General features: G+C 42.3%; 1 protein-coding gene and 1 long non-coding RNA gene across 2 annotated transcripts in view; one reads left to right on the plus strand and one right to left on the minus strand.

Moving 5' to 3' along the window:
• Window positions 1-19,437: 19,437 nt before the first annotated feature.
• Window positions 19,438-50,109, minus strand: LOC139751119 (uncharacterized). Its single transcript, XR_011713288.1, has 2 exons — window positions 49,735-50,109; window positions 19,438-21,830 (listed from the first exon to the last, which is right to left on the minus strand). It is a non-coding gene; the product is annotated as an uncharacterized lncRNA (long non-coding RNA).
• An 11,950-nt stretch (window positions 50,110-62,059) lies between these two features.
• Window positions 62,060-72,089, plus strand: part of Ubi-p63E (Polyubiquitin-63E) — a 10,830-nt gene continuing 800 nt past the window's right edge. Inside the window, exons 1-2 of the mRNA XM_071667234.1 lie at window positions 62,060-62,649; window positions 69,441-72,089. The exon at window positions 69,441-72,089 is cut by the window's right edge and continues 800 nt beyond it. Coding sequence (XP_071523335.1) covers window positions 69,448-72,089 — 2,642 coding nt within the window. The 5' untranslated portion in view covers window positions 62,060-62,649; window positions 69,441-69,447. The remainder of the gene's footprint in view (window positions 62,650-69,440) is intronic.

A 72,089-nucleotide genomic window follows, 5' to 3' on the forward strand; every position in this document is an offset into this window, starting at 1 on the left:
AATAAGATGTTTGAGGATAATATGTGGTGTGAGGTGGTTTGATCGAGTAAGTAATAATAGGGTAAGAGAGATGTGTGGTAATAAAAAGAGTCTGGTTGAGAGAGCATAAGAGGGTGTTTTGAAATGGTTTGGTCAAATGGAGAGAATGAGTGAGGAAATATTGACCAAGAGGATATATGTGTCAGAGGTGGAGGGAACGAGAAGTGGGAGACCAAATTGGAGGTGGAAAGATGGAGTGAAAAAGATTTTGAGTGATCGGGGCCTGAACATGCAGGAGGGTGAAAGGCGTGCAAGGAATAGAGTGAATTGGAACGATGTGGTATACTGGGGTCGACGTGCTGTCAGTGGATTGAACCAGGGCATGTGAAGCGTCTGGGGTAAACCATGGACAGTTTTGTGGGGTCTGGACTTGGAAAGGGAGCTGTGGTTTCGGTGCATTAAACATGACAGCTAGAGACTGAGCGTAAACGAATGTGGCCTTTGTTGTCTTTTCCTAGCGCTACCTCGCGCGCAAGCGGGGCCAGGGAGGGGAGTGCCATTTCATGTGTGGTGGAATGGCGGCGGGAGTGGATGAAGGCAGTATTTATGAATATGTACATGTGTATATATGTAAATATCTGTGTATGTATACGTTGAAATGTATAGGCATGTATATATGCGTGTGTGGGCGTTAATGTATATACATAGGTATATGGGTGGGTTGGGCCATTCTTTCGTCTGTTTCCTTGCATTGCCTTGCTAATGCGGGAGCAGCGACAAAGTATGATATATATATATATATATATATATATATATATATATATATATATATAATCACATAATACCCTTCAACAGCCAGGATTCGAACCCAGGTCCTCTCGCGTGGTATTCTGGAATGCTAATCCTAGATTATGATCGCTCCTAATCGAATAGTCTTCCCCATTAGAGGCGATCGTAGCCTGGGAAGGGATCTTTCTGTTAGTCTTAGGCAACATAGATGTAGTACAAGAACAGGATAAGAATCAAATGCATTGTTTAATCTAGTTAAGAATTATGACCATTGCATTAACTGGAGTAATGCCATCTCAGTTATTAACTGTAACTTACACCACGAGAAATATCATTGAATCTTCTAACATTTGATACACAAAAAATAGTAACATTAATATTAATGAAGGTCTATACAAATTGGATAGCTTTGTTGATGAAATTTTTAAACAGTTCTCTTTCTTGTCCATATAATAAATCTTATGATACGCATGTTGCCAGACATCAACGCACCCGACCTCCATTCGGGCACTCAGTTGTTTTACCAGATCGCATCCTAGCTACGTCTCTTCGTTGTATTTCAACTGACTTATATTTCTTGTATCTCCCCTGATAATGTTATCATTACACGAAAGTGCACTTGGGAACTTATCGTATTTCATTTCCCTGTGGATAAGAAAGGAATCAGATATCATGTGCACATTACATGGTTGAGATACATACACATTACCGTAGTGCCTTGGGACTCGATTATAAACCTCGCTTCCTTGTCCAGATGGTGAGCGGGAGTAATACCACCTCATAAAGGACGCGTGACGCATCAGCGAGACCCGTGAATCAGCAGTGGTTACGGAGAATCTTAAGCTCACCGCAGCCTTGGGGTTTGGCTACCAGACTGCCTCACTGTTGGTCCGGGGATCGAATCTCGGGGTATAGTGATAGATAGTTTACATATAGTTATGTAAAACATGCCTTATTCATTGTCATCAAGGATGAAAGAAAGTGTGACAAGTATGAACAAAATGAATGTAGAAATTCCTATGAACTGCTCGGATATATGCAGACCTGACTCTTAAAGGTAAAGTGGTTGCTGGAATAGAATAAGGCAAGAAAGGGAACAGAATCCCAGGCTTCATCGTGCAAGGAGATGAGGAGTTAACGGTTAATCCTCGTGTGGCTGGTTCCCACACAAACTATAGGAAGCAGCTGCCAGGTGCATGCCGTTGGTCCAGACGCTGGTGGGTGCGACACAGGAAGACAGCTTCCCGAGATCAGTGGCCTAACTGATACCTGTAGGACAGAGAGGTTAGCAACATCATGTCGGACGAAACGGGATGTTTGGAATGGTAGCGGGAGAGCTGATATGATTGGAGGAAATATGATCCCACATTGGCAGCGAGAGAGGTGGAAGAGGAGTAACTCCAGAGATGCGAGGGTGAACGAGGCTCCAGGAGATACGAAATCGGTGCCCATATCATTTCGGCACCCACAAAACTCCCCCAGCTTCGGAGAATCAACTTTTGTCATACTCATTTTGTGACGTGTTCATCCTGGAGTGCAAGGTTTCGTTAGGCCAAGTATGTTATGTTCGTGAAGGATTATGTTGTAGTGTTATGACGTTTATCATCAGGGAATGAATGGGATTCAGGAAGGGATGTGGGTAGATGTTGCGTTTGTACATTCTTGAATTCAACTACATTACTGTTTCCCATTCCGAAATATTACACAAGTACGAAGTAGAAGATATAAGCATGGAAAATTATGGATGATAATAATAATAATAATAATGATAATAATAATAATAATAATAATTATAATGATAGTAATAATAATAATAATAATAATAATAATAATGTTACCGGATTCCTCCTGCATATGAATACATCTTGAGTCAAGACCGTAACATCGGCAGTAAACACAGAGAACAATCTCGTCAAGGACCTTTATCGCGCTAAGGGAGTCCATCATTTCCCTGCTCCTGCGTGGAGTTCCACCTGGAAGCTACACGACCCCCATAAAAGGGGTCGTGGGTATACATGATAATAGTCACTCCATTATGGATCATTGGACAAAAACAAGACACAAGTCAGACCAAAGTTGCATGATAAATTGCTGATGCTAGAGTTTCCTGTACGTACACACACGCATGCACATTACCTCATTTATTCTGTAAATATTATGTACTTAACGATCACTGATGTGCCACCGCAGCCGCCCACACTGAACCAGTTTGCCGTTCCTTATGTTGAACACTCACGACGCAGGACCACATTCGGTGACGTAAAAAGCGTCCTAAACTACATCACCTCAGGTAGGTCGTCCAGATCCATAGTTACTGGTCGAGGAACGGGTCTTCCGTCCCACACCGGAGCAGGAAGTGTCACATAGGCTGTCTTAACCGTTAAGGCATCCGAGTTGAAATGGTCAAGAGTTTGAAAGATGGTTTGCATACATAATACATCATTTCCATATGTAACATCGAAGACACGTGGTGATAGGGTGATTAATGAAAAAGTCTGGCGGTAATGATATCACATATGCAAATATTGGCTATCTCAGATATATGTTCTTAGATTGACGGGGTCACCACCCGCTATGGGCCGATATTAACAAACTTCTAAATAAACGATATTTTTCATTACATATTCAAGCGTATTCAGTATAACCTCACCAGTTGGAAAGTACACATTAACAATGAATACTCATGTCTTTCCGGTTGACCAATTATACGACTGTCTTGTGTATATTGTTACAATTTTAACAAATTACTAGACATAGGGCCTCCTTATGCTGAACTTTATATAATACGAATACAGACATTATCAAACGTAATTATAACCACTTTTGTTGTGCTTATCTGCAGTGAAGGTTCTTTTATACAGATTTGGAAAGTATATTCAGATAAGAAATTCACTAGATTCATACAATCATAAACTTAGGCATCCGAAAAAAAAATGTTAATGAACATAATGTATTGGATCGGATGGCTAACGTGTAAACATTGTGAACGATACACAAACCCTGGGAATACGTCCAGGAAGGAAAAAAAGTTGCTGTGTAAGACCCATGAAGGAAACCCTTCAACCCCAGGACCACAGTAGTAGGTCAGAGAGGGAGGAGGTATGGCGTACCGTCGGCCCGCTCCGCTACCCCACACTATGGCAGTTGCCAAATTCCCATATGTTCAGTGTTAGGTGGTCCTTTATCACGGTACATTTCTGCTTTAAACTTACCGTGTTGGGTCAAGTGTATCTTTTATATATTTCATGAAACGTAGTTGTAATATTCTTCAGATAAGATAGTGCATTTGCACCACCAGTTCGTTCTGTAATATTGATCTTAGATCCTGGCATTCTTGAACTTAATTTGTTGATTTAACCGTTAGAGACCGAACACAACCAGCACCGAAAAAAAGGTCATTAATTCAAATCATAAACGCTGTGGCAACACTACTCCACCATTCCCATACTTCCCTAACGCCATTTCCTCTTTTCTGTTCTGTTCGATCCTGGCTGTCGGAGGTTTGTATGTTCTATGAAGATGCCCTTTCATATGCACTTAGTATGTATGTATATATATATATATATATATATATATATATATATATATATATATATATATATATATATATCCTAGTTAAATGCTGAAGTGATCCCACCAAGTACAAAGTCAGAATTACTTGTGTATTTGTCACAGTTTCTTTTTCCCTCTTTGTTTTTTGCCATTTAGAATTCCTCAGTTTTTCTCGTGGCTGAGATTATCATAAGGAGCAGCTTATGCACCTTTTCCATTCTTCACGCAAGGATGTTTCTCAGAACTACCTACCATTGATGGCTGCTAAATCATAAATAGGATCCAGACATGTAGGGCATCCTCGAGCAGGACATATTGCTATATGTTTACAGTTACAAATGTTTGACGTGTACGTAGCGTTGTCCTAATGAGCAAGTAGTAAATAGCCAACTGATGTCTGCTTTGTAACTGCGTAACAAACATATGCTTCACACAACTGGCCACCATTATGTACCTCACCACAGTAAACTTTCGCTGTGGGCTCTGTGGTTTTTGGGTGAAAGTATTGCGTAACAATTGGACTTTTATTCTTTTCGAGCATGTTATCTACCTTTATATAAAGTGTGGCATCAGCTTGACGCGCAGATCTAAAAGTTTTTATTACATGTTGGTCACCAGTTGCCATAGTCTTTCACACTCAGCCTCACTCGAATTGAAAACAGACGATACAGTATTACGTTGCATATAGAAAAGAATAATGGACTATTTTGAAATTAAACCTTAATTCATTACGGTTATTATAACGGAGAAAATTCAAATGCAATACAAATAAAGGCCATTCAGTGGCTCCGTGGTTCATTTTCCAGACGAGGTATTTCTGTAATGGGTACAGATAAAAAAAATTCTGAATATCCTTTGATATTAGAACTGACGAAGACGCGTCTCGTTGATTGCCCAACTAGCGATGGCGTACAAACCTGGTCATTTATAGGATGAAAAAACGTTTTCTAGCTTGATACGTTGATTTTCAGGTTGAGATATACTACTAGCATAACAGGGCCTAATTGAATGCTAACGAGAATGATACCTAGCAAGTATCTTTATATATGTCTAAAGGCAAAACGCAAGCCATATTAGGAGGAAAATTGCAAGCACAAGGTTATTTAAGCACTGTAATACCACTAAATCCAGCTTTTCGAGATATTTAGAATATTCGAGACTCCTGCTCATAGCTGGCAAATTACAATTGGTCAAGAGGTATTAAGTGCCTATCTCAGTCATGCTATATAGGTGAACTTGTTTTCAAAGTGCATAGCTTAGATACAGTGTGATAGTCTTGATTATGATTTACACAACTTATCACTTAAGTAACATCGTTCATTAAAAAAAAGGGTTTAATTGGTTGTCATTTGTCTAACCAAGCTAACCTTCCATCCAGTTTTCGTTTTCAGCGTTCGTCACACTTACCGTTCATCAGATTAACCTCAAGGTTAAACCAGAGCCAAGCGATTCCAACCTAACAACTGACGGTCCGTCGGGAGGCCATTTACATTATATGAAATTACGTAGAGGTTTACTGGTCGGGATTGCAATCCCAACCAATTTTCATTTTTGATTATTGCTCGAGTGCTGCTAGCGACTTACATTTGTTCAAGACAAGGAGCAGAGGGCAAGGAAGATGTTAATATTTGTTTCAAGGAACAAACTAAAGTACATGGTAAAAGTTTAAACGTTAGAACCTAAAGTGTCACCAAAGTGAACACAGAGGAAGCAATAAGGGATAGGCTTCCACCTAGCGGAGGTTGCTAGCCAGTAGCGAGTCATATACAATTTTTCCCATTTTGCTTCGTTCTTTAATCTCATATTAGCTAACGCTTTCTCGAGTAATATATGCCACTTGCGAAGTAAAAGCCATATTATGAAAGCTCTTTATTCACAGAAAAATTTAATTTTTACACAAAATTAAAACAGCGTTTAAAAACACTAAAAATTGTGGTCGAAACTAAATTTTAGAAAAATTCAATATACAGTTTAAAATAATTTAGTAATAAAAACATTTAATATCCAAAAATTATTTTTTCAAAAGAAATCAGTGCAGGGAACAGGACTATTCCCAAGATTGTCATATCTATGAAGGCTACCCGTTAAACGAACCGTATAGTCCACCGTTAAATCAACGGTTAGGTCCAGTCCACCCCGTTCATCAGCAGTTGAACCACACACTAGGCTTGCCTAGTGTGTGTTGTGGAGGGGTTCTGCTCACTGGCAGAGTCGGTCTCTTCCTGTGTGTCGGTTATCTCCGGGACCTCATGCACGTTGTCCATGTGTCCTGGAAAGTGTGCGGCCAACCGCTGCATTCTGCTCCTCCGCCGGCTCGGGGAGTGTTCGGAGCCTCCGTGGGACACTCTGGGTGAGAGATCCAGTGGCTGGGGAGGTGATCCCAGGATCGAATCGCTAGCCCGACTTTGGGAGAGAGTATTGGCGGCTCTTCGTCGCGAACTGTATAATGGGGTTCGTACTGGCCCGGCTAAACGGTTCTGCCACATAGAGGATTCAGCTGCTCGGCTCAGGGACAAGGGCAGCGGATCGTGTCCTCCGCCGAAGGACCTGGGTAGAGAGGCACCTGCTGGGTTGGGAGATCTTTGAGGAGGCTCGGTCTCCTGACTGGGAGACCTGTTCAGTGCGTAGTCCTCACGGCCAGCGCACCAACCAAGAGAACAAATGTGTTCACGGATCGCATCTCCGAGTGCGTCTCGGAGCTCGCGGCGAGGAAACCTGCAGTCTTCACGGCTGGAAGACCTGGGTAGAGGGTGGTCTTCACGACTGGAAGACCTGGGTAGAGGGTGGTCTTCACGACTGGAAGACCTGGGTAGAGGGTGGTCTTCACGACTGGAAGACCTGGGTAGAGGGTGGTCTTTACGACTGGAAGACCTGGGTATAGGGTGGTCTTCACGACTGGAAGACCTGGGTAGAGGGTGGTCTTCACGACTGGAAGACCTGGGTAGAGGGTGGTCTTCACGGCTGGAAGACCTGGGTAGAGGGTGGTCTTCACGGCTGGAAGACCTGGGTAGAGGGTGGTCTTCACGGCTGGAAGACCTGGGTTGAGGGTGGTCTTCACGGCTAGAAGACCTGGGTAGAGGGTGGTCTTCACGGCTGGAAGACCTGGGTAGAGGGTGGTCTTCACGGCTGGAAGACCTGGGTAGAGGGTGGTCTTCACGGCTGGAAGACCTGGGTAGAGGGTAGCCTCCACGGATTGGAGACCTGGGTAGAAGGTAGTTTTCACGGCTGGAAAACTCAAGTAAAGGGTAGTTTTCACAGCTGGAAGGCCTAGGTTGAGAGTAGTCTTCACGGCTGAAAAGCCCAAGTAGAGGATTGCCTCCACGGCTGAAAAGCCCCAGTAGAGGATTGTCTTCACGGTTAGAAAGCCGAAGTAGAGGATTGTCTTCACGGCTGGAAAGCTGAAGTAGAGGATTGTCCCCACGGCTGGAAAGCCGAAGAGGATTGTCTTCACGGCTGGAAAGCCGAAGTAGAGGATTGTCTTCACGGCTGGAAAGCTGAAGTAAAGGATTGTCTTCACGGCTGGAAAGCTGAAGTAGAGGATTGTCCTCACGGCTGGAAAGCCGAAGAGGATTGTCTTCACGGCTGGAAAGCCGAAGAGGATTGTCTTCACGGCTGGAAAGCCGAAGTAGAGGATTGTCTTCACGGCTGGAAAGCTGAAGTAGAGGATTGTCTTCACGGCTGGAAAGCTGAAGTAGAGGATTGTCTTCACGGCTGGAAAGCTGAAGTAGAGGATTGTCTTCACGGCTGGAAAGCCGAAGTAGAGGATTGTCTTCACGGCTGGAAAACCCAATTGGAGGGTAGTCTTCACGGCTGGAAGGCACAAGGAAATGGTAGCCTTCACGGCTGGAAGGCCCAGGGAGAGGGTAGTCTTCACGACTGGAAGGCCCAGGGAGAGGGTAGTCTTCACGGCTGGAAGGCCCAGGGAGAGGGTAGTCTTCACGGCTGGATGGCCCAGGGAGAGGGTAGTCTTCACGGCTGGATGGCCCAGGGAGAGGGTAGTCTTCACGGCTGGATGGCCCAGGGAGAGGGTAGTCTTTACGGCTGGATGGCCCAGGGAGAGGGTAGTCTTCACGGCTGGAAGGCCCAGGGAGAGGGTAGTCTTCACGGCTGGAAGGCCCAGGGAGAGGGTAGTCTTCACGGCTGGAAGGCCCAGGGAGAGGGTAGTCTTCACGGCTGGAAGGCCCAGGGAGAGGGTAGTCTTCACGGCTGGAAGGCCCAGGGAGAGGGTAGTCTTCACGGCTGGAAGGCCCAGGGAGAGGGTAGTCTTCACGACTGGAAGGCCCAGGGAGAGGGTAGTCTTCACGGCTGGAAGGCCCAGGGAGAGGGTAGTCTTCACGGCTGGAAGGCCCAGGGAGAGGGTAGTCTTCACGGCTGGAAGGCCCAGGGAGAGGGTAGTCTTCACGGCTGGAAGGCCCAGGGAGAGGGTAGTCTTCACGGCTGGAAGGCCCAGGGAGAGGGTAGTCTTCACGGCTGGGTGGCCCAGGGAGAGGGTAGTCTTCACGGCTGGGTGGCCCAGGGAGAGGGTAGTCTTCACGGCTGGGTGGCCCAGGGAGAGGGTAGTCTTCACGGCTGGGTGGCCCAGGGAGAGGGTAGTCTTCACGTCTGGGTGGCCCAGGGAGAGGGTAGTCTTCACGGCTGGATGGCCGAGGGAGAGGGTAGTCTTCACGGCTGGAAGGCCCAGGGAGAGGGTAGTCTTCACGGCTGGAAGGCCCAGGGAGAGGGTAGTCTTCTCGGCTGGATGGCCCAGGGAGAGGGTAGTCTTCATGGCCCGGAGTCCTGGATAATGCGTATTCCTCTTGGCTAGAAGACGTGGGTAAAGAGAAGTGTTCACGGCTGGACGACCTCTCCAGAGAAGCTGCTGCTCGTTTCTGAGACTCGAGTTCGGCGTGTGTGGCCACTTGGTGGTCCTCCTCCGTACAGTTCTGGTGGCCTCCGCCGACGTACATACCCATTCCCATCACTAGGTTTACCTCGGCGTCGGCGGAAAGCGAAGACTCGTTATCGGAACCCTCCTCCTCCTCCGAATCACTGCTACCGCTGCACTCAATGGATCCATCGATTAATTCAATTTCCTTCTCCTTCTTTATCCTGACGGGGCAACTGGGGACGTTGGCCTCGTGGTTCCCGCCGCAGTTGATGCAGATGAGGTCGTCCTTGTTCAGGCAGGTGTCGCCAGTGTGACCGACACCCGCGCAGACGGAGCAGTACTGCTCCCTCCTCCTGCAGTCGCTCAGTTCGTGGTCGAAGGAGAAGCAGCGGAAGCACTGAGGGACGCCCGTTAACCTCTTCCTAGCCAGACGTGTTAAGGTATTGCCTGACGCCAACATGATACCGCCGGGGGCATGAAGGAGGCGGGTGGCCTCCTCCACTGTATCCAGCTCGATCCAGATCGACTCGGAACACCTCCACTTGACGGACGAAACTTTGGCGTCGTTGTAGACGGCGATCTCATGGGCGATCTCCTCAGAGGACTTCTTCCCAAGGTCTCCGGTCACGTTGAAGCCGATGAGGGTGCACTCCGCGCGGTACTGAGGGGTCTTCATCACCTCCAGGCCATGGGAAGCTAACGTGGCCCTTACCTGGGGGCTCATGACAAAGTGAACGACATCCTTGCCCACGCCGAGTGCCCATCCTATCCTGATCCTCCGACAGTGTCTGGTGTACAGCCCAGTGCAGGACTGAAAAGTCCTCAGCGCGTCCATCCTCTCACGACGAGGGACTTGGTGGTCCTGGATCTTCACGACCGGCATGGTGGACTTGGACAAGTGGACGGAGGGACGCCGGTCCGGGACACAGCCGTTGCCAAACTGCCGGTTATTGGCCTCTGTACTCAAAGAATCTTTTTCATAGCTTTGGTTCGAAAAGTCTCGAAACCTTTCGTCGAGACTCCACTGAACCCGGTTGATGATCGCAGCGAATCCCTGAACAACTCTGAAGATTGGATCTTGTAAACCATAACAAAGCCCACATTTAGCAGCGAAATATTTTGACGTTTTAGATTAATCATCATAAAGTATAAGTCAAGTAGACAGACTAAGTCATCTAAAGTATATTGTGTCTGAAGGACAGTTCGTCTAAATTCCAATGGTTTTCACAGACTGATTCGATATATTCACGAAATAACCTTTGGCCATTATGTAACACATTTCCAAACTGTTTCAATGTATGTAAAATGATGAATAGCATCATGTCTCGCTTTCCTTCTTGCCTGAGAAACAGATGAGAGACTAAACACCACCACCAGTACCACTAGCACCACCACCAGAACCACTAGCACTACTCTCAGTACCACTAGCACCACCACCAGAACTACTAGCACCACCACCAGTACCACTAGCACCACCACCAGAACTACTAGCACCACAACCAGAACTGCTAGCACCACCAATACCACTAGCACCACCACCAGTAGTACCACTACTACCAAAACTACTACCACTAACACCATTACCACTAGAACTACCCAGTACCACCAGCACCACCACCAGAACTACTAGCACCACCACCAGTACCACTACCACCACCACCAGAACTACTAGCACCACCACCAGAACTGCTAGCACCACCACCAATGCCACTAGCACCACTACTACCACTAACACCAGTACCACTAGAACTACCTAGTACCACTAGCACCACCACCAGAACTACTAGCACTGCTACCAGTACCTTTAGCACTACTACCAGTACCACCAGCACTACTACCAGTACCACTAGCACCACCACCAGAACTACTAGCACCGCTACTAGAACTACTAGCACCACCAGTGCCACTAGCACTACTACCAGTACCACTAGCACTACTACCACTACCACTACTACCAGTACTACTAGCACTACCACCAGAAATACTGGCACCACCACCAGTACCACTAGCACTAATATCAAAACTACTAGCGCTACCACCAATACCGCTAGCATTGCCACCAGAACTACTAGCACCAGCACTACTGCCACTGCCACAGGCACTACCACCACATCTACTAGCACCACCACCAGTACCACTAGCACCACCACCAGTACCACTAGAACCACCACCAGAACTACCAGCACCACCACCAGTACCACTAGCACCACCACCAGAACTACCTGCACCGCCACCAGTACCACTAGCACCACCACCAGAACTACGAGCGCCCCCACCAGCACCGCTAGCACCAACACCAGCATAACCAGCACTTCCACTAGAACTGCTAGCATCGTCACCAGAACCACTAACACACCACTCGTACCACTACCAGCACCACTAGTATCACTACCATCACATCCAGAACTACTAGCACCACCAGTACCACTAACACCACCACCAGAACTAGTAGCACCACCATCAGTACCAATAGCACCACCACCAGAACTATTGGCACCGCCACCAGTACCTCGAGCACCACCACCAGAACTACTAGCACCACCACCATTACCATTAGCACTATTAACAGAGCTACTACCACTACCAGTAGCACCACCACCAGAACTACTATCACCACCATTAGAATTACTAGCACCAACACCAGTACCACTAGCACCACCACCAGAACTATTAGCACCATAACCGGTACCACAAGCACCACCACCAATACCACTAGCACCACCAACAGTACCACTAGCACCACCACCAGAACTACTAGCACCACCACCAGAACTACTGGCACCACCACCAGAACTACTAGCACCACAACCAGTACCACTAGCACCACCACCAGAATTATTAGCAGCACCACCAGAACTACTAGCAATACCTCCACTAACACTAGGACTACCACCAGTACCACTAGCACAACTACCAGTACCACTAGCACTACTACCAGTACCACTAGCACTACTACCACTGCCACCAGTACCACTAGCACTACTACTATTACCACTAGCACTACTACCAGTACTACTAGCACTACCGCCAGAACTACTAGCACCACCACCAGTACCGCTAGCACTAATATCAGAACTACTAGCGCTACCACTATTACCGCTAGCATTGCCACTAGAAGTACTAGCACCACCACCAGCACTACTGCCACTACCACAGGCACTACCACCAATACTACTAGCACCACTACCATTACTACTAGCACCACCACCAGTACCACTAGAGCCACCACCAGAACTACTAGCACCACCACCAGTACCACTAGCACCTCCACCAAAACTACTAGCACCACATCAATGCCACTAGCACCACCACCAGTACCACTAGCATTACTACCAGAACTACTACCACTAACACCAGTACCACTAGTACCACTTAACACAACTACCAGTACCACTAGCACTACTACCAGTACCATTAGCACTACTACAACTGCCACCAGTACCACTAGCACTACTACCAGTACCACTAGCACTACTACCAGTACTACTAGCACTACCACCAATACCACTGGCCCCACCACCAGAACTACTAGCACCACCACCAGTACCACTAGCACTACTACCAGAACTACTAACCACTAGAACTACCACCAGTATCATTAGCACCACCACCAAAACTACTGTCACCGCTACCAGAACTACTAGCTCAACCAGTAGGAGTAGCACTACTACCAGTACCTAGCACTACTATAGTACCACTAGCACCACCACCAGAACTATTAGCACCACTACCAGAACTACTAGCACTACTACCAGTACCACTAGCACTACTACCACTACCACTAGCACTACTACCACTACCAACACCAGCATAACTAGCACTTCCACTATAACTACTAGCACCGCCACCAGAACCACTAGTACTCCTACCAATATCACTAGCACCACCACCAAAACTATTAGCACCACTACCAGTATCACTAGCACCACCACCAAAACTATTAGCACCACCACCAAAACTACCACTAGCACTACCACCAGAACTACTAGCACCATTACAGTACCACTAGCACCGCTGCCAGAACTACTAGCACTACCACCAGTACCACTAGCACCACCACCAGAATTATTAGCACTACCATCGGTACCACTAGCACCACCACCAAAACTACTCGCACCACCATTAGAACTGCTAGCACCACCACCAGAACTATATCACCACCAGCAGTACCGCTAGCACTTCCACCAGTACCATTAGCACTTCTCTCAGTACCACTAGCACTACCACCAGTACCACTAGCACCACCACCAATACCACTAGAGCACCACCACCAGTAGCATTAGCTCTACTCTCAGTACCACTAGCACCACCACCAGTATCACTAGCACCACCACCAGTACCATTAGCATTACTCTCAGTACCACTAGCACAACCACCAGTACCACTAGCCCCACCATCAGTACCACTAGCACCACCACCAGTACAATTAGCACCACCATCAGTATCATTAGCGCTACTCTCAGTACCACTAGCACCACCATCAGTACCACTAGCACCACCACCAGAACTATATCACCACCAGCAATACCATTAGCATTGCTGCCAGAACTGGCACCACCATCAGTACCACTAGCACCGCCACCAGAACTACTAGCACCACTACCAGAGCTACTAGCACCACCACCAGAGCTATATCACCACCAGCAGTACCACTAGCACTACTGCCAGAACTAGCACCACCATCAGTACCACTAGCACCACTGCCAGTATCACTTAACACCGCTATCAGTATCACTAGCACCACCACCAGAATCACTAGTAACCAATAGTACTAGCACTACCACTGTGCCTTATTAGTGATGCTGTATCAATTCGTTACGCAGACATCCGTTGTAGAGAGAGACTTCACCATGAAACGAATCTTCCTAACGAAGAAACTAGCCTCCCGCCATGCCTTAGGTCATGAGGTCAGCCTGCATCTAGCGCACAGTGGTGCCCCGTCATACACTAGGTCACGAGGCAACCCAGTTCACCACACGCCCACCTAACCTGGTGTCAGTTGTCTGGTAAATGGCTAGGGATTCCATGAGTTAGCCTAGTTAAATTACCTGGTTTCCTTTTCTTTCATTTTTTTTACTCCGTTTCTACCGCTTTTTTTTTTTCTGTTTTTGTTTTCGTTTCTCATGTGATATCCCAGTCTCCTCTTCGTCACAATCGCATCTTTGAACAAAATTTTCTCAAAATCGCTCATCGTTAACCTCAGACCATGAACGAAACCATACGTATGAGAATGTACACGTTCACAATACACAACAAATCAACAACCAAAACCAAGCAACACAGACTCACCAACACACTCATGAAACAGATCAAAACCACATAGATCCACATAGCATAAAGAAAATGGTTTAAAACCTCAGGCTGCAAAAACACAAATAGTAATCTCAAGCAGCTCGCGAGAATTGGACCATAAACGTGAGGTGTTCCTTGGAGATGATGCTCAGTTGCTTCCAACCGAGTTAACACTAATGACTTGGCTCCTGTCTAACACCTGATTTCAGAACACGTTAGAAATACTCTATGAATATAAAGGTATATATATATGATTTATTAAGTCACTACTTTACACAGATGGAAGTCGAGGATTCACTTTACAGTATAATAGTCTACATATTTATCTGGTGTCGGTTATGTGTATATGCCTCATTTAAGGGCTTATTTTCGTGGGTTAATGTACGTCTGTTTTAGCCTGAAACTGTAAAGAGGTAATAATGGGGTATTCTTTCAATTTCTATGAAAACCTTTCACACTATATAATAGATTTTGGTCAACACACACACACACACACACACACACACACACACACAGCTAAGATATAGTATTGCAAAACTAACCATATATATATATATATATATATATATATATATATATATATATATATATATATATATATATATATATATATATATATATAAAACCCATATTACTGAGATATATTAAGAATATCCAGAACCCTGTTGGAATGCACGACACGTTGACAGTGATTGCCATTGGACACAATATTTGCTGCGTGCCAAGACAAGATAGATGATTCAGTGATATTTTCACATCCCTCCCCCCTTCTCTAGTTCTAAAATTCCGTTGCGGCTACCCTTTAAATAGCTACTTTGAGATGTTTATAATCTTTACGATCCACTACATGATATACATAATGTTGAAAATAATTCCGCGGCTGTTGCGAGGTAGATCACACCAGACTTCGGAAAAGGATTCGAACTTCTGAGGCAACAGTGATGCCTGTTCAAAATTCTGTTCATTCATTCTTCATATTTGAACCAGTGGTCGAACGAGAATCTGATATTCCTTTACATGAGACTCTAAGTGATATTGCTTTCAGAGGACTTGAATATATAGTATTTTCATCCTATTCAGTTGAATATTGTAATTAGGTCTTTTTAATTGCTCTATTGTTTATTTGTGAAAGGAACCGCTGGCATAAGTATTTGGTGTTGCAGGGCACTGTACGATAATTTTTTTCTTGTATTTGAGATTTGGATATATTTATTTTGTTTGTTTACATGCATTGAAAGTGACATATTCAAGATATAGCTATTTGCATATATGAAAAATCCACGAACAAAATTTTTTCTCAAATTTTGATGTTAACAAAATAATCTACGATCAGTTCGTGGCGAAGATTGGCATCATGGTAGTTGTATTGAAATGAGAAAATAAAACTATATAAAAAAATTATTCGGAAATGATGAAATAGAAATGTTCCATTCTTAGGGATACTAAGACAAAAATTCTGAAATTCACTTATATCCCTGTGGGAAACATTCTACTAAATTTAACCATCACTGAGTAAATGTGGGGAATGCAGGATTGGGACATGCTTTCCAACGTCAAGTAATGGAGGCCAATATAGATCGACCAGATTAATTTGATACAGTACAGGTCATTAGCCGATCTATACCATCATACCATTCTAAGATGAAAAGGGGCTGAAAATTCATCATGTGCACCAACTGAATCTGTAATTAGAATGGCCCTTAAATAAAAATAGCACTACTTTCCTGACGCAACAAGTGAGGCGAGGAATCTACTTCATACCTGTAGCTCGACCTTGAAAAGACACTGTTAATAAGTGAAATTAAATCGTATAAGAGCGGATATTTTATTCATTAAGTCGTTTAAGAGCGAATATTTTTTCTGGCAATGTCTCAACATGGAAAAACAATATCCTTATACATTCCTAAGATTTTATTCATAGACATTTAAAAAACTAGATCTATATCATCTTTACAGATGTCGAATCATCCCCATTTTCCCAAGCATTTTTCTAGGTTAGGTTAGTTAGATTAGGGTAGAATATTTATGAATATAAACCAAAGCAAGAATAGAAAATGACGGAGGAGAAATCTAAAGATGATCCCAAAGATCAGTTATTTTTAGTTATCTCTTGTAACATGGAAGTAACAGCAAAGATCACTTTAGGAAAAATATATTGTGTTAAGTATCTTTAGCATTCACCTAACCTTTGTAGCCATAACAATTGACGGACTAAGATAAAGTCTTGAATATTTAGCCAGTTTGCACTAATGAACAATGAGTATCTTTTCCTATATGACGGATGTTTTGTTCAGGCGAGATAGTCTAGTAACAAAAGTTTGAATGCGCCCGTTTCTTCTCTTAACAATTCTCGGAGAATCTCATTCAAAACATCCCTGCCACAAAGCTACTACGATATAAAGCTTATCTATGTTTTTTACGAGACGATAATTCGTTTTCACCAGCTGAACTTGGTTCACTTAAAGTTGATACGAGAGAACTAGAAAGATGAAACCAAAATTTTAATGTTGGGATTTTTTTTTTCATTGAAAACCGTAGTTTTCAGCTAATGTGTGACACCATGATATAGCTGCAGGCTTAGAAAGCAGTTAATCAATATGTATTGTCATCCTTGAACATGTTATGATATGCTAATGCACCACAACTTAATCTCTATGTAAAGACATGAAATCTAGAAGAGAAAGATATCCTTGTACTATATTATAACGGAAAGATACTGTAGAGTTCAGCTGGTCCTGTTTTTATTTACTTCCTCCTTCATCAAGATATTCAAACAGGAACCAGGACGAGAGCTTATGGTACATCCCGAACGTCTCCTCTCACAATCTAGTTCCCTTGTTAACACTTCCCTATTCACAGTTTCGCTCCAGATAGGTGGAGCACTTAGCATACAGCTTAGCTTTGTCTGCACAGGGTACTTTTCTCGTGCAGCCCAGCTCATATCTGTTACCTCTTCGTAGGTTAACTCAGTTTAGGTAGTGCAACTCGCCGACATCTACCCTAATTCAAGCCAAGGAGAGCACATCCTCCTCTCAGTCTAAGTTTTTCTACGTAGAGCATTTATTTCCACGCGCAGCTTGACGGCATTTTAGCAGAGAACTTCCTGCATTCACAGTCCAACTTCCCATATTTGGTGCTTAAATCACAGGGCAGCCTACTGCTTTATCTGTACTCCACATGGAAGCAATTTCTCCATTCACAGTTGAACTCCATTTAGAAGTAATTTTTCGTTTATTATGTAACCCCAGCCTGCTTAGCTGAACCCGATTTTTCTCAAAAAGATTAATGAATGAATTACATTTCGTAATATATGTACAGATTTGGGGGTTTTACTGCCGCAATAATAAATAAATGTTTAGATCCGAATTTTTGGTTACACATGAGATTTTGGGTGAATCATTTGGTTAAATTTGCTTGATTTTAAGTATTCCTTGTTTATCTGAAAGCCAATAAATTGTTCGTTTTCATGCCTTGCTTATATTGTAGGAAGCACTTTGATATTTCTGGTGTATATTCCTGAAGAGCGTTGGCTACAGTATAAGAAAATGACAGTATCATCTTGGTTGATGCAACACTAGTTTGCCAATACTGTATTCTTTTTTTTCTTTCACTGTTGCTGGCCTATAGTTCATAGTCTTAGAAGCTTATCATAAATAGAGTAGTTCTGGTTTTAATGTGGTGAAGGCTTTTCTTATCGAATATACGTCGTCATTACCGGAATAAAACAAAGTGTTTCATTGTTGGATACTATCAAAGAAAGAGGTTTGCTAAGACTATGAGCGCTTGGCGGCCACCCAACAGGATATACCTCCTTGCCTCCGTCTGTCAGGTTTGGTGCACAGTTGCCAGTTGTGGTGCACACCACTCACCCACCCACCCACCCGCCACCATAACCTTCATTCTGCAGCTTTGTCTCAGGATGCTGCTCTCTGCTACGCTACGTTGTCCACTGGAACAGATAGAATGTTCTTGGTATGTTCTTTGTGTCGAAAACCAGAGAATGTAGATGTCTTTTTTTTTTCTAAATACTTTAGTCAATTAATGTGCTTTGGGGATTCTGGTGGAAATTACGACTTTGGTAGGGCAGACACGCTATTTTGTAGAATCAAATATTACAAAGAAAAATGTTAATACTATCAAACGTTTTTATTCCTGGTGTGTTTCCAAAGCACGACTGTTTCCTTAGTAATTTCAAAAGTGCTTAATTATTACGTAATTGCATTAGATTGAATAGCTTACGACATCCACTGACACATAAATTACTCGAAACTAATATGCTGCAACACTCGTATCAAACCAGTAATGCTAAGAGCTGCAGGAAATTTAATTTATTTACCATCCTTCGTGCAATGGCGTGGCAAAACGCTATACAGGCACTTAGCAAACTTGATCTTTTATAGTTATACATATGTGTGTCTGTATCAGGCAAGTTGCAATTTCGGCCGATGGCGTTTTTCATAAAGATAGGCTGAGGGGCTTCTTGGATCAATTTATATAATCGTAAGTCAGGCCCATAGCCAAGACTCCCCATGGGGTTGGTCGTCTCTGTGTAAAGGCGTACTTCTCTTTTTTTTTTCATGTAAACTGGTGGCTGATGGAAGCAGTTTGTATGGTTATTAACTACTGATGTGGTTCTGTATAGCTTTTCCTGAAGATTTCAGAGATGAAAATGTATATTTCATGAGTGATGTTATATATCTAATCTCTCAAGGGGGTTTAACCCCCCATCTCTGGTTACGGGACTGTAAGGTACCTAATGAATCATGAACAGAAGTTGTGGGCGTGTGGTAAACAAGTCAAGTTACAGAGAAAGGGTAAGGGACCTCACGTATGTAGTACACGGATACATGTAAATACAACATAGGATGAGTCAGTGGGTAATACAGCCAACACGTGAGTTTGGTCTTCGGGATAGGCTGATGCGTATCCATGAAGTCCCCACGCAATCAATACATGAATACACATGAAATGTTTATTGAAGTGAGACCATGAACGAGTGGATGGACAAGTTACAGGTAAGCTTTGTGCCCATGTATACAGTACGTGGCTACAGCCACGTAACAATACTAAATGCAGTACACGTGGCAAGTTTAGATATTTAGTAGTACAGGCACATAGTTGGGTAACAAAAGAGTTAAACCTGGAGGTAAACTGCATGACTAGTCTCTGGAATTGGCTGAGGCACTTATGTAAACGTATATGAAATATTGAACTTTTTTGTGGAAAAATGGCGTTACATGAATCAAGTTCAGAGGTGGGCTGAAGGCCGCATACATCCATTGGCAGTACAATAAAGCTGCACACGGGCAAAGGGCGTAGTGCTGCGGCATGAAGAATGCTGGTCCTTATTCTACAAGACCACAGGAACAATAATTCCTTGCTGTGGGTCGTGCTGGGGTGAGTGTTACGTCTGTCGCTGAGCTGACGGTTATCGACTCAGCTGATCGCCTGCCATGTGCATGATGATTTCCATGTCCTCGCCTCATTTTCATTTACCTGACGAACATTTTAGTTCGTAAAGACCCACCTCTGATATGCATGCGTGGCTGATATATTGGAACTGAGAGTATATGACATTTTCCCGCCTAAAGGAGTAGTGTAGTGAGTATGATGGTGGTGGTGGTGGCGGAGTCCCATGATTTTTCTTCCAGGAAGTGTCGTCCGGTGTTGAGCCTAACTCTCTCTCAGCCCTTCGTAGAATCATATACATCGTACTGTGTTACGTATGAGCAGCCAGGCTGTCTTTCTTTAAGGATAAATTAAAATATATCATTGGAGAAGGGAATGAACAGAAAATTAGAGTATGGGAGAAGTGCACAAAGGCAAGAGAAGCTTAGTAGCCATATTTACGTGAATCACCTAACAGAAGCTGAGTACCGTCTCTTTTCTGAATGATTTGATTTAACAAGTAAACCAAGACAGCTTTGAATGCTACTATCTACAGAATAGCTATATTATATTTAGACTACTCATGATAGTTTGGAAAAAGCTGGGCTCAGTAAGAACTTGGCAACTTGTCAGGTGCTACGTCACAGCCGACCCCACCCTGGTTCTTTGTCGGGTTGATGGCGGCGTGAGAGAGGCCAGCCTACGACGTAGCGCCCTCACTCCGCGAATATTAAAAGGGCTTGAACTGATTTGGAACTGATGCTATACAGTGTCTACGCTCTTAACGTACAACTGTAGTAATAACGATAAAAGAATATTTCTGCCCTTCTCACCATATGACATCACATGAAGAAAGAGCCAAACTGGTTTTCAGTTAATCATAGTTTAATTTTAGTCTTATCATAAGACGCTGTCGAACATCTTTTCGTACAGCTTTACCAGCATAATATATCACCGCCATTATAACAAAATTTATAAATGAAAGATTACTGAATGGCTATCTTGGAAATCTGAGATGGACACCGAACACACTGGCGATGATTTTTAGACTTTAGGTCATTGTAAATCGGTAATCATATGGACAGTCCTTTTATATCAGAATTATAACATCATAGTCTTCAATGTCGAGTTTCTATGTGTTAGACCTACAGTTGTTGTGTTAACAAACAACAGCAGTGCTTACAGGCTGTTTACTGACTTCAACAGGTCATGTGACGGGCTTCCCCATGATATGTCGTATATACTGGGAACACGTCACACCACTAACCCTTTCCCTCTGTGTGTGTGTATGTCGACGCCACGTTATACGTCTGTATCAGCTAAAGGTATTAGGTTGCTCTTGTGCGAAACATAATATTATTGTGGAGATTTGATATACAGCATTATGATAACTGCCTCTCATTATTATTTCATTACCATTCATATGTAATTATTGGCATCGTAATATTTACATAATATATGCGTCAACATAGCTTTTATTTTCTAAAGAATCTACATTGCATAATGAACTTATTTAGGACAATAGACGAACGCTGAATTTGTATGATCTACCTAGAGAAGGGTGTATATGATTTTTAAGAAATAAATATGCTTCTTGAATTTGAGGCAGCACCTAAAGAACTTGTGACGTCACAGTGGCCTCAAAGTGCGTAAGCATATTACCATTTTCTTTTTAAGATGCACTAGGGTTCCCCCACTGATTCTTAGATTTCCTTGTTTCTGTTTTTTGCATTTATAGCCGCACATTTGTCTTTTAAGAGGGTTTAATTTTGTAATTGACTGTCGATATCTCCCTACACTAGTTTTCTAATATTCTAACATTCTATCTAACCTTGTCCCCCACTGGTTCATTTCAACATGAGTTCCGTTGTACTTCACCTCCATCTTATTCATGTAGTTCATCATCACAACATGAACGTCTCCGTCTTCAACGTCTCGTCTTCAGCGATGCCAACTCTCATATCTGCATCAAAAAGGAAAACGTTAGAACAGGTCCTCGTCTCTGGCAGATATTGGCAATATTTACAGCAGAAACAAGTCATGTTATAGATCTGCTTTTCTTGTCCTCGCAGCAGGCGAACCTTGGCAAGGCTTGAACCCCACCTGGCCTACCTACTCGCCTCACAAGGTCCTCCAGTTGCCAGAAATAGATTTCGCCCAACGTCCACCATTAACTAGCGAGCCACGCTGGCCATGGCCGGCAGCTTCCACCCAGCTCCTTGCTTCTAAGTTCTAATGTTTCTTCTGTTTCGTGGGCATGCGTTTGGAATTTTCTACTGTGGTTCTGTTAAAGTAGTGCTGGCGGCTTGGTGCCTTCAGCAAAGCGCCTTTGTTTAATTTCTACCGAGCCATCATGATGGCCAGAGATTGTAACTTTAGCAGGTAGGAAATCGAGAAATATAAGGCGGTAGGCAGTCCTAGCGCCAACATTCCCGAGATAACATAGCTAAGGCCCGGCAAAATCAATCCAGTGATGAACCAGTCTAAATGCTTTTATGGTGTAGCAAGTAAATTGAAGTATTTAATCACATAAATTTTATATAGTAAAACTATTGTCTAAATAAGTGTACCGTGTTGACAAAATACCAAAGTGGCATTTAAACTTAGCGGCGTTATTGAGACGCGCGACATTCATGTTAAGGCTAACCAAAGTACCGGAAACTCGAGTGCCCAATGCCCTAAAACGGCGCTTGATAAAGTCGCTTGATGTAGCCAAGCTGGAGAATTATTCCTGGTGGATATATATGCATGATTCCTACATCAGAATGGGGGGGGGGGGGGGGGCGGTGTTTCACCTCAGCTCTCACTGGGATTTATCGGGGAAGCAAAAAGCAAGAATCTCCTAACTAGCAGCCTTTATTTCAACGTGTTATCTTTCAGGAAATATTTGTAGGTCTCTTTGCCGGCTCTGACAAAGTTGCATTGTAGGAAAACAGTGTGAACACATATCGTCGTCAAATAACATTATCACAATTAAATGCTGAAATATTCAAAAGTGCACGCATGTACCATAGATAAAGAACATAGAGAATTTAATCGCGTCATAAAGTAATCTATTCTGATCGTATGTAGGGCAAACGTGGCTAATACCTTTACTGCTAAACGCCTACTCAAATTCAATTCGTGTGTGTGGAAAGCTTTGGCCGTCAGGTGCGAGCCTAGCTGAAGTTTTTGTTTAATGGTGATGGCTCGTCCTGGGTGTGTATGAACCTATTTGCTTTTTTTGCCTGTGTGGAATGGATAGATTATATTAATACATTGATTGATAATAAATCAATGGAATTTATAAAAAAAAAACTTCGTGTGTGTGTGTGGTTACTATTTGTGCGTTACGAGTAGGAAATCTTACACTTGCCCCGTCCCTTACCATTACACACACAGATATATATATATATATATATATATATATATATATATATATATATATATATATATATTATCCCTGGGGATAGGGGAGAAAGAATACTTCCCACGTATTCCCTGCGTGTCGTAGAAGGCGACTAAAAGGGAAGGGAGCGGGGGGGGCTGGAAATCCCTTTTTTTTTTTTTTTCCAAATGAAGGAACAGAGAAGGGGGCCAGGTGAGGATGTTTCCTCAAAGGCCCAGTCCTCTTTCTTAACGCTACCTCGCTGAGGCGGGAAATGGCGAATAGTATGAAAAAGAATATATATATATATATATATATATATATATATATATATATATATATATATATATATATATATTTTTTTGCTTTGTCGCTGTCTCCCGCGTTTGCGAGGTAGCGCAAGGAAACAGACGAAAGAAATGGCCCAACCCACCCCCATACACATGTATATACATACGTCCACACACGCAAATATACATACCTACACAGCTTTCCATGGTTTACCCCAGACGCTTCACATGCCCTGATTCAATCCACTGACAGCACGTCAACCCACGGTATACCACATCGAGCCACTTCACTCTATTCCTTGCCCTCCTTTCACCCTCCTGCATGTTCAGGCCCCGATCACACAAAATCTTTTTCACTCCGTCTTTCCACCTCCAATTTGGTCTCCCACTTCTCCTCGTTCCCTCCACCTCCGACACATATATCCTCTTGGTCAATCTTTCCTCACTCATTCTCTCCATGTGCCCAAACCATTTCAAAACACCCTCTTCTGCTCTCTCAACCACGCTCTTTTTATTTCCACACATCTCTCTTACCCTTACGTTACTTACTCGATCAAACCACCTCACACCACACATTGTCCTCAAACATCTCATTTCCAGCACATCCATCCCTCCTGCGCACAACTCTATCCATAGCCCACGCCTCGCAACCATACAACATTGTTGGAACCACTATTCCTTCAAACATACCCATTTTTGCTTTCCGAGATAATGTTCTCGACTTCTACACATTCATCAAGGCTCCCAGGATTTTCGCCCCCTCCCCCACCCTATGATCCACTTCCGCTTCCATGGTTCCATCCTCTGCCAGATCCACTCCCAGATATCTAAAACACTTTACTTCCTCCAGTTTTGCTCCATTCAAACTTACCTCCCAATTGACTTGACCCTCAACCCTACTGTACCTAATAACCTTGCTCTTATTCACATTTACTCTTAACTTTCTTCTTTCACACACTTTACCAAACTCAGTCACCAGCTTCTGCAGTTTCTCACATGAATCAGCCACCAGCGCTGTATCATCAGCGAACAACAACTGACTCACTTCCCAAGCTCTCTCATCCCCAACAGACTTCATACTTGCCCCTCTTTCCAAAACTCTTGCATTCACCTCCCTAACAACATATATATATATATATATATATATATATATATATATATATATATATATATATATATATATATATATATATATATATACCAAGTTTAGTAATCCACACATACACACTCTTGTATGTCGCATGCGTTCCTGTCATTTGCATATACCAGTGCAAGTTGTCTTTAGAACGCGTGTCAGCATATGTAGGATCGACCCTTGTATATACATCTATCTGTCATTTGTTTTGTGAAAGTGTTGACTTGGCGGCTCAGCTGAGTTATTTCTCCGATAGTTGTCGATATATGAGTCACCAGATACCGCCATAACAATATTGAGGCCTGGAAGATTTTGCGATATACTTCAGTGTCTCAGTAGACAGCAGTCTTTTACGTACTAGATATATTTTGGCATGTAAGATATATATTCATACCCCTTGTATTCAATGACACATACTAAATAACCTCTAATATATCCCTACTGGCAACTACTCATGCCACACCTACAGCAATATTCTGAACGTAAATAGGGAAATGTGTGTCTTAAGGCTTTTCAGCTCAAGACCTTTTATTTTGTTTACTTTAAATACACTTACGCGTCCTGGGTTTGTGTAATTACCTAATTTTCAACTATCGTACAGAAGTTGTATGATAACCGTTACTTGAGAATCTCCAGATACCGCCATATCACGCTCTGGTAGATTCTACAGGATACCACGAAATATTTCTCGAGATACCAGTGATTCAGAGAGTAGAGAAATCCTGATACCATGATAAACATACACTGTAACCCTCAGTCATTCACTGTTGTGAGTCATTTATCCTCGTAATATCATTAATAGGAAACTAGCCACGTTCGGGGACACGTCACGTATTAACCATAGCACGAACGCATGAGTCACTTCAGTGGTCATTGGGAAATCAATTTTTACTCTTGTTAGCGAGAGTCGATAGTGTTCCGTATGATACCTTATCGAATAATCTTATCTCCCAACTGATATCACATGACGACCCCCTGTGGTGTACCTAGTACCGAAGGCTTAAGATTCTCATTTGGTTTTAAAGTAAAGGCATATGCTTAAGAGTTTTTGTTGTAATGTACTTTGATGTACACCTTTCCGATTGCCACAGATTTTCCCCGTTTGCTGAGTATGTAGCCTCTCTCTCTCTCTCTCTCTCTCTCTCTCTCTCTCTCTCTCTCTCTCTCTCTCTCTCTCTCTCTCTCTCTCTCTCTCTCTCAGCCGAGTAATAAAGGCAAGTCTCGCTGTTGTACCATGGTTCTCACCTCCTTACACCTGCTTCAAACTGTACCTTCTTACTGACTTCTTGTTTACTTTCACCCATGTCTTGCAACTCCTCTTTCCGTTCTTAGTTTTTTGTCATTAACCCCGTTAATCTCTCTCTCTCTCTCTCTCTCTCTCTCTCTCTCTCTCTCTCTCTCTCTCTCTCTCTCTCTCTCTCCTAGAGTAAGAATCCCAAACGCAAGTAAAAATTTGTTTCACTTTTGAAAAGAACATTCTGAAGAGCATATCTGTACGTTTGGATAGCTAGCAAAGTCGCAACATTTTTTTCCAAAAGAAGGAACAGAGAGGGCCAGGTGAGGATATTCCAAAAAAGGCCCAGTCCTCTGTTCTTAACGCTACCTCGCTAACGCGGGAAATGGCGAATAGTTTAAAAGAAAAAGAAAAGAATATATATATATATATATATATATATATATATATATATATATATATATATATATATATATATATTCCTATGAGTCCACGGGGAAAATGAAACACATAGGAACTCATAGGAATATCTTGATCACGCGCAAAATTGTGATCCTTTCCAATATATATATATATATATATATATATATATATATATATATATATATATATATATATATATATATATATATATATGGAGTGTGTATTTTGAAGGTTTGTTGAGTTCGATGATAGAGTGGCAGATATAGGGTGTTTTGGTCGGGGTGGTGTGCAAAGTGAGAGGGTCAGGGGAAACAGAGAAGAGGTAGTGAAAGCTTTGCGGAAGATGAAAGCCGGCAAGGCAGTGGGTTTGGATGGTATTGCAGTTTATTTTTTTTTAACAAGGGGATGACTGTATTGTTGACTGGTTGGTGAAGATATTCAGTGTATGTATGGTTCATGGTGAAGTGCCTGAGGATTGGCGGAATGCATGCATAGTGCCTTTGTATAAAGGCAAAGGGGATAAAGGTGGGTGTTCAAATTACAGAGGTATAAGTTTGTTGAGTATTCCTGGGAAATTATATAGGAGGGTATTGATTGAAAGGGTGAAGGCATGTACAGAGCATCAGATTGGGGAAGAGCAGTGTGGTTTCAGAAGTGGTAGAGGATGTGTGGATCAGGTGTATGCTTTGAAGAATGTGTATGAGAAATACTTAGAAAAACAAATGCATGTATATGTAGCATTTATGGATCTAGAGAAGGCATATGATAGAGTTGATGGAGATGCTCTGTGGAAGGTATTAAGAGTATATGTTGTGGGAGGTAAGTTGTTAGAAGCAGTGAACAGTTTTTATCGAGGATGTAAGGCATGTGTACGAGTAGGAAGAGGGGAAAGTGATTGGTTCCCAGTGAATGTTGGTTTGCGGCAGGGGTGCGTGATGTCTCCATGGTTGTTTAATTTGTTTATGGATAGGGTTGTTAGGGAGGTGAATGCAAGAGTTTTGGAAAGAGGGGCAAGTATGCAGTCTGTTGTGGATGAGAGAGCTTGGGAAGTGAGTCAGTTGTTGTTTGCTGATGATACAGTGCTGGTGGCTGATTCGGGTGAGAAACTGCAGAAGCTGTTGACTGAGTTTGGTGAAGTGTGAAAGAAGAAAGTTGAAAGTAAATGTGAAGAGCAAGGTTATTAGGTACAGCAGGGTTGAGGGACAAGCCAACTGGGAGGTAAGTTTGAATGGAGAAAAACTGGAGGAAGTGGTGTTTTAGATATTTGGGAGAGGATTTAGCAGTGGATGGAACCATGGAAGCAGAAGTGTGTGACAGGGTGGGGAGGTTCTGGAAGCGTTGAAGAATAAGTGGAAGGCGAGAACGTTATTTTGGAGAGCAAAAATGGTTCCAACAATGTTATATGGTTTCGAGGCATGGGCCATAGGTAGGGTTGCGCGGAGGAGGGTGGATGTGTTGGAAATGAGATGTTTGAGGACAGTATGTGGTGTGAGGTTATTTGATTAAGTAATGAAAGGGTAAGAGAGATTTGTGCTAATAAAAAATAGTGTGGTTGAGAGAGCAGAAATGGGTGTACTGAAATGATTTGGTCACATGGAGAGAATGAATGAGGAAAGATTGACAAAGAGGATATGTGTGTCAGAGGTGGAGGGAACGAGAAGTGGAAGACCAAATTGGAAATGGAAGGATGGAGTGAAAAAGATTTTGAGTGATCGGGGCCTGAACATGCAGGAGGGTGAAAGGCGTGCAAGGAATAGAATGAATTGGATCGATGTGATATACCGGGGTCGACTTGCTGTCAATGGATTGAACCAGGGCATGTGAAGCGTCTGGGGTAAACCATGGAAAGTTCTGTGGGGCCTGGATGTGGAAAGGGAGCAGTGGTTTCGGTGCGTTATTCATGACAACTAGAGACTGAGTGTGAACGAATGTGGCCTTTGTTATCTTTTTCTAGTGGTACCTCGCGCGCATGCTGGGGGAGGGGGTTGTTATTTCATGTGTGGCGGGGTGGCGACGAGAATGAATAAAGGCATCAAGTATGAATTATGTACATGTGTATATATGTATATGTCTGTGTATATATATATATATATATATATATATATATATATATATATATATATATATATATATATATATATATATATATAAGCAAATATACATACCTACACAGCTTTCCATGGTTTACCCCAGACGCTTCACATGCCTTGATTCAATCCACTGACAGCACGTCAACCCCGGTATACCACATCGCTCCAATTCACTCTATTCCTTGCCCTCCTTTCACCCTCCTGCATGTTCAGGCCCCGATCACACAAAATCTTTTTCACTCCATCTTTCCACCTCCAATTTGGTCTCCCTCTTCTCCTCGTTCCCTCTACCTCCGACACATATATCCTCTTGGTCAATCTTTCCTCACTCATTCTCTCCATGTGCCCAAACCATTTCAAAACACCCTCTTCTGCTCTCTCAACCACGCTCTTTTTATTTCCACACATCTCTCTTACCCTTACGTTACTTACTCGATCAAACCACCTCACACCACACATTGTCCTCAAACATCTCATTTCCAGCACATCCATCCTCCTGCGCACAACTCTATCCATAGCCCACGCCTCGCAACCATACAACATTGTTGGAACCACTATTCCTTCAAACATACCCATTTTTGCTTTCCGAGATACTGTTCTCGATTTCCACACATTCTTCAAGGCTCCCAGAATTTTCGCCCCCTCCCCCACCCTATGATCCACTTCCGCTTCCATGGTTCCATCCGCTGCCAGATCCACTCCCAGATATCTAAAACACTTTACTTCCTCCAGTTTTTCTCCATTCAAACTCACCTCCCAATTGACTTGACCCTCAACCCTACTGTACCTAATAACCTTGCTCTTATTCACATTTACTCTTAACTTTCTTCTTTCACACACTTTACCAAACTCAGTCACTAGCTTCTGCAGTTTCTCACATGAATCAGCCACCAGCGCTGTATCATCAGCGAACAACAACTGACTCACTTCCCAAGCTCTCTCATCCCCAACAGACTTCATACTTGCCCCTCTTTCCAAAACTCTTGCATTCACCTCCCTAACAACCCCATCCATAAACAAATTAAACAACCATGGAGACATCACACACCCCTGCCGCAAACCTACATTCACCGAGAACCAATCACTTTCCTCTCTTCCTACACGTACACATGCCTTACATCCTCGATAAAAACTTTTCACTGCTTCTAACAACTTTCCTCCCACACCATATATTCTTAATACCTTCCACAGAAGGTATATATATATATATATATATATATATATATATATATATATATATATATATATATATATATATATATATATATATATATATATATATATCCCTGGGGATAGGGGAGAAAGAATACTTCCCACGTATTCCCTGCGTGTCGTAGAAGGCGACTAAAAGGGGAGGGAGCGGGGGGCTGGAAATCCTCCCCTCTCGTTCTTTTTTTTTTTTGTTTTCCAAAAGAAGGAACAGAGAAGGGGGCCAGATGAGGATATTCCCTCAAAGGCCCAGTCCTCTGTTCTTAACGCTACCTCGCTAACGCGGGAAATGGCGAATAATTTGAAAGAAAGAAAAAAAGTATTAATACATGTGCATATATGTATATATCTGTGTATGTATATGTATGTAAACGTTGAACTGTATATGTATGTATATGTGCGTGTGTGGGCTTTTATGTATATGCATGTGTGTGTGTGGGTGGTTTGGGCAATTCTTTCGTCTGTTTCCTTGCGCTACCTCGCTAACGCGGGAGGGAGACAGCTACAAAGTTTAATAAAAATGAAATAATATATATATATATATATATATATATATATATATATATATATATATATATATATATATATATATATATATATCATTCATTGATTTTGGTGTAACCTAAAATCAACTATAGGAGCAGAAATATTTTTTAACATTGCACAGAATTTATATGTTTTTGTATTTATATGTTTATAGTTAGGGTCCCAACTCAGCATCTCCGAAAGAAAAAGATGATTTTTTTTTCGATGAAATTATCGCTCAAAATCTCTCACTGAATTAGTGAAGGGGGGGGACGATTGAAATTACTGGAAATGATAGAAAACATGAGAGAGAGAGAGAGAGAGAGAGAGAGAGAGAGAGAGAGAGAGAGAGAGAGAGAGAGAGAGAGAGAGAGAATGATAACAGGAGGGAGAGTTGAACCTGAGGACCGTGAGAGAGTGGTAAGGGAGGGTAGTGGCAGCCAAACCGCTTGTATCAGCTCCACGTCCAATATACCCCGGCACACCTGCGCTCGCACACTTGTACCTCCATACGAGTGCTCTCACACCTGCTCTCCTATACCTGCAAGTGCACCCTTTTGCTCCCAGACACATGCTCCCACACCTGTATCTCAACACCTGGGCTCTCACACCATCACTTATGTTCCCATCCGTATGCTCTCACACCTGCACCTCCACACCTGGGCTCTCACACCTGCACCTCCACACCTAGGCTCTCACACCTGCACCTCCACACCTAGGCTCTCACACCTGCTCCTCCACACCTGGGCTCTCACACCTGCACCTCCACACCTGGGCTCCCACACCTGCACCTCCACACCTGGGCTCTCACACCTGCACCTCCACACCTGGGCTCTCACACCTGCACCTCCACACCCGGGCTTCCACACCTGCACCTCCAAACCTGCACCTCCACACCTGGGCTCTCACACCTGCACCTCCACACCTGGGCTTCCACGCCTGCACCTCCACACCTGGGCTCTCACACTTGCACCTCCACACCTGCACCTCCACACCCGGGCTCCCACACCTGCACCTCCACACCTGGGCTCTTACACCTGCACCTCCACACCTGGGCTCTCATATCTGCACCTCCACACCTGGGCTCCCACACCTGCACCTCCGCACCTGGGTTGTCACACCTGCACCTCCACACCTGGGCTGTCACACCTGCACCTCCACACCTGGGCTCCCACACCTGCACCTCCACACCTGGGCTGTCACACCTGCACCTCCACACTTGGGCTCCCACACCTGCACCTCCACACCTTGGGCTGTCACACCTGCTCCTCCAAACGTGGGCTCCCACACCTGCACCTCCAAACGTGGGCTCCCACACCTGCACCTCCAAACCTGGGCTCCCACACCTGCACCTCCACACCTGGGCTCCCACACCTGCACCTCCACACCTGGGCTCTCACACCTGCACCTCCACACCTGGGCTCTCACACCTGCACCTCCACACCTGGGCTCCCACACCTGCACCTCCGCACCTGGGTCCCCACACCTGCACTTCCACACCTGGGCTCCCACACCTGCACCTCCACACTTGGGCTCCCACACCTGCACCTCCACACCTGAGCTCTCACACCTGGGCTCCCACACCTGTACCTCCACATCTGGGCTCCCACACCTGCACCTCCTCACCTGGGCTCTCACCTGCACCTCCACACCTGGGCTCCCACACCTGCACCTCCACACCTTGGGCTGTCACACCTGCTCCTCCAAACGTGGGCTCCCACACCTGCACCTCCAAACCTGGGCTCCCACACCTGCACCTCCAAACCTGGGCTCCCACACCTGCACCTCCACACCTGGGCTCCCACACCTGCACCTCCACACCTGGGCTCTCACACCTGCACCTCCACACCTGGGCTCTCACACCTGCACCTCCACACCTGGGCTCCCACACCTGCACCTCCGCACCTGGGTCCCCACACCTGCACTTCCACACCTGGGCTCCCACACCTGCACCTCCACACTTGGGCTCCCACACCTGCACCTCCACACCTGAGCTCTCACACCTGGGCTCCCACACCTGTACCTCCACATCTGGGCTCCCACACCTGCACCTCCTCACCTGAGCTCTCACCTGCACCTCCACACCTGGGCTCTCACACCTGCAGCTCCACACCTGGGCTCCCACACCTGCACCTCCACACCTGGGCCCTCACACCTGCACCTCCACACTTGGGGTCCCACACCTGCACCTCCACACCCGGGCTTCCACACCTGCACCTCCACACCTGACTCAAAAACTTTCACTTTCGCACCCAAATCTTATATGAGCACATACATTCCTCCACACCTGTTTGCACTTATATACACCTACACCCGTTCCTTTCACACACACACAAACCCGGGGAGGGCCACAGCTGCCTGGAGAGGGCCACAACAGTCTGGGGAGGGCCACAGCAGCCTGGGGAGGGACACAACAGACTGGGGAGGGCCACAACAGTCTGGGGAGGGCCACAGCAGCCTGGGGAGGGACACAACAGCCTGGGGAGGGCCACAACAGCCTGGGGAGGGCCACAACAGCCTAGGAAGGACCACAACAGCCTGGAGAGTGCCACAACAGTTTGGGGAGGGCCACAACAGCCTGGGGAGGGCCACAACAGTCTGGGGAGGGCCACAACAGTCTGGGGAGTGCCACAACAGCCTGGGGGGGGCCACAACAGCCTGGAGAGTGCCACAACAGTTTGGGGAGGGCCACAACAGCCTGGAGAGTGCCACAACAGCCTGGGGAGGGCCACAACAGCCTGGAGAGTGCCACACCAGCCTGGGGAGGGCCACAACAGCCTGGAGAGTGCCACAACAGTTTGGGGAGGGCCACAACAGCCTGGGGAGGGCCACAACAGTCTGGGGAGGGCCACAACAGCCTGGGGAGGGCCACAAAAGCCTGGGGAGGGCCACAACAGTCTGGGGAGGGCCACAACAGCCTGGGGAGGGCCACAACAGTCTGGGGAGGGCCACAACAGCCTGGGGAGGGCCACAACAGTCTGGTGAGGGTCACAACAGCCTGGGGAGGGCCACAACAGTCTGGGGAGGGCCACAACAGTCTGGGGAGGGCCACAACAGCCTGGGGAGGGCCACAACAGTCTCGTCCATGCTCACTGTTTGGTGGTCTACGGACGGCAGACTATAACAGCGATCTGATTGGCTGATTAAGATTAGGTTGTCCATTGTTAACGTCAGGTCACAATTCGAGGTTTATCGATAACGCTGTAAGGGTTTTAACGTTGCCGCTCTATCATCATGTTCTCATGCACTTCTTCCTGGATTAACCAAGTATGTATTCTAGGGTGTGTCTTACCCCGTAAAACAAGAATGCCTCAGTAAGTACACGATCAGAAAACGAAAACGATTCTTTCACTCTTAAAATCATGGAGGTGTGAAATTGACTGCACACACACACACACACACACACACACACACACACACACACACACACACACACACTCTGTGGGTTCAACTCCTGGGCGTGGCAGTCGGCCAACATCCAACCCAGGTGTTCATCCTTCCTCCGGGGCTGGTCGATAAATGGGGACCTGTCTTGGGGGGGGGGGGGGTATGTGTGTGTGTGTGTGTGTGCACACATTCATGGAGGTAAAGACATGGTATACATGTATAAAGAAGGTCAAGACAGCGCAACCTGAGTGTAAAACTCACTCCCTTTAACACACAAATAGTGATCACACACAGTGGTCAGAGAGAGAGAGAGAGAGAGAGAGAGAGAGAGAGTGGAGGAACATTCTTGGCCAGAAATAACGCTGATCCTGAACTATTTTTTTTTTTTTTTTTTTTTACAGAAGTGACCTTGCTCCTGCTCTTCCTACTTTCATCGGTTTTTCTTACCTCTTGAAATACCTCTGACCTTCAACACCCCGCCCCCCCATGCATGTACTATGCTGACACTTTACCTCACTGTGTATTTGTAGACATAATGCAAAACGCAAAACTTACAGTGACAAATTGTAAAATTAGACCTCTACAAACCATTAAATTCAGATATGCATTTGCAGATAACATGTCAAAACATTGTTGAATCTGTTTCTAGATAATAATGTAAGTATGAATATGATTAGGTCAACATGATAGGGAAAAAAAATTGACAGCGTTGCGATACTGGGACATTGTCAGTCTGGTTCGTTTACGTTACATTAGGCTACGTTATTTAGGCTACGTTACGTTAGGTTACGTTTACGTTAGGCGACGTTACGTTATTTGGGCATTTGTCTATCTTCTGTCAATGCTGATATCAACTTACAAATATTGAGGAAATTCATTTCAGTCGATTTGTTATCACTGTTGAAGTTTAATTCAGTAGAAGGCGAGTAAAGCAAGGAAGAGATTGAAAGAAAATGTGAAATTAGCCTAAAACAAGGAAAAATGTAAAAATTAATAGAAAGGATATCAAACCTTAGTGAAGGGCTCTTAGGATACAGTTTACATTTTCAATGTTATTTCATATTTTTCTTTCTTGCAATTGCATTTGCAGGACTAGACTGTATCATTCTCAGTCTAGAAGTTCAACATATTATTTGTAAGTCCAAGAAATGACTCAAAAGGAAATATAAGTTAAATGAATGTTTAATGAACTTCCAGATGAGAACGCACAGAAAAAAGTTCATGTTTGAACGCACCTTGGCTTCCATAACACACACTGCATTTGTGAACAAACCAGACATCAACCCAAATATTTATATTAACGCCAAAAACTTACGTATATCTTGTATCAGTGGGGAAATCAGGTGAGATTTTTATATGTTCCACTGAAATATGTCGTTTCATATAATCATTGTTCAGGAGTTTCTATGGTTAGGGTAGGGTAGGGTAGGTTAATTCTAATGAGGTTAATCTTTTCCTACGCTGGGTTAGCTTAATTTTAATTAGGCTAATTGGACGAACACATTGACTGACACAGTACATACTGGGTTGTGTGAGACTAGGGAAGATAAATAAAGTTACGAAAAATTATAAAGTTACAACATCGTAACTTTATATTCTGCCTCGAAAAAAATGATACTAAAAATATTTTTGAAGGAAATTTTAAGTCATTATAAATCCTTTACGAAATGGTATCGAAAGAAATAAGCTATTAAGAACAAACTGAACAGTGTATCCCAAAACAGTACTTTAGAGACGCAGACACAAATGAGATTAAAGTTACTATATATATATATATATATATATATATATATATATATATATATATATATATATATATATATATATATATATATTTTATCCCTGGGGATAGGGGAGAAAGAATACTTCCCACGTATTCCCTGCGTGTCGTAGAAGGCGACTAAAAGGGAAGGGAACGGGGGGCTGGAAATCCTCCCCTCTCAATTTTTTTTTCTTTTTTATTTTCCAAAAGAAGGAACAGAGAAGGGGGCCTGGTGAGGATATTCCCTAAAAGGCCCAGTCCTCTGTTCTTAACGCTACCTCGCTAATGCGGGAAATGGCGAATAGTATGAAAGAAAGAAAGATATATATATATATATATATATATATATATATATATATATATATATATATATATTATCCCTGGGGATAGGGGAGAAAGAATACTTCCCACGTATTCCCTGCTTGTCGTAGAAGGCGACTAAAAGGGGAGGGAGCGGGTGGCTGAAAATCCTCCACTCTCGTTTTTTTGATTTTCCAAAAGAATGAACAGAGAAGGGGGCCAGGTGAGGATAATCTCTCAAAGGTTCAGTCCTTTGTTCTTAATGCTACCTCGCTAATGCGGGAAATGGCGAATAGCATGAAATATACAATTATATAAGTAAAGAGTTTTAGATATCTGGGAGAGGATCTGGCAGCGGATGGAACCATGGAAGCGGAAGTGAATCATAGGGGGCGAAAATCCTGGGAGCCTTGAAGAATGTGTGGAAATCGAGAACATTATCTCCGAAAGCAAAAATGGGTGTGTTTGAAGGAATAGTGGTTCCAACAATGTTGTATGGTTGCGTGGCGTGGGCTGTGGATAGAGTTGTGCGCAGGAGGGTGGATGTGCTGGAAATGAGATGTTTGAGGACAATGTGTGGTGTGAGTTGGTTTGATCGAGTAAGTAATGTAAGGGTAAGAGAGATGTGTGGAAATAAAAAGAGCATGGTTGAGAGAGCAGAAGAGGGTGTTTTGAAATGGTTTGGGCACATGGAGAGAATGAGTGAGGAAAGATTGACCAAGAGGATATATGTGTCGGAGGTGGAGGGGACGAGGAGAAGTGGAACACCAAATTGGAGGTGGAAAGATGGAGTGAAAAAGATTCTAAGTGATCAGGGCCTGAACATGCAGGAGGGTGAAAGGCGGGCAAGGAATAGAGTGAATTGGATCGATGTGGTATACTGGGGTCGACGTGCTGTTAATGGATTGAATCAGGGCATGTGAAGCGTCTGGGGTAAACCATGGAAAGTTGTGTGGGGCCTCGATGTGGAAAGGGAGCTGTGGTTTCGAGCATTATTGCATGACAGCTAGAGACTGAGTGTGAATGAATGGGGCCTTTGTTGTCTTTTCCTAGCGCTACCTCGCACACATGAGGGGGGAGGGGGATGTTATTCCATGTTTGGCGAGGTGGCGATGGAAATGAATAAAGGCAGACAGTGTGAATTGTGTGCATGTGTATATATGTAGGTTATTATGTACAGGAGGGTTGAGGAACAAGTCAGTTGGGAGGTAAGTTTGAATGGAGAAAAACTGGAGGAAGAGAAGTGTTTTAGATATCTGGGAGTGGATTTGGCAGCGGATGGAACCATGGAAGCGGAAGTGAATCATAGGGTGGGGGAGGGGGCAAATGTTCTGGAAGCATTGAAGAATGTGTGGAAGTTGAGACCGTTATCTTGGAAAGCAAAAATGGGTATGTTTGAAGGAATTGCGGTTCCAACAATGTTATATGGTTGTCAGGCATGGGCTATAGATAGAGTTGTGCGGAAGAGGGTGGATGTGCTAGAAATGGGATGTTTGAGGACAATATGTGGTGTGAGGTGGTTTGATCGAGTAAGTAATAATAGGGTAAGAGAGATGTGTGGTAATAAAAAGAGTGTGGTTGAGAGAGCAAAAGAGGGTGTTTTGAAATGGTTTGGTCACATGGAGAGAGTGAGTGAGGAAAGATTGACCAAGAGGATATATGTGTCAGAGGTGGAGGGAACGAGAAGAAGTGGGAGACCAAATTGGAGGTGGAAAGATGGAGTGAAAAAAGATTCTGAGTGATTGGGGCCTGAGCATGCAGGAGGGTGAAAGGCGTGCAAGGAATAGAGTGAATTGGAAAGATGTAGTATACTGGGGTCGACATGCTGTCAATGGATTGAACCAGGGCATGTGAAGCGTCTGAGGTAAACCATGGAAAGCTTTGTGGGGCCTGGATGTGGAAAGGGAGATGTGGTTTTGGTGCATTATACATGACAGCTAGAGACTGAGTGTGAACGAATGTGGCCTTTGTTGTCTTCCTAGCGCCACCTCGCGCACATGCGGGGGGAGGGGGTTGTCATTTCATGTGTGGCGGGGTGGCGACGGGAATGAATAAAGGCAGACAGTATGAATTATATACATGTGTATATATGTATATGTCTGTGTGTGTATATTTATGTATACGCGGACGTGTATGTATGTACATGTGGATGTGGGTGGGTTGGGCCATTCTTTCGTCTGTTTCCTTGCGCTACCTCGCTAACGCGGGAGACAGCTGATTCATGTGAGAAACTGCAGAAGCTGGTGACTGAGTTTGGTAAAGTGTGTGGAAGAAGAAAGTTAAGAGTAAATGTGAATAAGAGCAAGGTTATTAGGTACAGTAGGGTTCAGGGTCAAGTCAATTGGGAGGTGAGTTTGAATGGAGAAAAACTGGAGGAAGTGAAGTGTTTTAGATATCTGGGAGTGGATCTGGCAGCGGATGGAACCATGGAAGCGGAAGTGGATCATAGGGTGGGGGAGGGGGCGAAAATTCTGGGGGCCTTGAAGAATGTGTGGAAGTCGAGAACATTATCTCGGAAAGCAAAAATGGGTATGTTTGAAGGAATAGTGGTTCCAAAAATGTTGTATGGTTGCGAGGCGTGGGCTATGGATAGAGTTGTGCGCAGGAGGATGGATGTGCTGGAAATGAGATGTTTCAGGACAATGTGTGGTGTGAGGTGGTTTGATCGAGTGATTAACGTAAGGGTAAGAGAGATGTGTGGAAATAAAAAGAGCGTGGTTGAGAGAGCAGAAGAGGGTGTTTTGAAGTGGTTTGGGCACATGGAGAGGATGAGTGAGGAAAGATTGACCAAGAGGATATATGTGTCGGAGGTGGAGGGAACAAGGAGAAGAGGGAGACCAAATTGGAGGTGGAAAGATGGAGTGAAAAAGATTTTGTGTGATCGGGGCCTGAACATGCAGGAGGGTGAAAGGAGGGCAAGGAATAGAGTGAAATGGAGCGATGTGGTATACCGGGGTTGACGTGCTGTCAGTGGATTGAATCAAGGCATGTGAAGCGTCTGGGGTAAACCATGGAAAGCTGTGTAGGTATGTATATTTGCGTGTGTGGACGTATGTATATACATGTGTATGGGGGGGGTTGGGCCATTTCTTTCGTCTGTTTCCTTGCGCTACCTCGCAAACGCGGGAGACAGCGACAAAGTATAATAAAATATAAATAAAAAAAAAAAAAAAATATATAGATATATATATATATATATATATATATATATATATATATATATATATATATATATATATATATATATATATAAATTCCACTGCAATACCATCCAAACCTGCTGCCTTGCCGGCTTTCATCTTCCGCAAAGCTTTTACTACCTCTTCTCTGTTTACCAAATCATTTTCCCTAACCCTCTCACTTTGCACACCACCTCGAACAAAACACCCTATATCTGCCACTCTGTCATCAAACACATTCAACAAACCTTCAAAATACTCACTCCATCTCCTTCTCACATCACCACTACTTGTTATCACCTCCCCATTTGCGCCCTTCACTGAAGTTCCCATTTGCTCCCTTGTCTTACGCACTTTATTTACCTCCTTCCAGAACATCTTTTTATTCTCCCTAAAATTTAATGATACTCTCTCACCCCAACTCTCATTTGCCCTTTTTTTTCACCTCTTGCACCTTTCTCTTGACCTCCTGTCTCTTTCTTTTATACATCTCCCACTCAATTGCATTTTTTCCCTGCAAAAATCGTCCAAATGCCTCTCTCTTCTCTTTCACTAATTAAAAAAGGGGGTGACTGTATTGTTGACTGGTTGGTAAGGTTATTTAATGTATGTATGACTCATGGTGAGGTGCCTGAGGATTGGCGGAATGCGTGCATAGTGCCATTGTACAAAGGCAAAGGGGATAAGAGTGAGTGCTCAAATTACAGAGGTATAAGTTTGTTGAGTATTCCTGGTAAATTATATGGGAGGGTATTGATTGAGAGGGTGAAGGCATGTACAGAGCATCAGATTGGGGAAGAGCAGTGTGGTTTCAGAAGTGGTAGAGGATGTGTGGATCAGGTGTTTGCTTTGAAGAATGTATGTGAGAAATACTTAGAAAAGCAAATGGATTTGTATGTAGCAATTATGGATCTGGAGAAGGCATATGATAGAGTTGATAGAGATGCTCTGTGGAAGGTATTAAGAATATATGGTGTGGGAGGCAAGTTGTTAGAAGCAGTGAAAAGTTTTTATCGAGGATGTAAGGCATGTGTACGTGTAGGAAGAGAGGAAAGTGATTGGTTCTCAGTGAATGTAGGTTTGCGGCAGGGGTGTGTGATGTCTTCATGGTTGTTTAATTTGTTTATGGATGGGGTTGTTAGTGAGGTGAATGCAAGAGTTTTGGAAAGAGGGGCAAGTATGAAGTCTGTTGGAGATGAGAGAGCTTGGGAAGTGAGTCAGTTGTTGTTCGCTGATGATACAGCGCTGGTGGCTGATTTATGTGAGAAACTGCAGAAGCTGGTGACTGAGTTTGGTAAAGTGTGTGAAAGAAGAAAGTTAAGAGTAAATGTGAATAAGAGCAAGGTTATTAGGTATAGTAGGGTTGAGGGTCAAGTCAATTGGGAAGTGAGTCTGAATGGAGAAAAACTGGAGGAAGTGAAGTGTTTTAGATATCTGGGAGTGTATCTGGCAGCGGATGGAACCATGGAAGCGGAAGTGGATCATAGGGTGGGGTAGGGGGCGAAAATTCTGGGAGCCTTGAAGAATGTGTGGAAGTCGAGAACATTATCTCGGAAAGCAAAAATGGGTATGTTTGAAGGAATAGTGGTTCCAACAATGTTGTATGGTTGCAAGGCGTGGGCTATGGATAGAGTGGTGCGCAGGAGGATGGATGTGCTGGAAATGAGATGTTTGAGGACAATGTGTGGTGTGAGGTGGTTTGATCGAGTAAGTAACGTAAGGGTAAGAGAGATGTGTGGAAATAAAAAGAGCGTGGTTGAGAGAGCAGAAGAGGGTGTTTTGAAATGGTTTGGGCACATGGAGAGAATGAGTGAGGAAAGATTGACCAAGAGGATATATGTGTCGGAGGTGGAGGGAACGAGGAGAAGAGGGAGACCAAATTGGAGGTGGAAAGATGGAGTGAAAAAGATTTTGTGTGATCGGGGCCTGAACATGCAGGAGGGTGAAATGAGGGCAAGGAATAGAGTGAATTGGAGCGATGTGGTATACCGGGGTTGACGTGCTGTCAGTGGATTGAATCAGGGCATGTGAAGCGTCTGAGGTAAACCATGGAAAGCTGTGTAGGTATGTATATTTGCGTGTGTGGACGTATGTATATACATGTGTATGGGGGTATGTTGGGCTATTTCTTTCGTCTGTTTCCTTGCGCTACCTCGCAAACGCGGGAGACAGCGACAAAGCAAAAAAAAAAAAAAAAAAACATATATATATATATATATATATATATATATATATATATATATATATATATATATATATATATATATATATATATATATATCAGTTCCTTCTTTTGAAAAAAAACACAAAAAAAAGGGGAGGATTTCCAGCCCCCCGCTCCCTCTCCTTTTAGTCGCCTTCTACGGCACGCAGGGAATACGTGGGAAGTATTCTTTCTCCCCTATCCCCAGGGATAATATATATATATATATATATATATATATATATATATATTATCCCTGGGGATAGGGGAGAAAGAATACTTCCCACGTATTCCCTGCGTGTCGTAGAAAGCGACTAAAAGGGAAGGGAGCGGGGGGCTGGAAATCCTCCCCTCTCATTTTTTTTTTTTTTTCCAAAAGAAGGAACAGAGAAGGGGGCCAGGTGAGGATATTCACTCAAAGGCCCAGTCCTCTGTTCTTAACGCTACCTCGTTAATACGGGAAATGGCGAATAGTATAAAAGAAAAGAATATATATATATATATATATATATATATATATATATATATATATATATATATATATATATATATATATATATATATATATACTTCCCACGTATTCCCTGCGTGCCGTAGAAGGCGACTAAAAGGGGAGGGAGCGGGGGCTGGAAATCCTCCCCTCTCATTATTTTTTTTTAATTTTCCAAAAGAAGGAACAGAGAAGGGGGCCAGGTGAGGATATTCCCTCAAAGGCCCAGTTCTCTGTTCTTAACGCTACCTCGCTAAAGCGGGAAATGGCGAATAGTTTGAAAGAAAAAGATATATATATATATATATATATATATATATATATATATATATATATATATATATATATATATATATATATATATATATTGTCTCACAGTAAAGGGATGTATTCTGAAAAGGAACATTTGGGAACTTGATGGGATAAACATTACCACAGATTCTGATCAGTACTTAATAATGATGATAACATTATATTAAAGAAAGGAGTTAATTGACAAGGGTTTGTCATGATACACAATAGAAGCCTCTTACTGGAGGAGGTGCTTGACCTCTGACCCAGACGACCTGCAGGTCATCCACCCCCGACCCCCGCTGCAGGTCTCCCGAGGCGAAGGTTATGCGTGACGCCTCTCCCGCCATTATGCACGGAGGAAAGTTGCCAGATTTCTTGGTTGTTTGTCCGGCTCACGCAAACAGTAGAAGACATGTTCTCCCAAACCAATACTGCAATCGTCAAAGCTATGTTCAAACATATATATATATATATATATATATATATATATATATATATATATATATATATATATATATATATATATGTATATATATATTTTTTTTTTATTATACTTTGTCGCTGTCTCCCGCGTTTGCGAGGTAGCGCAAGGAAACAGACGAAAGAAATGGCCCAACCCCCCCCCATACACATGTATATACATACGTCCACACACGCAAATATACATACCTACACAGCTTTCCATGGTTTACCCCAGACGCTTCACATGCCCTGATTCAATCCACTGACAGCACGTCAACCCCAGTATACCACATCGCTCCAATTCACTCTATTCCTTGCCCTCCTTTCACCCTCCTGCATGTTCAGGCCCCGATCACACAAAATCTTTTTCACCCCATCTTTCCACCTCCAATTTGGTCTCCCTCTTCTCCTTGTTCCTTCCACCTCCGACACATATATCCTCTTGGTCAATCTTTCCTCACTCATCCTCTCCATGTGCCCAAACCACTTCAGAACACCCTCTTCTGCTCTCTCAACCACGCTCTTTTTATTTCCACACATCTCTCTTACCCTTACGTTACTCACTCGATCAAACCACCTCACACCACACATTGTCCTCAAACATCTCATTTCCAGCACATCCATCCTCCTGCGCACAACTCTATCCATAGCCCACGCCTCGCAACCATACAATATTGTTGGAACCACTATTCCTTCAAACATACCCATTTTTGCTTTCCGAGATAATGTTCTCGACTTCCACACATTCTTCAAGGCCCCCAGGATTTTCGCCCCCTCCCCCACCCTATGATCCACTTCCGCTTCCATGGTTCCATCCGATGCCAGATCCACTCCCAGATATCTAAAACACTTCACTTCCTCCAGTTTTTCTCCATTCAAACTCACCTCCCAGTTGACTTGACCCTGAACCCTACTGTACCTAATAACCTTGCTCTTATTCACATTTACTCTTAACTTTCTTCTTCCACACACTTTTCCATACTCAGTCACCAGCTTCTGCAGTTTCTCACATGAATCAGCCACCAGCGCTGTATCATCAGCGAACAACAACTGACTCACTTCCCACGCTCCCTCATCCCCAACAGACTTCATACTTGCCCCTCTTTCCAAAACTCTTGCATTTACCTCCCTAACAACCCCATCCATAAACAAATTAAACAACCATGGAGACATCACACACCCCTGCCGCAAACCTACATTCACTGAGAACCAATCACTTTCCTCTCTTCCTACACGTACACATGCCTTACATCCTCGATAAAAACTTTTCACTGCTTCTAACAACTTTCCTCCCACACCATATATGCTTAATACCTTCCACAGAGCATCTCTATCAACTCTATCATATGCCTTCTCCAGATCCATAAATGCTACATACAAATCCATTTGCTTTTCTAAGTATTTCTCACATACATTCTTCAAAGCAAACACCTGATCCACACATCCTCTACCACTTCTGAAACCACACTGCTCTTCCCCAATCTGATGCTCTGTACATGCCTTCACCCTCTCAATCAATACCCTCCCATATAATTTACCAGGAATACTCAACAAACTTATACCTCTGTAATTTGAGCACTCACTCTTATCCCCTTTGCCTTTGTACAATATATATATATATATATATATATATATATATATATATATATATATATATATATAGATAGATAGAGAGAGAGAGAGAGAGAGAGAGAGAGAGAGAGAGAGAGAGAGAGAGAGAGAGAGAGAGAGGCTGTATCACTCAGAGTACAATCTCGTCAAAGAACTTTTCACTCTAGAGTAGTCAGCATATCCCTGTTACTGTAATCAGCGTATCCCTGGGCTGCAGGAGCCTTCAGAAAGGTCTCGGATTACACTGGACACTTTCATAGAAATTGGGACAGGGTTAAGGATACGGCGACCGCTCGGCTATGCTGACCATAATAGGGGTTACAGGGGGTTCGAATCCTTGTTGTTGGAGGGCATAATGTGTCCTGTGAAAGTCCGCGTTTCTTTGCTCGATATATCCACATTTCTTACCTTCCCGCCCTATTTTTTTTTTATTTTGGTTCTTACAAAGTGTGGGGAAAAAGTGTCGTAATAAGTCATAAAGTGTAGTGATGTTATGCGTGTTTTTTTTTTAGGGTAAGTTCAAGGCAGCTGAGAATTAATTATTTTGTTTCTCCACTGTTGTATATATATATATATATATATATATATATATATATATATATATATATATATATATATATATATATATATATATATATCATCCCTGGGGATAGAGGAGGAAGAATACTTCCCACGTATTCCCTGCATGTCGTAAAAAGCGACTAAAAGGGGAGGGAGCGGGGGACTGGAAATCCTCCCCTCCAGTTTTTACTTTTACAAAAGGAACAGAGAAGGGGGCCAAGTTCGGATATTCCCTCATGGGCTCAGTCCTCTGTTCTTATCGCTACCTCGCTAACGCGGGAAATGGCGAAGAGAGAGAGAGAGAGAGAGAGAGAGAGAGAGAGAGAGAGAGAGAGAGAGAGAGAGAGGTATTAGCCCGCTTTTATATTCAATTTGTGAATATTTCACAACCAACAGACGTGAAAAATGTCTATTACGTATTTTTAGACAAGTAAATATGGTCAAATGATATTTCAAAAGTATCCGAGGAACCTTCTTAGGAATGCATGTTTCTATTTATTGGGAAATCATCTGTAAGAATATTAGTCCATTGAGTCTTTCTAACACTCTGCGGGATGAATATTGGTGTCAAACTTCTGGTCTTTATTCACTTCGTGGATAGAAATGTACAAGTAATGAATGACATTTGTATACACCGATTGTTATCATTCGGGAGCCGAAACAGCGTTCTTCGTAACGAATTATACCAGTAGGTTTCATATCTGGCGAATATAAACCACAATACTTCTAAAGAAAACAACTTAGAATACAAAATTCTTTTAATGATACAAACAATATTTCGTGTTAGTTCAAGAACGCGTTGCCAATTCTTAAATAGATGGCGACAGTGCGTAGGCGCTGGCAACACAATGAAGTATATTTTGCTCATGTTAGCCCGTGACTCGCAGTGATCTTTTATTCTATACTTATAATATCTTTTGATATTCATGTCAAGTCTCTGACCTCACCTCAGCCCTGAGAATGTCGCTTGCTCCAGTTTCCATGTTGATCTAAATAATGACTAGGTATTGCCACATGATGATAGATACATGCTACCATTGTCACTCCCTTTCATCTCTTGTTATTCTTTCAGAAATTTATGTCAATAGTTGAACGTTTCTAATATATATATATATATATATATATATATATATATATATATGCTATGAGATTCTGGCCAGAAGAATAAATCACAAGGAATTGTGAATATATTGAACCAGATAGACGAATGCGTTTGGGGAAAAAATCAATTAAGACCTTAGGATAACGATAACCTTAGTTTCCCGGTGAACTCTCATTAACCACGAATCGTTAAGCAGTGTTAACCTCTGGAAGTCGTCAAAGTTGGAGGCTGATCTAAAATGAGGAAGTCATACTGACGTGTGACTTGGTATGTGTGTCACCTCACAGTGAGGTCAAGATCAAAACTTGCACTCTATTATTCCATTGCGGGTTGCCATGCCTTATGAATGACCATGTTAACGAATTGATAGTATCTTAAGGCAGCAGAATAACGGGAAAACAGATCAATTATATTCTGTGAGAGTAGACAATAAAGTGACAAGCTATAAAAAAAAGAAAATGTCAAAAGTAGAAATTTCCATATATCATGTATGTAATAATCGGGTAAAAGGAATAGCGTGTACGCCAAGCAGAATAAACGATTTTCCTTTCAAGGAATTGTTCTTAATTACCCATTTTCTTGAACACTCAGTGGTTAGCGTTACCAACTACGAGGGTAAAGACATGGGACATTTGTACAGGGTTAAGAGACGGGGCAACACCAACGTAAACTTCCTAACATACAAGCAGTAATTACAAATACAAGTAAAAATGTAGAAAAATCATAATTATATTGTGTAGCTTTGAATTATCACCGTTAAGTAGTACATTACTAAAAAAAATATATTAAAGCTAGCATGTTCGGGGAAAAGAGATATATTTTGAAGAGGATAATGTTAGCTTTTAACTCCAATTTAATAGGATCAGTTTTTTTTGTTGATCGATTCCTCAAAAACCGTTTGAAAAGTCCGGTTTAGCAAAGTTGGATATGAGTTGTCATGGAAGTCCAGCCTTATAAGGTAAGACACCTATACTGATGTGGACCGAGACATTAAGACACACTGACCTTAATGAAAGGTGTTAAAGCTGACGCGATTATATGGCTGGGCGATAATAAGGCTAGGCTAGGTTTCCGGGAAATATAGTGTACAGTTGTAGAGCATTGAAGTAATAGACGTGAACAGACAGACGGGTTAGAGACTGCTGTTAGGAGGTCTGAATTACTGGTTCAGAATGATTTAGGAAACTGATGGAAGTGAAAAAGAAAAACATGGGAGAAGATGGAGTTGGTAGTTGCAGTGGTCTTGCGAACGGATATGCTCGATGTACCGCGATGTGCGGTAATGTGTGTTGTACTATCCGTGGAGATAGATATGCTGAAATATTTAGGTGTGGGCTGGAGTGGATAGAATATGAAATCATGAAAGTATAGGAAAGCCAATAGAGATTGATGCAGGAATTCAAAATAATTCTAAAAAGTTCTTTCCTTGCTCCTTGTTAATCCTCACTAATATATTGGTTAAGCCTGGCACTAATGTGGACTGGAGCCTCCAACATTTGAATATATATATATATATATATATATATATATATATATATATATATATATATATATTTTTCTTTTTCTTTCATACTATTTGCCATTTCCCGCGAGGTAGCGTTAAGAACAGAGGACTGGGTCTTTGAGGGAATATCCTCACCTGGCCCTCTTCTCTGTTCCTTCCACCTCCGACACATATATCCTCTTGGTCAATCTTTCCTCACTCATTCTCTCCATGTGCCCAAACCATTTTAAAACACCCTCTTCTGCTCTCTCAACCACGCTCTTTTTATTTCCACACATCTCTCTTACCCTTACGTTACTTACTCGATCAAACCACCTCACACCACACATTGTCCTCAAACATCTCATTTCCAGCACATCCATCCTCCTGCGCACAACTCTATCCATAGCCCACGCCTCGCAACCATACAACATTGTTGGAACTACTATTCCTTCAAACATACCCATTTTTGCTTTCCGGGATAATGTTCTCGACTTCCACACATTTTTCAAGGCTCCCAAAATTTTCGCCCCCTCCCCCACCCTATGATCCACTTCCGCTTCCATGGTTCCATCCGCTGGGGATAGGGGAGAAAGAATACTTCCCACGTATTCCCTGCGTGTCGTAGAAGGCGACTAAAAGGGAAGGGAGCGGGGGGCTGGAAATCCTCCCCTCTCATTTTTTTTTTTTTTTTGAAAAAAAAAAAAGATATATATATATATATATATATATATATATATATATATATATATATATATATATATATATATATATATATAAGTGAAGTGTTTTAGATATCTGGGAGTGGATCTGGCAGCGGATGGAACCATGGAAGCGGAAGTGGATCATAGGGTGGGGGAGGGGGCGAAAATTCTGGGAGCCTTGAAGAATGTGTGGAAGTCGAGAACATTATCTCGGAAAGCAAAAATGGGTATGTTTGAAGGAATAGTGGTTCCAACAATGTTGTATGGTTGCGAGGAGTGGACTATGGATAGAGTTGTGCGCAGGAGGATGGATGTGCTGGAAATGAGATGTTTGAGGACAATGTGTGGTGTGAGATGGTTTGATCGAGTAAGTAACGTAAGGGTAAGAGAGATGTGTGGAAATAAAAAGAGCGTGGTTGAGAGAGCAGAAGAGGGTGTTTTGAAATGGTTTGGTCACATGGAGAGAATGAGTGAGGAAAGATTGACCAAGAGGATATATGTGTCGGAGGTGGAGGGAACGAGGAGAAGAGGGAGACCAAATTGGAGGTGGAAAGATGGAGTGAAAAAGATTTTGTGTGATCGGGGCCTGAACATGCAGGAGTATATATATTGATAGTGTTAGGCGAGGCGAAAGGAAGAAGGAACCCGGTGTGATGGTGAGAAGGTGAACATTTACAAGGACAACAAGGCTCTGTACGTGAAGATTGTTTACAATGGGATTTAGACCTTTTAGTATTGACAGAGGACGTCTGTTAACAAATGTGAGTGGCCAAGGTTGACGTTAAGAAAATATGGATAGAGAGGTAGACCGCTTGAGGCGAAGAGAAGCATTACGTAAAGCCAGCTATTCGCTGATCCGTTGTTGCAGCTGCAGGGGCGCGGGTCTTGTCTGGTCTGGTCTGGTCTAACCCTGGGAGACTGTAAGGCATTTATAATCGTGTGTAGGCGGACGTGGGTGTTGGTGGGTGGGGTGAGTGACCTATGTTGTCAACCTGAAATTGTCCATTTGAAGCCAAGGCCCAGTGGTCATTACGCATATAGCCATACGTCTGGCAGCCTCCACCATACCTTTGTCCACAAGTAGCCTCAGACTCTCGTTTATGTTGACTGAATATTCAGCTCTTACATGCAGCCTGTATGTTTGTTTACTGTACACATCTCTTTCGACTTTTCATTAAAGTAAATCTTACAAAATACTTACAGTGGACTCAATAACACCAGACATGGGAAAGATTGTTAATACCAGGGGGGTGTAATAGTTGTCTGTATTCGAAACATGTCCTCGCTCATGCGAGTTAGATCTGTGCACGAACATGGGGATACAAGCACTCAAGTAGCCTTGGTGTTCCTGCACCAACAAGCCTCTTAGCTGCTGCTGACAACACACAGCCACGCTCACAAGGTCACCGTGCTACCAGCACCAACGGTTGGGTAAGGCTATCTCTGTCTCAAACCACGGTCATCCGTAACTAGTGGGGATCACAACAGATGTTAATCAAGAGGCCTTTAACCACTGCCTGCTACGAATAAACTTTATACATATTCCTGTACACATTTTTTCTTTAGCCAAACATTTTACCTATAACTTTATAATCTTCACTTGCTAACATATATGATATAATTTTCTTTCATTATTATTTTCTAATCGAGATGAACATACATTAAGAGCGCGATGTATGTAAATCATACAGTGAGAGTTTAGATTATACAAGGAGGTGTAGCCAAGTGTACCAGAGTTTGTGAAGAGGCAGTTTGGGTTCTCTTTATGGCTAGGGGCTTCCTGCTCCTCTACGCCAAGGTGGTTCACTGCTGCGTAATCTGGTTTATGGTTACATATTTTCAAATGATTGGAAAATATCATTAGAAAGTTTGAGGGCATGTATTTTGTGTTTTAATGTGCTCTTCTTAACGCCTTTGCAGCCATCCTGCATTAGCCTGGAGGATTTTTTTCATTGTTTAGTCTTCCTCGTTCTCTCTCCAACCTCGCTGTCTGTAAATATACCCCACCTCTCTCTCCCTCTCTCTCTCTCTCTCTCTCTCTCTCTCTCTCTCTTACCTGGGACCAGCGCAGCCCGCGTGGTCCCGCAGACAAAGACCCAGTTGGAATTTCCTCCTACGGCTTCCAACGGCGTCACCTGCCGGCATGTTAGATGACGTCGCACTGAACCACACACACCTCTCGGACGACGGCGTCACACTTCGTACATGCGTGTCACCCAGCGTTGTCAAATGGTATTGTGTAAAACTTATTTGAATTAGGGTCGTCGCTTCTATGCTCATATATTTCGTCACATGACGCCTTCATAAAGCTGTGGTTACATCACTTGGTGTCATCACATGCGTCACTACATCGTCGTCACCTGGTATTGCGATGTGGTGCGCCACATTGCATCGTCACAACGCCATCTTATAGCGTTATCACGTACCATCACTTAATCTTAGATTGTTACATAGCGTCACATTATCATCATATCACCATCATATACCTCTGTCGCAAGGGAACGTCAAAGTTATAATATAACTTCACTTAACACAAGGCATCTTAATAGCCATGTGATTGAAAATGAGTGATATATATATATATATATATATATATATATATATATATATATATATATATATATATATATATATTATTGTTATTATTATTATTTTTTTTATTTTGCTTTGTCACTGTCTCCCGCGTTTGCGAGGTAGCGCAAGGAAACAGACGAAAGAAATGGCCCAACCCACCCACATACACATGTATATACATACACGTCCACACACTCAAATATACATACCTATACATCTCAATGTACACACACACACACACATATATATATATATATATATATATATATATATATATATATATATATATATATATATATATATATATATACACACAGACATATACATATATACACATGTACATAATTCATACTGTCTGCCTTTATTTATTCCCATCGCCACCTCGCCACACATGGAATAACATCCCCCTACCCCCTCATGTGTGCGAGGTAGCGCTAGGAAAAGATATCAAAGACCCCATTCATTCACAGTCTCCAGCTGTCATGTAACAGTGCCCGAAACCACAGCTCCCTTTCCACATCCAGGCCCCACACAACTTTCCATGGTTTACCCCAGACGCTTTACATGCCCTGATTCAATCCATTGACAGCACGTCGACCCCGGTATACCACATCGATCCAATTCACTCTATTCCTTGCCCTCCTTTCACCCTCCTGCATGTTCAGGCCCCGATCACTCAAAATCTTTTTCACTCCATCTTTCCACCTCCAATTTGGTCTCCCACTTCTCCTCGTTCCCTCCACCTCCGACACATATATCCTCTTGGTCAATCTTTCCTCACTCATTCTCTCCATGTGACCAAACCATTTCAAAACACCCTCTTCTGCTCTCTCAACCTCACTCTTTTTATATTACCACACATCTCTCTTACCCTATTATTACTTACTCGATCAAACCACCTCACACCACATATTGTCCTCAAATATCCCATTTCTAGCACATCCACCCTCTTCCGCACAACTCTATCTATAGCCCACGCCTCGCAACCATATAACATTGTTGGAACCACTATTCCTTCAAACATAGCCATTTTTGCTTTCCGAGATAATGCTCTCGACTTCCACACATTCCTCAACGCTCCCAGACCTTTCGCCCCCTCCCCCACCCTATGATTCACCTCCGCTTCCATGGTTCCATCCGCTGCCAAATTCACTCCCAGATATCTAAAACACTTCACTTCCTCCAGTTTTTCTCCATTCAAACTTACCTCCCAGTTGACTGGTCCCTCAACCCTACTGTACCTAATAACATTGCTCTTATTCACATTTACTCTCAGCTTTCTTCTTTCACACACTTTACCAAACTCAGTCACCAGCTTCTGCAGTTTCTCACATGAATCAGCCACCAGCGCTGTATCATCAGCGAACAACTGACTCACTTCCCAAGCTCTCTCATTCGCAACAGACTGTATACTTGTCCCTCTTTCCAAAACTCTTGCATTCACCTCCCTAACAACCCCATCCATAAACAAATTAAACAGGCATGGAGACATCACGCACCCCTACCGCAAACCAACATTCACCGAGAACCAATCACTTTCCTCTCTTCCTACACGTGCACATGCCTTACTTCCTTGATAAAAACTTTTCACTGCTTCTAACAACTTGCCCCCCACACCACATATTCTTAATGCCTTCCACAGAGCATCTCTATCAACTCTGTCATATGCCTTCTCCAGATCCATAAATGCTACATGCAAATCAATTTGCTTTTCTAAGTATTTCTCACATACATTCTTCAAAGCAAACACCTGATCCACACATCCTCTACCACTTCTGAAACCACACTGCTCTTCCCTAATCTGATGCTCTGTACATGCCATCACCCTCTCAATCTATACCCTCCCATATAATTTCCCAGGAATACTCAGCAAACTCATGCCTCTGTGATTTGAGCACTCACTTTTATCCCCTTTGACTTTGTACAATGGCACTATGCAAGCATTCCTCCAATCCTCAGGCACCTCACCATGAGTCATACATACATTAGATAACCTTACCAACCAGTCAACAATACAGTCACCCCCTTTTTTTAATAAATTCCACTGCAATACCATCCAAACCCGCTGCATTGCCGGCTTTCATCTTCCACAAAGCCTTTACTACCTCTTCTCTGTTTACCAAATCATTCTCCCTAACCCTCTCACTTTGCACACCATCTTGACCAAAACACCCTATATCTGCCACTCTATCATCAAACACATTCAACAAACCTTCAAAATACTCACTCCATCCTTCTCACATCACCACCACTTGTTATCACCTCCCCATTAGCCCCCTTTCACTGAAGTTCCCATTTTTTCCCTTGTCTTACGCACTCTATTTACCTCCTTCCAAAACATCTTTTTATTCTCCCTAAAATTTAACGATACTTTCTCACCCCAGCCCTCTTTTTCACCTCTTGCACCTTTCTCTTGACCTCCTGCCTGTTTCTTTTATACATCTCCCAGTCATTTGCATTATTTCCCTGCAAAAATCGTTCAAATGCTATTCTCTTCTTTCACTAATAATCTTACTTCTTCATCCCACCATTCACTACCCTTTCTAATCTGCCCAACTCCCACGCTTCTCATGCTACAAGCATCTTTTGCGCAAGCCATCACTGCTTCCCTAAATACATCCCATTCCTCCCCCACTCCCCTTACGTCCTTTGTTCTCACCTTTTTCCATTTGTACTCAGTCTCTCCTGGTACTTCCTCATACAAGTCTCCTTCCCAAGCCCACTTACTCTCACCACTCTCTTCACCCTAACATTCTCTCTTCTTTTCTGAAAACCTCTACAAATCTTCACCTTAGCCTCCACAAGATAATGATCAGACATCCCTCCAGTTGCACCTCTCAGCACATTAACATCCAAAAGTTTCTCTTCCGCGCGCCTATCAATTAACACGTAATCCAGTAACGCTCTGTGGCCATCTCTCCTACTTACATACGTATACTTATGTATATCTCTCTTTTTAAACCAGGTATTCCCAATCTTTAGTCATTTTTCAGCACATAAATCTACAAGCTCTTCACCATTTCCATTTACAACACTGAACACCCCATGTACACCTATTATTCCCTCAACTGCCACATTACCCACCTTTGCATTCAAATCACCCATCACTATAACCCGGTCTCGTGCATCAAAACTACTAACACACTCATTCAGCTGCTCCCAAAACACTTGCCTCTCATGATCTTTCTTCTCATGCCCAGGTGCATATGCACCAATAATCACCCATCTCTCTCCATCAGCTTTCAGTTTTACCCATATCAATCTAGAGTTTACTTTCTTACACTCTATCACATACTCCCACCACTCCTGTTTCAGGAATAGTGCTACACCTTCCCTTGCTCTTGTCCTCTCACTAACCCCTGACTTTACTCCCAAGACATTCCCAAACCACTCTTCCCCTTTACCCTTGAGCTTCGTTTCACTCAGAGCCATAAACAGATAAATAACAATAATTCTGATGATACGGCCTCTTGTTCCAGGTGTGGTCCGTCTATAGTCCAAAACTGGACTTGCAAATGTGGCCTTACATATGCTTCAGATGTGACTCGTATATATTTCCTGGAGCATACTCGATTCCTTTATTATAGCAGATTGACCGCACACGGAGTCATATTCAGGCAATGGTGGTTGTCCCAACAAGAGAGCTGGCCTTGCAGACTAGCCACATTTGCAATGAGTTAGCAAAGCATCTTGGAGTAAAGGTTATGGTAGCCACTGGAGGTACCAATGTAATGGATGACATAATGAGAATCGATGAAGTCGTTCATGCCGTCATTGCCACACCTGGTAGAATATTGGCTCTCATGGAGAAGAAAGTTGCAGTTGTGGACAAATGCAAGATGCGGGTGTTGGACGAAGCCGGTAAATTGCTATCGCAGGACTGTATTTAGAGAGAGATATATACAGAGACAGATAGATAGATGGTTAGAGAGATAGATGTGTGTGTACCTTAAGATAAGCGTTTTTTTTTTTTGTTGTTTTGTTTTAGCTCCCGGTTGGTCCTATATGTAAAGCAGAAGTGGTCTGCATGTACTTTACAACAGATGCGGTCGCAGGTAAGGCCGAATATATATACCAGATTTGTACCCACAAATGCAGCAGGTATTGCCTCGTATATTCATTATACGATCTTGTATATGGACCAGATGTGGCCCCGTATGTATGCTAAATTTGGCTCAGTGCAAACACCAGTTGTGGCCCCACTGATACACCAGATGTGGCTGTGGTCCCTCGTGAGCACCAGATGTAGACCCACGTATACCCAGTGGACCATCCAAAGTTTATAAATGCACTGACGGCGTGTTTGACCTTCGAATTACCTTGGACACCATAAGGAGGTGTTCAAGATTCTTGATTTGTGGTTATGACCTGGTGTTGATTATTTAGTAGATAGGCCTAACGTGCAAGTAACCAATTAAGCCACGGATGCTTCAGTAACGTCATGACGTCAGCGTTCAATTGATGACACAAGAAGACACTGTGCGACCTGCCCCAGGATCAGCGAGTCATATGACGACGCTACCAGTTGCCTCGTGTTCACGGTCCGTTATTTAGTAAAAACAAATTTTTAATATTCATTGTAGCAGCGAGCAAATCTTGGTAACGAAGCAAGTAAATGTTTCAAGGCTGTACAGTCCAGTACTAACCCGTTTTCTAACACTGGGAGTCTCAAAGTAGTAGGTAGTTACTGAAGGCCATACAGAAACACTAGTGAAGCATTATTTTTTTTTTTTTCTAATATCTGCTGCGTAGAAATATTGCTTAAAGTTACTTAAGTTAGAGAATTAGGCAGGAGCCAGGACCTGGCGGATGTTCTCTGCCTGTCTCCCACAGCCAACGGTTCATTCAAATTTTCCATACCAATGTGTGATGGTGACATTTTCATGGTCATATTAGTTCTACTAAAGTGGTTATTTTACATAAGAATATCTTAAAGTACATTTGTTATAAAAGAGGCGAGGGCTTTGAAGCGTAGGGGTTAAGTGAATAAATGAAAATAAAAATTGTTCCATCATAACCCAACTAAGAACTCAGACCGCACAAGCTTCCATGAAAATTACAGACTTAAATCTTTTCGAATCCATTTAAATTCGTTGTCTTACATAATAAATTGCCAACTATATTCATACACATTCATATCCACACTCATCGATAATCGATAAATGCTATTTCTCAGGAATATAATAACAATAAAAATGTTTATCAAGTGCCTAAACGGTATCATGCCAGATTTATAACCGTTTACGGTATATGTTTTTAAGTGAAAAGCTAATGAGTCGCCAAGCATAACGCATTCAGTAACGGAGCATGACGTAGAAAATAGTATTGCTTGTTACGACAGGATTTTGAAATGCTTGATTGACAGTACTGGGTGACGAGTTGATAGTACTGGGTGACGCATGACAGTACTGAGTGACGGTTGACAGAACTAGAAAGTGGCTGATTTCTGTATAAAAAAAAGAACATATCCAAAATATTCATCAACCAGTTTACATCAAGTGCTCATGGTTCAGATCCTAAAAAATGTCATTTTGATATACTTCTAACAAGGATTACTTATTTTTCATGACTTTTATTCATGAGAAGCAACCACTAATATAATGCAATATATCCCATTTTCTTTTCCATCACAAGGCACCACCCGTCCTTTTACATAACGCGCTCCACTACCTATCCTTTCACATACCACTTATCGTCCCTCATCTCATGTAGCGCACATACCACCCTTCTTTATATACCATATATAACATACACCCCCACACTGTCCACACAATCTCTTTAAATACAGCAAGTCATCACAATCCCTTCACACAATACGTATCACTAGGCATCCTTCACAACATGGCACCGCAACCCTCCCTTCAAACATGTCACGCTAGCCCCCACCTCGCCACACAGTACCCTTCACGGCTTTTCCGCCAGCACCAAGCAGGCTTACCCTGGCTGGCGGGCACCATTCCCTCGCCCCTCCAGGAAGACACTCCCCCGTCTCCCGACGCCCTCACCCTGGGAAGGTAACGCTTGAGACAAACCGGCAGGATAGGAGGCCATAGTATTGCTTGAAATCACAGAAACATTTAAGCAATCGTCTCCCTCCTCTGTATACTCTTTCTAATATTGGGTCATTATTGTTCTCAGTATTAAAGCCTGTAAGTTATGAACAGTGTTTAGTTCATATATTGCATGGATTCTACCTTGTCCGCTTTACTGAAGACAAGGACGAAACGAACATCCGAACATTGTCAGGGGTCGATGCATCCCAACAACTTTCTCTTCAAGTTATCCTGTTTCCCAGAGCGTTGCGGCGTTATAACTGATCATTGAACAGAATGGTACCCACGGTGTATGATAACATCTGGAGGGGTCAACGTGATCACGACTGGTGATAAGATGTATGAATGCTTCGAACCTCTGTCTACCGTGTTTCCAAAGATGAAATGTGACAAATTTTAAGTATTCCTTGAGGCTACCTTCTACGCTCAAGATCACCTAGTGACCAACTTTTTGCTCGAAGACAGAGATTTGGAGGTTGAATCTTACACAGTCGGTACCCGGGAGCTCATAAAACACGGCTGCGCCTGACACACAGCTTCTTTCTTGGTATGTTAGATCAATACTTACCTCTAAGCTCCACTACTGCATTCACTCGGACATGTATATAAAACAGCTTACTTAATGCACTTGTTTTTCATTTAGGTTTGGAAGGCAAAAGATGGCAAAACTTCAATAATCCAATTTTGAAATTTTCATTCGTTAATAAAACAATTATTATGAGACTGACCTCAATTATTAAGAAACTGGTTTAAGACTTTATGTCAGTTTCTGTCATGAAGATATTGCCATAAGAACAGATGAATTGTGACCTCAGTTATATATATTAACAAACCAGGTCAAAATTTCATGTCAATTTCCATCGCTAAGAAATTGGTGTTAGAGCAAATTAACTGTAGGCACGGGTGGGTTAAATGCTATTTCACCGAATAAGTTCGGACGCATAGGTCAAACACAGTTCTGGAAACTAGTTTATTTTTCATTTTACATACTTCCAGGATGTATCATTATAGAAGAATGTCTTCATTTTTTTTTTTCAAATACCGAGATTCATCAATTCTAAATTCTAATGAGCGAAAATATCAGTTTTAATCGCACTGAATCCACCAGGCTGGGAGGACAGATCATATACCCAATGCCATCTTGAAGTTTCGGTAAAAAGTTGGGTAAAAACGGTTAAAAGTCACATTAATAACCCTTACGTGACCCCCGAGTAGGGTCTCTGCTCCCCAGTGTTGGCCTGACCTACCTCAGCGTAGCCGTAGCCTACCTCAACATAACCCACAGATGGCAGCAAAGGACGATGTCGAATGTAAGTGATAGAAGAACGGCAAAAATTACCATAACGTAAATGAAACTTGTCCTGTAGCAGCTAGACTGTGGAACATTTGACCTAAGGTTTTTTTTTTTCGTTTTTTTTTTCCCTCATTTCCTACAGTCTCCTTTCCGATTTGTATAGACACATTAAAAGGCACTGTACAAGGTTAAGCAAAGGGAGCAACACGTGTGTAAAACTCTCCTCATTCTACAGAAATATTAATGACAGAGTAATCACATAATGAACATGGGAAAAGTCTCTCTCATTCTGCTTTTCATGATACAACTTTGGTACAACAAAACATAGCTCCACACATCGTGGCCATCACCCTAAACTATACACTTCATGAAATCAATCACTATGTCACTGTACTTGCCTCTCTGAGGCCCACGCGGAGATAAATTGAATTGCAGAATCGCCACGCAAGACTTTAAATAACGTTATGTACACAGTGATAGCACTATGGCCGGTGGGTTGCCTAGCTGGCAAAGCCGGAGTTGAGCAATATTATTATTGATCCATGATACAGTTGAAATGATTTGGACATAAGGAGAAAATGTGTGAGGAAAGGTTGACAATGCGGAAATATAAGTCAGAGTTGGAGGCAATGCAGGAGAAGCGGGAGACCAAATTGGAGGTAGAAGGATAGTGAAAAAGATTTTGAGCGATCGGGGCCTGAACACACAGGAGGGTGACGCGAGCAAGGAATAGAGGGAATTGGAACGATGTGGTATACTGGGATCGACGTGCTGTCAATGGACTGAACCAGGGTATGTGAAATGTCTGGGGTAAACCATGGATAGGTTTGTGGTGCCTGGATGTGGAAAGGGTTGTGGTTTCGGTGCATTACACATAACAGCTAGAGACTGTCAACAATGAATGTGGCCTTTTTTGTCTGTTTTCCTGGCGCTACCACGCTGACGTAGTGGGTGACGATGCTGTTTTCTGTAGGGCGAGGTGGCGCCTGAATGGATGAAGGCAAGCGAGAATGAATATGTACATGTGTATATATGTATATGTCTGTATATGTGTATGTATATGTGTGTATGTTTATATGTATATGTGCGTGTATAGGTGTATATGTACATATGTGTGTATATGAGTGGATGAGTATTTCTTGTCTGTTTCCTGGCGTTACCTCACTGACGCGGGAAACAGCCATCTAGTGTATATATATATATATATATATATATATATATATATATATATATATATATATATATATATATATATATTTATTTATTTTGCTTTGTCGCTGTCTCCCGCGTTTGCGAGGTAGCGCAAGGAAACAGACGAAAGAAATGGCCAAACCCACCCCCCTACACATGTATATACATACACGTCCACACACGCAAATATACATACCCATACATCTCAATGTACACATATATATATACACACACAGACACATACATATGTACCCATGCACACAATTCACACTGTCTGCCTTTATTCATTCCCATCGCCACCTCGCCACACATGGAATAACATCCCCCTCCCCCCTCATGTGTGCGAGGTAGCGCTAGGAAAGGACAACAAAGGCCCCATTCATTCACACTCAGTCTCTAGCTGTCTTGCAATAATGCCCGCAACCACAGCTCCCTTTCCACATCCAGGCCCCACAGAACTTTCCATGGTTTACCCCAGACGCTTCACATGCTCTGATTCAATCCATTGACAGCACGTCGACCCCGGTATACCACATCGATCCAATTCACTCTATTCCTTGCCCGCCTTTCACCCTCCTGCATGTTCAGGCCCCGATCACTCAAAATCTTTTTCACTCCATCTTTCCACCCCCAGTTTGGTTTCCCACTTTTCCTCGTTCCCTCCACCTCCGACACGTATATCCTCTTGGTCAATCTTTCCTCACTCATTCTCTCCATGTGACCAAACCATTTCAAAACACCCTTTTCTGCTCTCTCAACCACGCTCTTTTTATTTCCGCACATCTCTCTTACCCTTACATTACTTACTCGATCAAACCACCTCACACCACACACACACACACACACACACACACACACACACACACACACACACATATATATATATATATATATATATATATATATATATATATATATATATATATATATATATATATATATATATATATATATATATATATGTGTGTGTGTGTGTGTGTAATTTTTTCCTGTGATAGTATCATGTAGTTTTATGTAGCGCAGACCTGATTGTAGAGCTTCACTCATACAGATTCGAAAGTCGCAGTGTAGATCAAAAGATGTTTCCCTGGATTTGCAATTTTTTTGGCTTTCATATTAAGAAGAAAAAGATAAAGTCTGCAGGGAGACTGAAGTCATAACCCTGGATCCGCGCTTGTTTTAACTTGAAGTCTTTTTCGTCCTTATATGGAGGACTGGTCTTGATATGTGTGAGGTGTTCGCTCTATTGTGCTGACTAGGTTACATCAGAGTAAAGGTGACGGAGTAACTTGATTTTTTTCCCCCCAAACTTCATTCAACTTTCTCTTCCTTGTAGGTCTGTCTGTTTCCCTCCATTACAGATATCACCCCGCCTTATGACCCCGTATTACTGGGCAAGCCATTGTTCTACGTGATTACTGTGTGTTGTTGTCGTTGGCAACACAGGGCCGGGCCATTCTCATGTCAATCTAAACCTCTGAAAATATTTCATGGTCTTACCTTTCCCGGTGCTCCCAGATGTGTCCGACGTGTCCCTATTTGAAATCCATGGTTTCTTTTTTCTGCAAATCTTTGATTATAGTTCTGTTCCTCTCCTTGTTTCTTCTTCTCATTGACCCCTTTTTATGTATTATTTAAGGCCTGGCCTTCTTGCTCACTGGAGTCCGTGACTGGAGTCTTCGACGTAATGATGAAAATATACTTGTTCAGAGCTTAAAACGTAATCTGGAACGTCTTCACGCAGAATGAAATAAAAGAAAAAAGATAAAAGAAAATCGATTATGTCTGTAGCACAGAGAATACATTAACTTGCTTTAAGAGAAACTTGTATCCCGAAGTTCGAGAAGTGTTACACTTTCATCCATTAGTCGTGTCAATATTTTCATTACGATTAGAAAGTGTGAATATAATTTGATCTCCCAAAGTATTCTACTCGAAATAGCTGATTTAAAACTACATTTCTCATAAGTAAAATTTCGTAATACTGGAGTTGCTGTCTTCAAAGTTAAATCACTTTCCTCTGGTGCAGGAAAGGTATTTGTCTGAGTATATGCATGCAAGTAAATTGGATAATTTTGTTCGAATTAATAATAACAGTATTGAGCAGCAGCATGAGTTTGATAGATAAAAGCAACTGTTTAAAGTTCCACAGACAAAAAGCGGAATTTTGTTCAGTGTGTGAGATAGGTTAAGTTTCAGGTTAAACTTTTTTAAAACTGGCATAACTCCAGCAAATTTCCAAATGAGTGTTTTATGCCACAACTTCTCAGTTGCTGGGAGATAAAGATCCATAACAAGTGGTAGGATACTCTTAATGTTTTGAACATAGGGAAGTTATATTTCAGGTTAAACCTGTTTATAAGTGGCATAACTTGAATTTGTAAGGACCAGGTCTGAAGAAAGTGAATATTTTCACAAGATACTTTGTTGCAATGACAAAGTCAATAAAAGGAAAATCCTCACGATTTTGCTCTCCCCTTAGATTGTTCTATAATTCCACCTCTGGACTCTATGGACATACTTGGTATTATTATTGTAACAACTACTCCATCTGAGAAACCTCACATCACGGAAATAGATAAATCTGCCTCTAAGAAACTGGGAGACTTGTTTACATGTCGAAATTATTATTGTTCAGTATAGTTGTTTCGTTTATACACAGGGTTGATACGTCCTTGAATAGAGTACTGCTCTTACTTCTGGGGTGGTTCTAGCTCTCCAAGCTTGCTTGATACAATGAAGTCGAAAGTTATCCGACTTATAATTTCTCTCAAGCCAATTTAAAAACTCAAACCTGCAATGTTGGTTCACTTTCCTTTTCCCATACACATTACTTTGGTTTTTGTACCCGAGAGCTGGCTGCTTGTGTACCCCTAGTAGGTAGACCACACAGTTCTGATCAAGCTGCTGCGTCGCATGATTACTGTGTGGCAGTAGGTAACTCAAAGGTGAGCTGTTCTGATGTTTCGTTTCCTACACCTCGCAGCTTTGAAACGCTCTACCTTATCATGTTTTTTCCAGTAACTATGACGTAGCACATTTAAGAGAGTTTTTACTTTTTGATGATATGTAAAAACTTTTCCTTGTCTCTTCTCTCACTCTTTAATCAACCTATATTTTGATTGTCTTGGTATTTAAGCGGAATTTTGTCCGCGACTGAAGCTTCGAACAACAAAAATGCTGGGAATTTCAGCATATATCCCATATGAAATACTATCAGAGAAGTCAAGACATCAGTTGACGAAATGAACTGACACTCTTGCAGCAGCCCTGGGCAATGCCAGTGGCACCCTGGTGTCGCGGCTGACAGGAGTATGGTCTAGAAACCTATTGACACCATCCGTAACAGCTGAAGAAATTTTAAAGATTTTTCGGTCAAAATGACACTGGCAATTGAGAGGCCTACGGCTGAAACACCTAGCGAAGCTGAACGATGGAAAGTAAATCATTAGGAATAAGGAAACGGCCATGTTCTAGCACGTTCTGGAAATACACAGGCACCGTACTTCCGTGACCCGTCACCTGTCATGATACCTAGTGTCGCAGTATGCCAGTTTTCTACGGACACATTTCAGATTTTATTCGATATGACTTTAAAAATCTTTACTAATATAGACACACCATTATGTGGACTGGGTTTCATTATTTCCACATAAGTCGAGAAATGAAAAGCAAATAATGTGAACCATCATACAATCTGGCACACTGTGCGCGCGCAGATTCGATCACGTGATCAGCTGTATAAATACTGGTGTCTCGCGCGTCGTCGTCAGAAATCCCCTGTACCACAGAGGAGTAATTTGTGAAGCAAGAGCCCCTAGTCACAGTGTATATATTCTACGTCCATTTGTAAAGTTCGGTACGTCAAGTGTTTTTGATTATACGTAGAACGTGTGTTGGTGACATTCAAATAACATGATTGCATTACAGTTTTAGATGAATCATTTTGCTGATTGGGAAAATTAGTGCCGCCATTTTGAGGAAAGTTCCGTGATCACGACGACCAGGAAAATATCAGATGTTATATTGTAGATGTTATATTGATGTAAACGTTTGATAGTTTTAGGACGAAGTGTTACTTTGCTGCTTTGTGTTCCAGGAATGTGTAGTGTACTGTGTATATTCTCAATGTTTGACTGAATCACATTAGTACTTCGGGGAATTGTGATGTGTACCCCTTCGGAGATGGTTATACCCATTGCGTAAGGTGCAGTCTTGGACATTTAAGGCAATCATGGCTTAATCATATGGATTGAAGTATTGGTTTAGGGGAGTAAATACTCTGGACGCTCATATTAGAATGTTACTCGTGATGTGATATGTGGATATTAGGTGTTACCCGTGATGAGATATCTCTGTTAGGTTACATAGGGCAGTGGACGCTCATATTAGGATGTTACTCGTGATGTGATATCTCGATGTTAGGTTATATTGGTTCTAGGGTTATTAGGGAGGCGGAGAGAGTGGGACACTAGTTTTCAACTGTAGGATCAATGCTGCGGTTGGTTGGTTTCCATCACTTTCCCCAGTATCTGTGAAATAGTTGTTCTATAGGTTTTATGGAGTAAAGTTAATGCCTTAATTTAACGTTAGAAAATGGTCAGGGCTTTGATGCAGAGAAATGATGGGAGTAAATGCATGGAGTATTATGGAAACAGTAGAAAAATACCTTTAGAAATTTGCACCATGCACATTATAATGGGAGGGAAATATCATTATGGGAAGGATTTTTTTGTGTTGTGTGTAAACCGTTGAGGTATTTAATTTTTTAAAGTTTTTGAATGATATAAAATGCTGTAGAGGTTGGATTTTTCGAGGCTCTGGTTCCAGTTGTTACAACGGAGCCAGCTTTGGAAATTGTAAATGTATTTGTAAATTAGATTTGAAGCACAGCTAGATAGATCTTGGCTATATAAATTAAATTTCTAATGGAAATTTAGTTTGATTTTAGGTCAAATTTTGTTTGTCTATTTTATATAAACATTTTCCCGAAGTGCTGTCTTGTTTTGAGGTAAGCCAGAGTATTGATTATAGCCTTTTTGGTTTAGGATTGCATTACCATCTATACTCTTTGTTTAATGCGACTGGATGGCATGGAATCATGTTCTGCTACCTTTGTTTTTATCTTTTCACTCGTTAGAATTGAAAGTAGTACAGTACTTACTTGAAACTGTAGTTGAGAATACGATGAATCATTTTGACGAGGAATTGAATTTAGAGTACAAGGAATGTATGATTGTAGTATGTTTGTGTAAGATGTCAAATAGACCAGTTTTCAAGCCTGGTCAAAAGTATGGTTGTGATGTACACGTGCATAATTTGCAACTTTTGACGTATTCTGCTGTTGCAAGATATTTTCGCTAGACATAGTATTTAGGTTCATTCTAACTTGATTTTTTTTTTTACCATTCTGATTAACTTATGACCTGCCTTTTTAAGCTCTAAAACTGCATTCGTTTAAGCATTCCATTCCAGTACTTATTGATAAATGGAACCAACATGAAAAATGCTTTTAAGGTTTATTACAGATTCGTGTGCATATACGAATAGCTTTTCAGAGATTTACTACTTTTAAAACAAACATTTGGTCCACAGATCCGTTGTAATATCTGAATCCACGGTGATGCTTTCGTATATGATGCATATGCATTCTGCCATTTGTTTACAGCACCTAATTATTGAGTATACATTTTGTTCTCTTTTACGTACAAGGGCACTGTACTGCTAAATGCATTCAGCCAGTTCATATCACCTCACTTAGGCATATGATATATAAGTACCAGATGAACCACTCTGAATCTATCTTTTGACTTGAAACATGGTTTTGTTTTACTTTATGCATTACCACTTGTAATACCATGCGAGACTTTTGGCTATCTTCAACCTGTTCTCATTAGGTACCATCTTGCATGTTATCAGCCTCCTATTTTATGTTACTGTCATTCGAAATGCTATACCCACTTCAATGCCTGTTACTTAATGTGGTCCTTGGTTGCTCGAGTTCTTCAGTTTTGCTCTTTCTCCTTTAAAAGATTTTTTTTCTTTTAAACTATTCGCCATTTCCCGCGTTAGCGAGGTAGCGTTAAGAACAGAGGACTGGGCCTTTTTTGGAATATCCTCACCTGGCCCAACTCTGTTCCTTCTTTTGGGGAAAAAAAAAAAAGAGGATTTCCAGCCCCCCGCTCCCTCCCCTTTTAGTCGCCTTCTGCGACACGCAGGGAATACTTGGGAAGTATTCTTAATCCCCTATCCCCAGGGATAATATATATATATATATATATATATATATATATATATATATATATATATATATATATATATATATACACACACACACACACGAGTCTGTTTCCCGCGTTAGCGAGGTAGCGCAAGGAAACACGAAAGAATGGCCCAACCTACCCACATGCATATACATAAGCGCCCACACGCACATGCACATACCAATACATTTCAACGTATACATACATATACATGTGTACATACTCATACTTGCTGCCTTCATCCATTCGTTCATACTGTCATGTGTAATGCACCAAAACCACAGCTCCGTTTCCACATCCAGGCCCCACAAAATTCCATGGTTTACCCCAAACGCTTCGCATGCCCTGGTTCAATCCATTGACAGCACTTTGACCCGGGTATTCCACATCGATTGAATTCACTCTATTCCTTGCACGCCTTTCGCCCTCCTTAATGTTCAGGCCCTGATCACTTAATCTTTTTCACCCCATCCTTCCACCTCCAATTTGGTCTCCCAATTTTCGCTCCCTCCAACCATGACACACATATCCTTTGTCCATCTTTCCTCACTCATTCTCGCCATGTGACCAAACCATTTCAATACACCCTCTTCTCTTTCAACCACACACTTTTTATTACCACATCTCTTACCTTTTCATTATTTGATCAAACCTCCTCACACCACATACTGTCCTCGAACATTTCATTTCCAACACATCCACCCTCCTCCACAACCCTATCTGTAGCCCATGCTTTGCAACCATAAAACATTATTGGAACCACTATCCCTTCAAACACCCATTTTGGCTTTCCAAGGTATTTGCGTCTTCCACACATTCTTCAACTCGTCCAGAACCTTCGCCTCCCTCCCCCTCTCTGTGATTGGGTTCCATCCGCTGCTAAATCCACTCTGATACCTGAAATGTTTCACTTCCAGTTTTTCTCCATTCAAACTTTCCTCCCAATTTATTTTCCCTCAACACTACTGAATCTACGTTGCTCGTATTTATTTACTTTCAGCTTTCTTCTTTCACACACTTTGCCAAACTTCTGCAGTTTCTCACCCGAATCGGCCCCTATCGCTGTATCATCAGCAAACAACAACTGACTCTCTTCCCAAGCCCTCTCATCCACAACAGACTGCATGCATACTTGCCCCCATCTTCAAAACTCTTGCATTCACCTCCCTAACAACTCTATCCATAAAGTAAACAACCATGGAGACTTCATGCACCCCTGCTGCAAACTGACATTCACTGGGAACCAAACAATCCTCTCTTCCTACTCGTACACGTCTTGCATCCTTAAAAACTTTTCACTGCTTCTAGTTACTTGTCTCCCACACCATATACTCGTAATGCCTCCCACAAAACATCTTTTATCAATGTGCCTTCTCCAGATCCATAATTGCTACATACAAATCCATATGTTTTTCTAAGTATCACATTCTTCAAAACAGACCTGATCCACACATCCTCTGCCTATTCTGAAACCACACTGCTCTTCCCCAATCTGATGCTCCGTATATGCCTTTGACCCTCTCAATTAATACTCTCCCATATAATTTCCCAGAAATGCTCACCAAACTTGTACTCTGTAATATGAACACTCGCGTTTATCACCTTTGCCTTTGCACAATGGCACTATACATGCATTCTGCCAATCCTCAGGCACTTCCATGATCCATACATATATTGAATATCCTTACCAACCAGTGCAGTACCATCCTAATATATATATATATATATATATATATATATATATATATATATATATATATATATATATATATATATATGGGTGCATATTCACCTCTCCAAAACTTGCATTAACCACCATGTCCACAAACAAATTAAACAACCATGGTGACATCGCATCCCCCTGCCACAGACCAGTCTTCACTGGGAACCAGTTGCTTTCATTTCTTCCCATTTGTACACGGTACACATGCCTTATACCCTTGATGAAAATATCTCTGATTTTAGCAGCTTGCCTCCTGCACTTTATATTCTTGATACCTTTGACAGATCTACGTCAACCCTATGATATGCCTTCTCCAGATCCATTAATGCCACATACAAATCCGTTTTACTAGTATTTCTCGCATGTGTTCTTCAGAGCAAACTCCTAATTCACACATCGCCGCACTGTACCTCCACAATCTATGCTCTGTACATTCCTTCACCACTCTCAATCGATACCCTCCCATACAATTTTCCTGATATATTTGACAATTATCCCTTAGTAGTTTGTTTGAACTTGCACTTGGTAAATTATATATATATATATATATATATATATATATATATATATATATATATATATATATATATATATATATATATTCCTATGAGTCCATGGGGAAAATGAAACACGAAAAGTTCCTAAGTGCACTTTCGTGTAATAATCACATCACCAGGGGAGAGACAAGAGAGAGATATAACTCAGTTGATATACATCGAAGAGACGAAGAGCTTCGTCTCTTCGATGTATATCAACTGACTGTTATATTTCTTTCTTGTCTCCCCTGATGTGATTATTACACAAAAGTGCACTTGGGAACTTTTCGTGTTTCATTTTCCCCGTGGACTCGTAGGAATATCTTGATCACGCGCAAAATTGTGATCCTTCCCAATATATATATATATCTTTCTTGCATACTATTCGCCATTTCCCGCCATTTCCAATTCCTTTGTTGTAAGGCATTCCTAAACCCTGTACATCAGATTTTTCTACATTTGGATTTACCACTCCAGTTTAGTTGGTTTGATCTGCAGGGATTAATTTTTTATCCTATGTCATTTGATTTGTTTCATGTTGAATACTTTCGTGTGAACCAAATAACTTGAGATCAAATGAGTCATCCTTTTTTGTAAATACTAATTTCATTTCCAACATTTGTTGTGGCTGCCAATGGGCAATCTCACTTGAGAAAAAAAACACGAGTAGATTGCGAAATTTGATAGAAATTTTATGGCGGGTCCTCTTGTATTTTCAGTTAATGCCAAACTGATACCAAATTAGTCATTATACCCATGACTAGTTTTGTTTTCTATATAAATGTTGTAGATTGTGAAAATGGAGGAATGTCAAGTGATTCCCTTTAGAAGTACCACTTGGGCAAATTCCCCTTCTGATTTGACTCTGGTAATGCTTGCTTTCCCAGCTTTGTTAAAGATTTATCTTTAGATATTCAAAGCATTTCCATTTTTTCTCTTCCTCCTTAAGTACCAAGTTGAGGACTTAAATAAAATATGGTGTAAAATCTTATTCCCAGTCATATATGGCTTAAAATCTTGTTCCAGTCAGTATACTGTGGTTCAGTAGATGAAACTAAATCTTGTTGGAGTCTTGTTCGCTTTTATTCAAACTTTCTAATCGTCAAAGAGTTTGGCTACAATATATATCCTCGGTAAAGTTTGGCAACAATATACCTCCTTTGTGGAGCTAATTTGTCAGTGATCAGGGCAAGTACCTTTCTCCCTTAATGATATTGGTTTTGCACTAGCTTCACAGGATTGTTATATATATCATGCCATTCCATCTTCCACCATTTCTATCCCTCCAGTACTCTTTTACCCTGTTTCCCAGTGTCTGTACTCTCACTTAGGAAATAGTGTCCCAGCTGGCCTTTCATTTTAAAAAGAACAATCTATTATTTTAATCCAGTAAACATAAGACAAATTTCCCTCTAGAGTCCAAGTAGCTATTTCCTATATAAGTTTTTTTATTCAGTGCAGTTCAGAGGTGTCTGAAAGAAAGTTGACTAGTACGTCTACCTGGTATTTCTGATATTAGATTTCATTACATTACATTTTCTTTAAATTGCCAAGCCTTAGGATTTTACTGAAAAAATGATTACTTATGGATTGAAGTGCTCTCGCACTGATTATTCCATGAACTTCATAAATTTCCCAAATTGCCTATATCCTAGAACCATGTAAACTTTTCTATTTTCTGTCAGCTGGTGGCCAATTCAAACATTAACTGACTTTTCAGTCATTAGATCTTCAAATTTTGGTGGATCATGTACATGATTAATCAAATCCAGTAGACATTTTCAACTTTTTTCATATATTAAAATGAATCTTGGACTTCCACATTCATGCAGGGTCATGTTTATTTTTCCGAGTTTATTCATTGAAAGGCTCTATTGGTAAATTCTTTACATGAAAAGTATTTTTTTTAGAAACTAGGATGAATCTGGTATCTATACAGTTAAAGGTAGATAAGATAAATTTTGATTCTTGTGTTGAACATTACTGGGATGTAGGTGAAAGATATGGCAGTATCCAGGATAAGGCTCTTAGTAGAGAACATTTATGCCATTGTGTGAGTAGGTTATAAATTGCCTTTTGACTTTATTAGCATAGACTATGCCTTTCTAACTTTTATCTTTATTCACAGGTACATCATGCAGATTTTCGTCAAGACTCTAACAGGGAAAACAATCACCCTAGAAGTTGAGCCTTCAGATACTATCGAGAATGTGAAGGCAAAAATTCAAGATAAAGAAGGTATTCCACCTGACCAGCAGAGGTTGATCTTTGCTGGCAAACAGCTTGAAGATGGTCGCACTCTGTCAGATTACAATATTCAAAAGGAGTCTACACTTCACTTGGTTCTGAGATTAAGAGGAGGTATGCAAATTTTTGTGAAGACCCTTACAGGCAAGACCATCACACTTGAGGTTGAGCCTTCGGACACCATTGAAAATGTTAAGGCCAAGATTCAAGATAAGGAAGGTATTCCACCAGATCAGCAGAGGCTAATCTTTGCTGGTAAGCAGCTTGAGGATGGTCGTACACTTTCAGACTACAACATTCAGAAAGAATCTACACTACACTTGGTCCTGCGACTGAGAGGAGGTATGCAGATATTTGTGAAAACTCTTACAGGCAAGACAATCACCTTAGAGGTTGAGCCATCAGACACTATTGAAAATGTTAAGGCAAAAATTCAAGATAAGGAGGGTATCCCACCAGATCAGCAGAGGTTAATCTTTGCTGGTAAGCAGCTTGAGGATGGCCGTACACTTTCAGATTACAACATCCAGAAAGAATCTACTCTACACTTGGTCCTGCGACTGAGAGGAGGTATGCAGATATTTGTAAAGACTCTTACAGGCAAGACAATCACATTAGAGGTTGAGCCATCAGACACCATTGAAAATGTTAAGGCAAAAATTCAAGATAAGGAAGGTATCCCACCAGATCAGCAGAGGTTAATCTTTGCTGGTAAGCAGCTTGAGGATGGTCGTACACTTTCAGACTACAATATTCAGAAGGAATCTACACTACATCTGGTCTTGCGATTGAGAGGAGGTATGCAGATATTTGTCAAGACTCTCACAGGCAAAACAATCACTTTGGAGGTTGAGCCATCAGACACCATTGAAAATGTTAAGGCAAAAATTCAAGATAAGGAAGGTATCCCACCAGATCAGCAGAGGTTAATCTTTGCTGGTAAGCAGCTTGAGGATGGTCGTACACTTTCTGACTACAACATTCAGAAGGAATCTACATTACACCTGGTCTTGCGATTGAGAGGAGGTATGCAGATATTTGTCAAGACTCTCACAGGCAAAACAATCACTTTGGAGGTTGAGCCATCAGACACCATTGAAAATGTTAAGGCAAAAATTCAAGATAAGGAAGGTATCCCACCAGATCAGCAGAGGTTGATCTTTGCTGGTAAGCAACTTGAGGATGGTCGTACACTTTCGGACTACAACATTCAGAAGGAGTCTACACTACACTTGGTCTTGCGATTGAGAGGAGGCATGCAGATATTTGTTAAGACTCTCACAGGCAAAACAATCACATTGGAGGTTGAGCCATCAGACACCATTGAAAATGTTAAGGCAAAAATTCAAGATAAGGAAGGTATCCCACCAGATCAGCAGAGGTTGATCTTTGCTGGTAAGCAACTCGAGGATGGTCGTACACTTTCGGACTATAATATCCAGAAAGAATCTACACTACACTTGGTCTTGCGATTGAGAGGAGGCATGCAGATATTTGTGAAGACACTGACAGGCAAGACAATCACGCTGGAAGTTGAGCCATCAGACACCATTGAAAATGTTAAGGCAAAAATTCAAGATAAGGAAGGTATCCCTCCAGATCAGCAGAGGTTAATATTTGCTGGTAAGCAGCTTGAGGATGGCCGCACTCTTTCTGATTACAATATTCAAAAGGAATCTACTCTTCACTTGGTGCTCAGACTGAGAGGAGGTATGCAGATTTTCGTAAAGACCTTAACAGGAAAAACCATCACTTTGGAGGTTGAACCATCTGATACTATTGAAAATGTGAAGGCCAAGATTCAGGATAAGGAAGGGATTCCACCAGACCAGCAGAGACTTATTTTTGCTGGTAAGCAATTGGAGGATGGCCGTACTCTCTCTGACTACAACATCCAGAAAGAGAGTACTCTTCACTTGGTTCTTAGGCTTCGTGGTGGTATGCAAATCTTTGTGAAGACTCTGACTGGGAAGACGATTACATTGGAAGTTGAACCATCTGATACAATTGAAAATGTTAAAGCTAAAATTCAGGACAAGGAGGGTATTCCCCCTGACCAGCAGAGATTGATATTTGCAGGAAAGCAGTTGGAGGATGGCCGCACACTTTCTGACTATAACATTCAGAAAGAATCTACTTTGCATTTGGTTCTTCGCCTCAGAGGTGGCATGCAAATTTTTGTGAAAACCCTTACTGGGAAAACAATTACCCTTGAAGTGGAACCTTCAGATACCATAGAGAATGTGAAAGCAAAGATCCAAGACAAAGAAGGAATTCCCCCTGATCAGCAGCGACTAATCTTCGCTGGTAAGCAGCTTGAAGATGGACGTACTCTTTCGGATTATAATATCCAAAAGGAATCCACCCTGCACTTAGTTCTCCGGCTTCGTGGTGGTATGCAGATCTTTGTAAAGACCCTGACTGGGAAAACTATCACCCTTGAGGTTGAACCATCTGATACTATTGAGAATGTAAAAGCGAAGATCCAGGATAAGGAAGGTATTCCTCCAGACCAGCAAAGGCTGATTTT

Source organism: Panulirus ornatus, chromosome 11 (genome assembly GCF_036320965.1).
Source record: "Panulirus ornatus isolate Po-2019 chromosome 11, ASM3632096v1, whole genome shotgun sequence".
NCBI lineage: Eukaryota > Metazoa > Arthropoda > Malacostraca > Decapoda > Palinuridae > Panulirus > Panulirus ornatus.